Source organism: Panthera tigris, chromosome X, assembly GCF_018350195.1.
Source record: "Panthera tigris isolate Pti1 chromosome X, P.tigris_Pti1_mat1.1, whole genome shotgun sequence".
NCBI classification, from domain to species: domain Eukaryota; kingdom Metazoa; phylum Chordata; class Mammalia; order Carnivora; family Felidae; genus Panthera; species Panthera tigris.
The window spans coordinates 39,576,336-39,648,424 of record NC_056677.1 but is presented as its reverse complement, the minus strand read 5'-3'; the positions used below and the strand labels follow the sequence as shown (position 1 = coordinate 39,648,424).

The 72,089-nt window shown below is 41.7% G+C and overlaps 1 pseudogene; it reads right to left on the bottom strand.

The window, feature by feature from the left end:
• Nucleotides 1–26,278: 26,278 nt before the first annotated feature.
• LOC102963474 lies at nt 26,279–64,837 on the bottom strand (annotated as a pseudogene).
• Nucleotides 64,838–72,089: the final 7,252 nt, after the last annotated feature.

Genomic DNA, 72,089 nt, shown 5'->3' with positions numbered 1-72,089 from the left:
CCAGATAGGCTTTAAGGGGGTGCCTATGATCCCAACCTTCTAGGATTCACACCTTTCTATGATCCCCTCCCCTTGAATGTAGGCAGGACCTGAGGCTTCCCTCTAACTAATAGAACCCTAGCAAAGGTGATGGAATGCAATTCCTGTGGTTATATTTGGTTATATACCATTCCATCTTGCTAGCGGACTCACTCCTTTCCTCCGTTTCTGAGTCTGGAGAAGCAAACCGCCATGTTGTTGGGGTGCCTAGGGAGAGAGCCACGCGGCCTTCAGGAACGGTGAGAAGTCTCTGGGAGTCCAGGGCTGCCTCCAGCTGGCAGGCAGCAAGAACCAAAGCTTGGAATGGATTCGGACAACAACTTGAGGGAGCTTGAAAGCAGACCTAGCTCCAATTGAGCCTCTGAATAATAACTGAGCCTTGACCAGCACCTTGATCCGAGCCTGACAGAGGACTCAGCTAAGCCAGGCTCAGACTCCTGACTGACCTCCATAAACTGATACTTTAAGCTGCTACACTCGCGGCAAATTGTTTTGTTCAGCAATCAGTCAGTAATACGGAAGGGAAGGCAGGGTGGAGGAAAGAAAGAGAGGTTGGGTTGGGGGGCTTTGTGTTTGTGAGGTAACAGATGCCCGATCACGTGCCCATACATGATCCAATCAGTGTGGCCACAGAAGGTGACACTCGGATTGATCAGGCCTGTGTCCTGTAACTACCCTGAACACAGAGTCTCGGAGGGCAGGTAGCGGACCCTGTTAATGCCTTTTCCCTCAGCCCATCTTTAGTCCACTGGTAGCTGAAGTTTTTCAACCTCAAATTCCTGAGCCTTTCTGCTTTTTTTTTTTTGCCTGAGGGCTTGCTCAGCCTTCCAGTAGGGCAAGCCAGAACTATTAGCCATGTTACACCCCCCCTCCCCACCCCGGGGCCACCTCCAGCTGCTGAGGGATGGGAGTCAACAGATAAATGCTGCGGCCTCCCTCGCCCTTGATGGAACAATTGTGAGGCATGTTTGACACAATTCCTGTGAGGGTCACAGTGGGATTGAGCAAACTACCCATTAACACACCCTTTATTGACTTTCCTCTCTTCCTGTCTCACGTGTGCTTCTGGGACCATCTCCCAAATCAACTACCTACACCCAAGTCCTTGTTTCACAGCCTGCATTTGGAGAAGCCCAAAGTAAGACAGAGGATCAAACCCACTGGCGTCACCTAAATTGACAGGAGGTGGTGTTGAAGAAAAGCAGAGAAAACGCATTCAGAGCAAACCTGAATACCAGATTTCATGGCAGGATTGATTTCAGGCATTTTGTCGACTTCTCTGTTCCTATTCCATAGGGAATGCCAGCATCAGTTTCCTGTACTTCTAAGCCTGGCCATTCCCCTTACTGGAGAAGGCCACTGGCGACTAGAGAGGCCAAGTTAGAGTGCGGGATGGGTTGGAGAAAGCCCATTCTTTCACCTCAAAATACAAAAAGTCAAAATACAGGTTTAGTAGACAGTAGCTCAATGGTATCATCTTTCTATCCTTAAAGGTGAAATTTACAGTCCATTTTCTGAAGTTGAGGCAAATTTTAACAAAGTGGGAAGATAATGTGATCTTGCGTACGTATACATACAGACTATCTTATTTTTAATGCTTATGTATTTGTTTTTGAGAGAGAGAGAGCACACACAAGCAGGGGAGGGGCAGAGAGAGAGAGAGAGAGAGGATTGAGAGAGGAAGACACAGAATTCACAGCAGGCTCCCGGCTCCGAGCTGTCAGCACAGATCCCGCCCGACGAGGGGCTTGAACTCACAAGCTGTGAGATCATGACCTGAACCGAAGTCGGATGCTCAACTGACTGAGCCACCCAGATGCCCCCAGAATATCTTATTTTGATGCTAATAACAAAATTTAGACAACATGTTCATGTTCCCTTGCTTTTATAAAATAATCCAGTGGGATTTAGAATTCAATACTCAGAAGACTGTACTGTTGATTACTAGGCATATTATAGGAGAGATAATATCCATTCTTGCCTTCTTTTACCTACTGGAACCCTGTATTAATGGAAGCAACTATGTGCCTGGCTAAATGCTACCATCTGTTACAGATGGGGGGGCCGATAAGGGGTGCTGATATAATTGGGAAATGTACCTTTCCCCCTCTTCCCCTTTCCTTCCTTTCTGATGCGAGATTGTTGGAGGTCTAGAACCATGTCTAATGATGAGAGTCTTAACAAAGGGAGCCGTGTGTTAGGATGAGTTAGAGCCATGTGTTAGAGTCAAGGGACTAAAGGGACGTCCATCTCTGACATCTGTAGACCTGTTATACCAGTTCTAGAGAGCTTATCATCACAGTATAATGTGGGCAAGAAATTGGTGTTGCGTCTAAAACATGGTTAGTTGGCTTCCGTGGTATCTTCAACCAACCTTGATCCTAGTTGCTACATATAGTCATAAGACATACATACATAAAGTCAGAAGACAACAGTTGAAAGGCTAGCTTAAAATTATCAAGAGTGAAGATGGTTCATTAATATCAGAGATGGGTATGCTTGCACAACGCAAGAATAGTTCCACTGCAAACCGAATTATGATGTGCACAAACATATCCACAAACATAGGCACAGTTGGATAACGCCGTTGTTTGGGAGTATGGTCGAATTCAACAGCAGGATGTTGAGAAAGGGGACCTGTTCTGGACAAAATGTCTGTGTCCCCTCCAAATTCATATGTTGAAGCCCTGGCCCTCAGTGTGATGGCATTCAAAGGTGGGGTCTTTGGCGGGTCATTAGGGTTGGTTGAGGTCACGAGGGTGGGCACCTCGTGATGGGATTCATGCCTTTGCAAGAGACCAGAGTCAGTTCTTTCTCCTTCTGCCATGGAAGGACACAGCAAGAAGGCAGCTTTCAGTAAGCCAGGAAGGGACTTTCATAGGAACTGATCTGCCAGCACCTCGACCTTGGACTTCCCATCCTCCGAAACTGTGAGAAAATAAACGTCTGTTAGTTAAGCCGCCCAGTCTGTGGTCGGGTATAGCAGCCTGAGTTACACCACGAGAACGTGTGTGTTTTCAATTTTTCCCTTCCCCTTGATTATCCGAGACTCAGAGATCTTATATAGCTTGATGTAAACTCAAGCATCTCTTTTAACCCCGTCCCTTTCAAAACGAGAGAGCCAAAGTTGCCCCCTCCAGTCCCTCTGTTACCAAGTTGCACAAACCTTTCTTTGAAACACGGCAGATTTATCTTCTCTTTCTTGTGTGTTCTCCTCACATATCAAACCAGCTCTCACTGCTTCACTTGGGAGAGTCCACTACCCCCTCACTGAACCTCCCTGTCTACGGTCTCCCCTTCCTTCAGTTAATTCTATGCCTTTCTCCTGTGCCAATGATCCTCACAAAACCCTACTTTTGCCCAGCGACTTCCCTTTTAGAGCACCTCCGATGGTCTTCAGTGGGCTAATCAACCCACCACCGTGGGTCCTGCTTTTCCCCAGCTCTAAATTTTATTCTTTCGCGTTCGACTGTGCCCAGAGAAAGCGTTTACATCAATCTTTACTATTTCAATGGGCTCATTCATCAGTCTCAATAACGGATCCATCAGATTTAGCTGCCCCGCTGCACACTCAGGCATTGGTTTGACTTGCAAACAGGCAGAGGCAGGTTGAGACAGAAAGCAAGGACAAGGAACAGAAGCAGTGTGTGCAAGGACTGCCGCGTCCACAGGGAAATGGGATTCACCACCTTGCCTTTGATCGCGCTGTGCTGACCCGGTGCTCCTTTCTTCTCTCTGACCATTCAAATTCTGTGACATCCACCCAGAGGAGTCAAGTCCCCCTCCTCTCTCTATGACTGTTGGAGGCATTTGGCTGGGGATTTTGTTTTATTTTCCAGCTTAATATATAGCCTGGTTTGGCAGTAGCATTGTCTGAGATATGCAAGGCCCATCTCTCCCAAATAATGTTTCCAAATAATGAGAACTAGTGGTATGTTGTCGTAGACAGATAGATAGATAGATGATAGATAGATTGATAGATAGATGATAGATAGATAGATAGATAGATAGATGATAGATAGATAGATAGATGATAGATAGATAGATAGATGATAGATATATAGATAGAGAGATGATAGATAGATAGATAGATAGATAGATGATAGATAGATAGATAAATGATAGATAGATATATAGATGATAGATGATAGATTGATAGATAGATGATAGATTGATAGATAGATGATAGATACATAGATGATAGATAGATGATAGATACATAGATGATAGATAGATGATAGATACATAGATGATAGATATAGATATAGATATAGATATAGATATAGATATACATTTACATATACATTTACATATACATATACATATATTATCACAACAGGGCTTGGCATATAGAAAGTACCAAAGAGATTGACTGAGATTATCTGAATGTAGACAAGATATATTTAACATATATAAATATGTACAGTTGAGAAAATTTTCTTCAATAAAACAAATATTCTCTTCAATATAATACAAGTAAATTTGATTTGTATAATATTTTACTAATAAAATTGAACATTCTGTAGTCATTAAAGCTATACACACCCCGGAGGCACCTGAGTGGCTCAGTTGGTTGAGCGTCCGACTTCGGCTTGGGTCATGATCTTACAGTTCATGAGTTCGAGCCCCACGTCGGACTCTGTGGTGACAGCTCGGAGCCTGGAGCCTGCTTCGGATTCTGTGTCTCCCTCTCTCTCTCTGTTCCTCCCCCGCTCACGCTCTCTCTCTCTCTCAAAAATAAATGAAGATTAAAAACTAAAAAAAATATATAGACACCCCAATTCTTTAAATCGGCAGAAACTACATTCAACATGTTTTTCACCGTTAGATTGACAGGGACTTAGGGACTCTGACCACACAGATTTCTTTTTCATGAAAATTTACTATATATACACCAGCAGAGAAATTTCAACCTGGATGGTTAATCAGATCATGAAAATAGGCTCGTTATGTAATTATGACAGTTCAGTGGTACTCATTAAGATCAGATTCCGCCTATAATATTACATTTTATAACATCAACAATAGAACATTTTCTCTGCACAACAGAGAAATACAACGTCTGTGAAAGCATATTCCATGGACTGATGATGTTAACGGGTCTTACGTTTAAAAAAGAGGTTCCTTAGTCCAACAAGCTCGGGAAAGCTAAGCTGACATCTCGGTGCCTTTTAGATAGTAATGTGCTTTTTGAGTCTCCAAAAAGAAATACGTAGCTACGCCAGCTATCCAAGAACAGGCATCAGACGTGTGGATAATGAAGTCATCTGAGACGCCCCAGCTCTAGCAAACGTCATGCAGAGAAGAATCCAGGAACTCGACCAACAGGTAGAGCCGTGACAGCTTTCTCCAGCCATCCAATCTACTCTAGCTAAGACCTTAGTTATTGTGGAGCAGAGGCGAGACCGCCCCACCGTGCCCTGTCTGAATTCCTGGCCCCAAAGGCTGTGAGATGAATACAGTTGCTGTTTTGTGACACTAAGGTGTAGGCTAATTTGGTAGGCAGCAGCAGATTCCTGGGCAGTTTTGGTGACATGAGTACAAACGTGAGGTTTACCTTGATATTTGGCATAAAATGGATGTTCACTAACATGAGTTTCTTTCCTTTTTTTCCTCCAGAGGCCTTCCATCATGTGGCCCACATGCCCATGGTTGACTCTATTCTTATGTAGGTCGTGATGCTGAAAGAGAATAAAGGTGATGACAGGACAAAAGTCAAGATTCCAGATACCGAAAACACTGAAAATGTGGATATCCGTGGGGGTGAATATCTGGGCGAAAGAAGGTCTGTCTTAAGATTGACCGGCACTCAGTCATTCTCCACAAGGAATGTAAATTGTCCTCCTCAACTTTCTGGTGTATTTGCAGTGATTTTTAAATATGTCTGCAAATTTCTTGACTCTCACCACATCGAGAGGTTGGATCTAGATCCCCACCCATTGAAAATGGGTGGGATTTTGTGACTGGGTTGACCAAACAGAGTATGACAGAATTAATGTTATGTGACTCTCAAGGCTGGTCATAAAGATGATTCAGTTTCTACCTTGTGAGCTGGAATATTTGCTCTTTTTTTAACGTTTGTTATTTTTGAGAGAGAGAGAGGGAGAGAGAGAGAGAGAACGTGAGCAGGGGAAGGGCAGAGAGAGAAGGGGACACAGAATCCGGATCAGGCTCCAAGCTCCGCGCTGTCAGCACAGAGCCCGACGCGGGACTCAAACCCATGAACCGTGAGATCATGACCCGAACGTAAGTTGGACGCTTAACCAACTGAGCCACCCAGGCGCCCCTGGAGTATTTGCTGCTGAAGCTTTCGGCAACCATCAAGCAGTCTGATAGTTACAACGAAATCCGAACTAGCCCATGTAGAGAGACCACATGGAGAGTCCCAGAGACTCCTGGAAGAGAGATACCTGAACAGCCCCCGCTGTTTCCAATCCAGTCTTTGCCCGGCGGCAACCACATGAGAAAATCAGAGCCAGAACCATTCAGATGAGCTCTTTCCCAACTCTCCTCTAAATTCCCGTCACACAGAAACCATTAGCAATGATAAAATAATTGTTCCCTTAGGCGGCTAACTTTTGTGGTGGCGCGGGCTAATAGCCAATTGGAACTGTATCCTTTCGGGGCGCCTGGGGGGCTCAGTTGGTTGGGCGTCCGACTTCGGCTCGGGTCACGATCTCACAGCCCGTGGGTTCGAGCCCCGTGTCGGGCTCTGTGCTGACAGCTCAGAGCCTGGAGCCTGCTTTGGATTCTGTGTCTCCCTCTCTCTCTGCCTCTCCCCCACTCACGCTCTCTGTCTCTGTCTCTCTCTCTCTGCGAAAAATACATAAACATTATGTGTCTCCCTCTTTCTCTGACCCTCCCCTGTTCATGCTCTCTCTCTGTCTCAAAAATAAATAAGTGTTAAAAAAAATTAAAAAAAAAAAAGAAACTGTATCCTTTCAAATACATTAGTAAAGTGTTAGACTCTTGTTAAATTATGATCACCAGGTAGTGCCCATTTTCCTTTGTGTGTGTGTGATTCTATTAAATTTGGTACTTTTTTTTTTCTAACCACTCAACTATCTGTGGGCAAATGATATATTTACCCGTGAGCGGAAAGCCTCCATTCGTTAAGCTAACTCAAACTGCAAAAAACAGTTCTGACCTATGAAATAAAAAGTTACGTTGCGGGGGTGCCTGGGTGGCTTGGTCGGTTAAGCATCTGACTCTTTTTTTGCGTTTTTTTTTTTTTTTTAATTTTTGAGAGAGAGAGAGAGAGTGAGAGCGTGCATGTGAGAGATGGGTAGGGGCAGAGAGAGCAGAGGGCAGTGGATCTGCGGCGCCCCTGACTCTTGGTTTCAGCTGAGGTCCTGATCTCACGTGGGATCGAGGGATCAAGCTCCCACTCTGGGCTCAGTGCCGACAGTACAGAGCCTGCTTGGGGTTCTCTCTCTCTCTCTCTCTCTCTCTCTCTCTCTGCGCCTTTCTTGCTCACCAACACGCATGTGCTCTCCCTTCCTCTCTCTCTCTCTCTCTCACACAATAAATAAATCAGCCTGAAAAAAGTTCAAGCGCATAATTGCTTTTTACATTTTCAAACACTCCAATCATTCTGTCTTCCAGTGGGCGCATACTTCCCCTGGGTATTGAGATTTCTGGCAGACCAGAGTCCAGAGTTTGTGGACACAAGAAAAAGCATTGAGGACGGGGTTACTCAGACTTCTTTTCTTTGATTCCTATTCAGGAGGACACGAATAAAAGGACTATTTTTACTCCTCTCTGGGCCATCTCTTATCAGTCTACTCTGTATGGCGAGTGAGACGTGAATATTTTAGAGGGGAAGAAATTTCAAGGAAGGATGCACAAACTCTTAAGGGCTCAGCTAACACAGATCTCCCCTCTCACTATCACATTGAAAACTGCATAGCTTCTCCATAACACTAATCACTGTTTGGCTCATTTGGCAGGGACCCCAAGTCCACAGCCTTGGCAAAACTCAGATTTTTAATTGCCCCTGAGCTCTACTTCCAAATGTGCCTCTCCGCTTTCCACATGATTGAAAGTGAAAAGACCGGCTGGCTTCTTTACCTGTTTTCACAGAAAATCACCTCCCAACTACGATGACCAAGAGTTCAGCAACTTTGCTGTAGATCTTAAAGGCCATGGAGGGTTGTGAAGTCACAGAGGACAAGGTGTTCTTTCTCTCCACTGGCTCTCACCCTCTTTCTCCTTATGTCGCTAGATCATCTTCTCTCCTTTTCACATGTACTGGTTTCTTACACTTCTCACCCAAAAGCCCTTTTGGATTTTAATTTTTGAAAGTATGCCTTAAAAACTATAAATCGAGGGGCGCCTGGGTGGCTCAGTTGGTTAGGCGTCCGACTTCGGCTCAGGTCATGATCTCACGGTCCGTGAGTTCAAGCCCCACGTCGGGCTCTGCGCTGACAGCTCGGAGCCTGGAGCCTGCTTCGGATTCTGTGTCTCCCTCTCTCTCGGCCCCTTCCCCACTCGGGTTCTGTTTCTCTCTCTGTCTCTCAAAACTAAATAAACATTTAAAAAAAAATTTAAAACTATAAATCCAACTACAAACTAAAACTTTTGGCGTCTGGAGAGAAATATATAGCCTTAAATGCTTAAGCTGAAAAAGAAGAAAAGAAAAATAATTAACGGGATAAGCATCCGACTTAATAGAGGGTTTATAAAACCAATAGTGAATTCTTTGAACAGACTCATATATGTGCAAACTTGTGGTAAGATTGATCAAGAAAAAAAGCAAAAATACAAAAATACTAAGAATGACAAAGGATACAGGGGTGCCTGGGTGACTCAGTCGATTAAGCACCTGACTCTTGATTTCAGCTCAGATCATGATCTTACGATTTCTGAGTTTGAGCCCCACATCAGGCTCTGCACTGACAGTGTGGAGCCTTCTTGGGATTCTCTCTCTCCCTCCCTCTTTGCCCCTTTCTCTCTCTCTGTTTTTCTCTTTCTTTCTCTCAAATTAAATAAATTAAATAAAAACTTTGAAAAAAAGAATGAGAAAGGATACAGGCATTAAAAAGAACTTTGTCCAGGAACCCATGGGGGAGGGGAAGGAAAAAAAAGAAAAGAGAGAGGTTAGAGTGGGAGGGAGCCAAAGCATAAGAGATTCTTAAAAACTGAGAACAAACTGAGGGTTGGGGGGGGTGGGAGGGAAGGGAGGGTGGGTGATGGGTAGTGAGGAGGGCACCTTTTGGGATGAGCACTGGGTGTTGTATGGAAACCAATTTGACAATAAATTTCATATATTTAGAACAAAACAAAACAAAACAAAATCAGGAAATTATTCTGAATAAAGTATGCACTTTAATTAATAAAAAAAAGAACTTTGTCCATATGTTAAAAATTTCAGGCAAAAAATTAAAAATATGATCCAGCAATAGCACTGCTAGGAATTTACCCAAGGGATACAGGAGTGTTGATGCCTAGGGGCACTTGTACCCCAATGTTTATAGCAGCACTCTCAACAATAGCCAAATTATGGAAAGAGCCTAAATGTCCATCAACTGACGAATGGATAAAGAAATTGTGGTTTATATACACAATGGAATACGACGTGGCAATGAGAAAGAATGAAATATGGCCTTTTGTAGCCACGTGGATGGAACTGGAGAGTGTGATGCTAAGTGAAATAAGTTATTCAGAGAAAGACAGATACCATATGGTTTCACTCTTATGTGGATCCTGACAAACTCAACAGAAGACCATGGGGGAGGGGAAGGAAAAAAAAGAGAGGGAGGGGGCCAAATCATAAGAGACTCTTAAAAACTGGGAACAAACTGAGGGTTGATGGGGGGTGGGAGGGAGGGGAGGGTGGGTGATGGGCATTGATGAGGGCACCTGTTGGGATGAGCACTGGGTGTTGTATGGAAACCAGTCGGACAATAAATTTCATATTTAACAAATAAATAAAAATATGTACAAGAAAATTTCAGGAAAATGCTCAAATTCTTAGAAAAATATAAAATTAACTCAAGATGAAATAAAGTGTCTAAAATACTACTTTAAAAACTCCTTTCACAAGGAGGACACTTACAAAGAACATACACATTTCTATAAGTGATTCCAGAGGGGAATTGCCCAACTCTTTTTATGAGACCAGCATAAGCTGGATGTCAAAACCCACCTTCGACAGTATGAGAAAGGAGAATCATAGGCTATCTGAATGATTGATGTAATGCAAAATACTAAATCAAATACTACCCAATAGGACAGTGTAATGTAACATAAAAGTAATATATCATGACAATATTGGGTTTATCCCGGCAACGGAAGCTTGGATGAAATAGAAAATCATCTGAATACACGCAAATGTGTTTAATGAACTTTTAAACAATTCCGAGCAAGATTCATACTTAATGTAAGAACGGTAAAAGCGTTTCCTTAAAGAGCAGGAACAAAAGACAATGGACTGTGTTATCAGAAGTTCTATATCTACAATCATCATAATGAGCACAGTAAGGAGAGAAATCAAAGATGTGAGGGCTCAAAAACAAGAAATAGTAAACTGCTGTTTTTCAAGAGTGAGATTATTGTCTCTATCGAAAACCCAATTTATTAGAATTTGTAAAAAGTTGAGCAGGATGCCGGGGGCGGGGGGGAAAGTTGTATTCAAGAACGGATTGTCCTCGACAATAGTTTGTTAATGGATAAACAATATAAAAAGGTGCGAATGGTGACATCCAAAGCATAAAAAGGTGGAGACTCAAAGGGTAGAGTGATCCAAGTTAAGTTGCTATCAGCTTAAAATAAACCATTATGTCTATAAACAGTGTTATGTAAGCTGCACGGGAACCAAAAAGAAAAAGCCTACAGTAGATACACAGAAGATAAAAAGAAGGGAACTAAAGCATATCACTACAAAAAATCAATTCACAGGAGCGCCTGGGTGGCTCAGTCGGTTGAGCGGTGACTTCGGCTCCCGTCAGGACCTCACGGGTTCGTGAGTTCGAGCCCCATGTCCGGCTCTGTGCTGACAGCTCGGAGCCTGGAGCCTGCTTCGGATTCCCTGTCTCCCTCTCTCTCTCTGCCCCTCCCCCACTTGCGCTCTGTCTCTCTCTCTCAAAAATAAAAGAAACATTACAAGATATTTAAAAAATCAAGTCACAAAAGAAGACATGAAGAGAGGAAGAAAAGAAAAAGCAGCCAGGGAATAATGAATAAGTGGCATTAATAAGTCCTTACCTATCAATAATTACTTTAAATGCACATAAATGGCTTCAGTTCTCCAAACAAAAGACAAAACTCAGCTATATACTGCCTACAAGAGACTCGCTTCTGTTCTAAGGACACATTTGTTAACATATCTGAAGGGAAAAATCAGCAGTGGTACAACAGTGTAGGGCTTCAGTACCTCACTTTCAACAACAAATGAATCTTCCAGAGAGAAAAGCAATGCAAAAATGTTGGACTTGAACTGTACGTTAAACCGGAAGGACCTAACAGACATACACAGAACATTCCATCCAACGGCAACAGATACACGCTCTTCTCAGAAGCACACATGAAGTATTTGCCAGGATAGGTCATGTTACATCACAAAACAAGCCTTAGCAAATTTGAGAAGATTAAAATCACGCCAAGTATCTTTTCTGACCACAATAATATAAAGCTAGACATAAGTAGCAGGAGGAAGATAAGGCAATTGATAAATATGTGGAAATTAACACGCTCCTAAACAGCCAATGGACCAGAGAAGAAATCAAAAAGAGAATAAAAAAACATCTTGAAAGAAGTGATCACGGAAACAGAGCATACCAATACTTACGGGATGTAGCAAAAGCAGTTCTAAGAAGGAGAGTTATAGTGATAAACACCTACATTAGGAAAAAAGAAAGATCTCAAATCAATAACCTAACGTTACACCTCAAGGAACTAGAAAAAGAGCAAACTAAGCCCAAAGTTAGCAGGAGGTAGGAAATAACAAAGATCAGAGCAGAAATAAATGAAATAGAGACCAGAGGACAATAAAAAAAAAAAAAAAAGATTAACAGCATGAAGGACTTTTTTTTTAAAACAAAAAAACACAAACCAAATTGACAATGCTCTAGCTAGACTAATTAAAAAAGGGAGAGGACTCCAACATATAAAATCATAAATGAAAGAGGAGAGATTACAACTAAAATAAATGTGTGTGTCTATAATTAACCAAATCGAGGGTTTCCAGGCCATTACTTTGTTGTTATAAATTTGTATTAGATTAAGAATCATTTTAGAAACGAGCAGAGCCAATGTAGCAAGAAGTCAGCACCTGTGAAGGCAGTCGGGATCACTGGATGGGCTGAGGACCAAGAAAAGGACAATCCTCCCTGTGAAAAGAAACCTTAACCTCTCATTCCTTAACGACCCCCTAGGCCCCCCCCCAGGCCAGTCCCTGAAACAGCTACTCCCCAAAAAAACCCCAGGCCTGATCCCCACCTGTCTTGTCAACAGACCTTAGACCAACCCCTAGCAAAACCCGCAACTGCAAATCCCATTGGAGGGCAACGCATTCCGATGCACCTGCAACTTTTTACTCCTTGGAATTCTTGCCACTGACCCCTCTCTTGATCGATAGTACTATTTTTATCCCCACTGGCCAGTCTCTTGATCAACAGTACTATTTTTATCCCCAGCAGCAGGCCGAAGTTCCCTAAAGCTTCTACCTTATAGATTCCCTTATGCGGGCACTTCCTTGAATTCTGACACTATTAAATTTTCGCTAATTCCTCAAACTCTTTCTTCCTGACATCACGTACCCATGATTTTTCTCCTACTTCTATGTAGGAGGGGCATCCTCCTCTGGAGGCCCATCAATAGAGTTTCTCAAGACTTGGTTTGTTTGAGGCCCCTTTTCCCTCTCTCTCTCTCTCTCTGTAACTCTTCCTATGAGGCAAAGTCATCCACATCCAAGGATGATTGTTATTTTTTTAAACATTTATTTTTATTTTGGAGAGAGAGAGAGAGCACAAGTGGGGAAGGGGCAGAGGGAGATTGAGAGAGAGAGAGAATCTCAAGCAGTCTCCACCCTCAGCACGGAGTCTGATGCAGGGCTCGATCCCATGACCCTGGGATCACGACCTGTGCCGAAATCAAGAGTTGGACCCTCAAGCTCCTGAGCCACCCAGGTGCCCCCACAGGTGATTATTAAAAACGGTATAACCCCATCCCAAATCGCCCCTCTGAGATTCAGACCAGTGCATCCAATGTCAGACACCCCAATTCAACAGGTCCACGTTGGACTTTATGCTTTCTCTCCAATGTCTGATCCTCTCTTAGTGCCCCTTACTGTTTTGATTGTTTCCAGTAGGCTCCATGCTGGGTGTGTCAAAGCTCAGGTCAAACTTCATTTCCTGAAGGAAGCCAGGTAGAAATGCTTTTCTACCCGCACCAGAGTACAGGCCAAAGGAGGCCTCCAGGGCAGGAAAGGAAGGCATTTGTAGAACCTTGTTTTCTCATTCTTCCCTACATCTGTTTTATATATTGGTAACTTGGGAGCTCTAGTTTCCAAAACTCCCTGCATCTCCTCATATCACCACAAGGTCACAGCCGCGTCCCTGGGAAACACGGGTCCATGGTTTTGCATCATGGCCAACTTGGCAGTTGACAACTGACTCAACTTTGAGATATAAAGGACAAAAAAACCCATCCTTTCCTTGTCCCCATTGATCTTGAGATCAAGGAGCTGTTATTCTTATTAGGCACTAAGGAGCAGAAACCAAGAACTTCCCTTTTTCAGCCCGGATGGACACAGATCTCCAACAGTTCAAGATTGGGTCTAAATTTAGAATTGCTAACGTTGGAGTGTTTGCTTAGTCCTACAAGTATGCTATTCTCCTGAGTCTAATATTTAAAGCCTACCTATTTGTTTTTCCCATTCACGAATCGCTACAGACTGTGACTGCTAGTCAGCTGGGAGTTCTAATCGTAACCCTTAAAAATGCTCAAGTCATTCTGACTTGGACCCTGTTCACCCAAAGACATAACCAACGTATTTTACTTTAGCAAAACGTACTTACCATTTTCCCCATGCGAGTCTGTCTTACATGTCTCCTGGTTTCTCCCCAGAATTTAGTAGTGAAACTGCCATTTATGGGAACACATTTTGCTAGTTGTCCCAATTTGGAAGAGTCACAGGAGCCACATTGCTAAGTTGTGATGACACATTGTGCTGTGGCTGAACTGCCCCAAACAGGAAAATATAAACTGTAACAATCTACTCCAGAAATGGGAGAATGGGCCACCTCCTTAGATTTGATTAGATATTAATCGTGTCAATCATTTAGGGGCCCCCGCCCATTTTTCAATCATTTAGGCACCCCCCCCCCATTTTTTCCAGCTTTCTGGAGATGTAATTGACATATGACGTTGTGTAAGTTTAAGGTGTACAATGTCGTGATTTTATATATGCATATATTGCAAAATGATTACCACAATAAGGTGAATTACCTCACCTCCATCACCTCACATAGTTATAATTTGTGTGTGTGTGTGGTGGGAACTTTCACATTCTGCTTCATTAGCGACTTCCAAATACACAATACGGTATTGTCATGCTGTCGATTACATCCTCTGAACTTAATCACCTTATAACTAGACGTTTGTACCATTTGACTACTGTCATCCATTTCCCCCACTCTACACTCCTCGCCTCTGGCAACCGCCAATCTGTCCTCTGTTTCTAGGAGTTCAACTGTTTTAGGTTCCACGTATATGTAAGATCATACAGTATTGGTCTGTCTCTGTCTGATTTATTTCCGATTTAGTTCTCTGATTTCTTTAGCATGACGCCCTCAAGTTTCATCCATGCTTTTGCAAATGGCGAGATTTCATGAGTTTTTTTTATGGCTGAATATAAATACGAAGAGTATATCCAGGGGCGCCTGGGTGGCTCAGTCGGTTGAGCGTCCGACTTCAGCCCAGGTCATGATCTTGCAGTTTGTGAGTTCAAGCCCTGCGTCGGGCTCTGTGCTGACGGCTCGGAGCCTGGAGCCTGCTTCGGAGTCTGTGTTTCCCTCTCTCTGTGCCCCTCCCCCGCTCACATTCTGTCTCTCAAAAATAAATGTTTAAAAAAATTTAAAAATGAATATATATATATGTATATATACATATATAGTCTTTATCCATTCATCCAGTGATTGATGGACACTCAGTTTGTTTTTATGTCTTGGCTTTTGTAAATAATCCTGCTATGAATATGAGTTTGCAGATATCTCTTTGATATGATGATTTCATTTCCTTTGCATATACACCCAGAAGAGGAATTGCTGGGTCGTAGGGTAGTTCTATTTTTAACTTTTTGAGGAACCTCCATACTGTTTTCCGCGGTGGCTGCACCAGTTGGCATGCCCACCAGCGGCGCACCAGGGTTCCTTCTCTGTACACGCTTCCAAGCACTTGTTATGGCTTTTTGATAATAGCCGTTCTAACAGGTGTAAGGTGATGTCTCGTTGTGGTTTTGATTTGTATTTCCCTGCCGATGGGTGATGTTGAGCGCATTTTCGTGTCCTTGCTGTCCATTTGAGTAACTTCTTGGTTGTGACAGTTTCTATCGAATTTCTCAGTTAACTCGTTGCATTTCTCAGCTCTTGGATTTCGGTTTGGTTTTTTTATGGTTTCTATTCTTTTGCTGAGCTTCTCATTATGTCCCTGCACCGTTTTCCTAATTTTGGTGTCTGCCTGTGTGTCCTTGTAGTTCGCTGAACATCTTTATGAGGGTTATTCTGAATTCCTTATCAGAATTCCTTGGCGGTTGATAGATCTCTCTTTCCTCACCGTCAGTTATCGGAGCTTCATTAGTATCTTTGGCGATGTCATGTTTACCTGATTTTTTTTTCCATGATCTTCGATCCCTTGCATTGGTCTCTATTCATCTGAATAAGGGGTCTCCTCCTGTAGACATTATAGATTCACCTGGGCGGGGATAGTTCTGCACCACTCGGCTCAGCCTGGTGCCCAGGATGGGTCAGTCGGTGCCATCCTTGGGAAGGTGGAGCTTCCTTTTGAGGGTCTCTATTTGGGCAACACGCCGCAGCCTTGGGGGTGGGGTCTCACACGCTGTGATCCCCGACGGTTCTCTGCGATGAGGCGAGGATTCGAGCTGTGCCCCGGAGTCGGGCTGGGCCGTAGGCTGGGCTTCGTGATCAGGTAAAGCCCCTGGTTGTGCTCAGTTGCTGGTCGGGCTCACTGGCCGGACCCTTCGGTCAGGAAGATCGTCCAGTTGTGTCTTGCAGTTGGGTGGGGCCAGAGACTTGGCTCCACGGTTGGGTGGGGTCACTTTTCCCGGGCTTTTTGTGGTCGTTGTTGTGGGGAGGGGCCGCAGGGAATGCGTCATGACTGGACTGCATCACTGGCTGGGCTCTGGGGCTGGGGGGGGGGGGACTGTGGACTAGCTTCTGAGGCCGTCCAGTGTCACTGTTAAGGCTTTCCGGTTATTCAGAGCCAGAGGCTCTATTCTTCACTGTTGGGCTGCAACACCAGCTTCATTTCCGGCCCAAGCATGGCTATCGGATGGGCTCTGTAGCTGCCCAGATTCTCTTGGCAGGTGACACTCCAGGTGGCAGTTGGGGCTTCACATTGGCTTTCCTGCCCGTGTGGCTCTGAACCAGGCAGAACTGCCCACTATGCTCCCCAGTCATACGGGGGCCACTAGCTCAGCTCTGGGGCAGGGTTGCTGGCCGGAAGCCCTTCTGGAGCACAGCCGGGGCCTTATTGCCATCATGGTGCACGTATCATCCGTCCTGTGCCGGAAGGCTTCGACTTGCTCGTCCATAGATGCTAATGTACTCAGGCCAGATTCACTCACAAAGCCACACAGGCATTCCCACAACACCACACTGCCAAACACACCAACTTGCGCATGGTGGGGCATTATCCGCGTCTTTTTGGTTGACTGCAGTTGTTTTAGGGAAGGCCCACCGACAACTTTGCGGCTTGCTACAGTGTAGGGCCTGAATCCGTAGGCCATACTCACACGCAGCCTGAAAGCGCACGACTGGATTGGAGAAAAGAACCTGTCCCGATCAAACGGTTAAAGTCCCAAGCGCTTGGCAGAAGAGAGGAAGGAATCACGGGTGGCATCTTCTCAAGACTGGGTTTTCCGCTTGCCGGGTAATCATACACAGGTGAGGGCAATACAAATACATTTTTTCCTGAAAGGTAAGCTACGGTTACCAACGCCAAGGTAGAAAACAAGACGGGAATTGTTGTGACAAACAAAGAGCCATAAGCAATCGCAGCACCGCTAAACCCAGAGATCGTGCCAAGCTTCAGGTTATAGGGATGACTCCCTAAGGCCGGAAAGGGTGTGTTATTACTTTAGGTTCAAGTTCTGAGTGCAGTTTTTTCAAAACCAGAAATAACATCCTTTGCAGAATTCAATTTCAACTTGGCAGTGGAGTCACTTTGTTTTCGTGCTGATTCACTCAGAACATGCCGAAGAAAGTACCGGCAACGATGTTCATGAAGTTCTTGATAAAGCAGGAGACAGAGCGAGTGGTCTTTGAGGCTTCTCTGAATGATTTCTCTAAATTCTTTTTGAATTTGAAAGACGAATCTGCACTCCTTCAGGCTCTGAAGGTCAGGCTAGACCAGTTATGACTTTTCCAGGAAATGAGTCATAGTAGGACCAGGGGACTCATTTCTAGAAGCCGGGAGGGACGTTTCATCCAGAGCCTGTAGGTGGGGTTTTCCCTCACAAAAGACTTCAGGGAGTTCCAGAGGCGTGTGCAAACTTGAGATGGGAATAGTCAACCTGACACAAGTTTGCCCTGGGGATTCTGCCAACTCTCTTAACTCTTGCCTTGGATTTCCCCACCCAGCACGGCTGGTCCTTCCCATTCCTTCTCATTCTTCTCTCATTTTCAGCTCACTGTCCAACATTCCTCCCTACAAACACCAAATCTTAAAACCTGAGAATTCTTAAATAAGCATCATTTAGAATTCTCTCTTCCTGGAAGACTTGGGAGGAGGCTGCAACAGCCATGGAGAATTCATAAGAATCATCGCTGGGTGGCGGGCGGGGGTGGGAGGCTGTGCATTCATAATTCTTTTGAAATCTGTCTTCTCTATAGAGTGAAATTTATAGTTTTTGTGTTAACATTCAGTTAAGTGGCTTCACTTCCTTCCTTCCTTCCTTCACCGAAAATGTATTATGCGCCTACTGTATGCCAGGTGTGGTGGCTGGGAGATCCCGCGATAGAAGACACAGTCGCTACCCACGAAGATTTTTATGGCGGGGCGAAGAAGGTAAGAAACATGATAATGGTAATTACCCAATTCCTGGAGCCCTGAAAGATGAGTAGTAGTTAATGAGGAGGTGATGTGTATGCGTGTGTGCACTCTCCTTTCAGTTGTTCAATGTCTCTCCTTCTCATTAGGTTGTGATACTCAACACTGACAACATTGTTTCCAAGCAAAGCCTTGGGCTCAGGAGTCTCCATACGAGGATAGAGCAAACCGATAAGTCATGCTCTCCCCAGAAAAGGGTGAGGAGACAGCGGAGAGATCACAAGGAGGGGAGCTACTGGGATTTTCAAACGTGAGGAACTTCTGGGGTTGCTCAGTTTTACAAAGGCTCAAGTTATCACCCAAAGTCACTTTCTAAAGCTTATGACATGGCAGTAGGATTCTGTAGGCAGAAGAGTGAAGTGGACCAAGCTTTCCTCAGTCTACCTTTTCGTCTCTCTGGTACCCCCAAGTTTTCTTCTCCCTTCCCCTGCTTTCTTCCCAATGTTCAGGAAAGAAGCAGCAGGTTCAACTCTTCTTTGGGTTGTGTTTTATTGCTTACCCCTCACAGGGACATACGCACCTCAGTAAACGGCAGTGTCTCCATTCAAAGTCGAAATCTGTAACGGAATGTATTTGGAAATCAGGGGGTAGGTGGGAGGGAACCCTTCTGGTGTCTTAACCCTTGCCCTGGTAGGCAAACACCTCTTCTGCCCATCCTGCCCATTTCTTGAAGGAATGATCTTGACACTTAATGGCACTGAGGAGCAAAAGGGAAACCTATCCTACACACCTTCAACTGTAGGTCAGGGTCCATCAAGGTGAATTCCAACGGCTGCCCAAATTCTGTAGCTCTATTGGAATATAGTTGCATCTAGTGTTAGGCAAACTGAGTAAACTTTGCACTGGTTTAGAAATAGCTAATGTCGCAGGACGGATGATCTCTCCAGCTCCAAAGTGCCACAAATTCTATGAATTCTATCCCTATTAAGTTCTAGTTGTGACTTGGGGATAAGGCTACAAAATAAAATTAAAAGCTTAAGTTTGCCTTTTTTCATCTAAGTTTGTATGATGAAGCCATGCACGAGAATGTTAAAAAGTCCACCCTCTGATGAATATACAAAATGTGAACTAAATCTCCCTGCCACTCCTGGTTTCTCTACCCAGAGTCAAACACTGTTAATATTTTCTTGTAGATCTGCTCAGATATTTTCTGCGCATGCACAAAGATCTTAGTCTTTTTAAGAGAAGAATTTTTCCATTATGCAGGACTGCTAGAAACAGACACAATGAATAATATATTTTCTATTTTAGTGTATTTAACTTATTATTCTTTCTACTGTTTCTCGTGTTAAAATTCTTGTTCTTAAAATGATTTTCTTAAAAAACGCATACATATAGGCAGCAGAATATTCTCGGATCATTTACATAAACTGGAGAATTTGGGGAACATTCGATTTTTACTGGTAGTTGGGTTCTTTTTCAAAACACACTTACATAACCTCAGATATATTTACACTTAAGTTAAAAGTGAGCAAATTCATGTCAAGCATATATTTTTAATCTGTCTTCAGAAAGGATCACACATGGGGGTGTCTGGGTGGCTTAGTCTGTTAAGCATCCGACTTTGGCTCAGGTCATGATCTCACGGTTCATGGGTTCGAACGCCGCGATGGGCTCTGTGCTGACAGCGCGGAGCCTGGAGCCTGGGGCCTGGAGCCTGGAGCCTGCTTCAGATTCTGTGTCTCCCTCTCTCTCTCTCTGCCCCTTCCCCTGCTCGCACTCTGTCCCTCTCACGCTCTCAAAAATAAATGTTGAAAAAAAAAATTAAAAAAGAAAGGACCACACACGTCAGGTGGTTTGTATTCAAATGCTGATGTTTCATTCATGGATCCATATTACTTTATAAAATATATAGTTTCAAAAATTCTGTCAGTGTGCCTTCTCGAAACTGTGACTGTTTGACACATTAGTAACTTCCTGGCATGAGGCTTTTTTGAAGGAACCACCCTAGCTCTATTCTAGGTCTTATGAATGACATATTAGATGATATCGGGAAAACACGACAGTATAGTTAATAGCAATTATCAGATAAGATCTGTGTGATTTTTGTTTTGTGGATTTCTAAAGAGAAGAATCCCAGGGAAGTGATTGTTTAGCTTCCTGAAATGCCTTTTAAACAAGGTTTGTTTTTTTTTTTTTTTTCCAGCTTTGTGGAAAGCCTAGACGCCGAGCTCTTTATTGTTACTAAATGCTAAACTCTGTACCTCCGGCCAGACCTCCTGCTGCCTGAATTGATCCTATTAACCAGATGGTTGCTAGGTTTCCATTTCAACCTGAAATGACTCCCCCAGAGATGAGAGGGGGGGTATTTTGAGATGAAAAACCCAGCCCCTGGATACAGTTTTTATATCAGCAACAAGGTATGTCCCTGAAGAGAGTGTGAAACAGATCGTAGGAATGAACAGCGGTTTGTCGCTTTGGCTTTCAGAATGCGTGTAGGTGACAAGGAACAGAACAGGTGCAATGGCACCAAAGCACATGGGGCTGTCGGCTGGGGCCCTGGGGGTTTCCCTGCACCCACACACCCCCTAGATGGCTCCAGATGGATAGAAAACTCGAAACTTCTCCTTCCAGCATCAAGAGGCAGGTGATGAGCATTTGCTGAGGCATGTGACACAGAAGAAGCACTTGAACGTTAGGCAAAGACAGCCACCCTTGTTCTGTTCCCAGTAGGATGTAAAGGGAAAGCCCCACAAAATAGCAAGATCAGACCTGTGGAAACACCAAGCGGCTATAGCTGCAAACCTTATGTAAGTGCCTCTCAGGGATGCACAAAAGGAGAAAAGAGATGGGGAAAGAGAGCAGACTAAGTAAGGGAAGCCTAAGGAAAGGTATTGACATTTTTGTGGGGTGGGGAATAGTACTTGGAATCCGAAGGGATCAGAACGTTAGCGTGTTCGAGTAGTGTATTGGATCCAGGAAGACGAGGGGCCAAGTCAACAGTTAGGGAGAACTACAACAGAAGGGGAAAGTTTGTCTACAGCGCTTTTTTTGGGGGGGGCGGGGGCGGTTGAAGACAAAGGAATTCGACCTATGATGGCGTATGCTGATTCTGAGGAAAATCTGGAATCATGGTGGGGTAGACTGTTCCGTTGATGGCCTCCAATGAAACACACCTCGCGGCATTCATACCTTGTGCAGTCTTCTTCCGAACGGACTTAGGTTTGCCCATCTGACTGGCTTTGGCCAACGGAACGTGAGCAAGCAAGATGACAAGGAGGCTGGATGAACCCTCTACGTTGGAACTTGCCCTATGGGAAGACTGCATCTTGGAAGTACTGTTGTAAAGATACTTGGGCTAGGCCGTGGGGTGGAAAGAGGACACAGGGAGAGAGACCGTCGGTGGCGAGAGGCCACTTTACATGGTACTGCCCCAGTCAAACTCCCAACGGAATGCAGCTCCCTGAGTGACCTCAGCGATTCTACGTAGAGCAAAAGAACCTTCCAGCTAATACCAGCGAACCCACAGAGTTATGAGAATACTGAACTGTCATTTTAAGACACTAAGTTTTGGTGGCTTACGATCCAGCAGCAGATATCTGAAACAAATAGTCATGGGAATGCCCTCCTTTTCCGAAGGGGAACCTGGGACAGAAAACGGCCAAGGAATTTGCCCAAAGTCCTGCAACTAGTTAGCGAAAGAATGGGGACTAGAACTCAGATCTCTTGACCAATCCAGTACCCAAAACACTACTATCAATATCTAACACTTCGTAAGGAATTTCTGCATGCCAGGCACTATGGGAAGCATTTTATATTCACTGAGGCAGATACTACCATTATCCCCACTTTATAAGCCAGGGAACCAACGTTTAGAGAATAATTTGCCTGAAGTCACACAGCAGGTAAATGATAGAGCTTAGGCTTCTAAGCCTGCACTCTGGCTTCACAGATTTGTCTGAAGCAAGTCATTCTTGGCTTCAGATAAATTATAGGTTAAGTCTGAGTAAAATAAAACAGCCTATACAACAGCTCATTTCATCCATGTCTGTCTTATTCGTCAACTCATTTGAATTAAAAAGGAGTTGATCCCCACTAACTACTGTTGTTGAGGATTAAATCAGCTGGGCCTTGATCCTGTTCAGATATATGGTCTGCCACTTTGGGGATTTGGAAACCAACACTAACACCTTGTCACTATTTAAATGTTTGGCAAAATTCTCTCTTTCTGTAAGTTCATATAGGACTTAAACCCGTGGCTTTTTTTTTTTCTTTTTGCAATAAAAGTATCCATATGGTATTTTCTCGGTTACATTTGAATGATTGATATGTTATTTAGCAAGAACTGTTTGCTTCATAAGGAGCCTTAAAAATGCATATCTTTTATGCTTGAAAAATGTTTTTGGCAACTGAAGTAAGACGTTTAAGTATACCTCTTCTATAAAGCCTTTCTTGGCAAATCCTGGTCCTTAATGGCTCACTCCTTTATCCATTCTCCTTATTCAGTATATATTAAAGCGTTCTGGTGTGAATATACTAGACACAGGTGCACACAAATGAACAAAACAGAGCCCTGGTTTAACAAGTTCAGGGTAATGGCAATATATGTGGACATGTCCCGTAACAAAGGTTCGGGTGAAGTCTTCTTCATTGTTCATGAAGCCAATTTTGATTAAGTGCTGACCTTGGGCCAGATAGAGAGCAGATAGACAGACACAGCTCCTGTCTTCAAGATCCCACAGCCCAACGGGGGAGGCCGCTCATGGTCTGGTAGACACATTGAGAGAAGTGACGGGAACAAAAAGGAGGAGGCTGCTGGAATCATCTGGAGAGAGAGAGCTGGAGAGGGAGTATTGCTAAGAAAGGAAGATGGGGGAAGATCTCGGGCATGGTAACATTTAAACAGCCAGACGTGTGAAGGAGGGGAGAGGGGAGGAGACGCATTACAGAGCCAACGGAAAGTGCAAAGGTGCCCGGGGAAGAGGCGGGCCTGTGACTGGGGCCTGGTGAGCTCGAGTACTGGGCAGCGGTAGAGGACGAGCAAGGCAGGGAGTAGATCACATAGGCCTTGAAAACCATGGTAAGAATTGTCCTGTCAGTGGGATGAACGGCCGAGAGGGGGACGGCATGGGGACGGTGCGATGCCGAGATCAAGGACTCCGGAGCCACGCTGTCTTGGTAGTGAATGTGCTCTCCTGGGTAAGCAACTTAACCTTTCCGTGCCTCATCGTGCTCATTCGTAAAGTGAGAAGAGGAATACACACCCTTGTGAATATTTAAGGCGTCAATAGACACGGGGTGCTTAGGAGTGCACCTGACATGAAGCATTTGGTCTGTTGTAGCAATTCAGCAAGGAAGGGGCCTGATCCGAGGCACGCTTTTTCAAGATCATTCTTCCTGCAACGTGACGTTGAAATGTCCACCGACTGACAAATGGATCAAGAAGATGTGGTTTGTATGCGCAAGGGAGTATTACCCGGCAATGAGAAAGAATGACATCTGGCCATTTGCAGCAACGTGGATGGAACTGGAGGGTCTTCTGCTAAAGTGAAATAAGTCAGGCAGAGAAAGACAGATACCATATGGTTTCACTCATAGGTGGATCCTGAGAAACTTAACGGAAGACCATGGGGGAGGGGAACAGGGGAAAAAAAGTTACAGAGAGGGAAGGAGGCAAACCATAAGAGACTCTTAAAAACTGAGAATAAACTGAGGGTTGATGGGGGGTGGGAGGGAGGGGAAAGTGGGTGAGGGGCACGGAGGAGGGCGCCTGTTGGGATGAGCACTGGGTGTTGTAGGGAAAACAGTTTCACAATACATTATGCTTAATTTTAAAAAAGGAAAGAAAAGAGGAGGTTGGGGGAGAAAGAGGAGAGACCTACCTTTGCTATTTATCTGAACTGGAGAGAGGACTTGGACTGGGCTTGGACTTTTAACTGCTATGCTCTCGTATTAGACCATATTGCCTCTCCAGCCATATGAGGTCACTTGACAGGTAGCTGAAAGGAGATTTACTCAGCATGGTCAGAAATGGACTTCGGTTGAGTTAGAACAAGCCAGACGCATATCCACCAGGAAGGTTAGTGAAACCAGAAAGATCTCTGAGATAGTAAATCATCCAGGTAGATGGGACTGGTATCTAGAACCAGAGGGACGCCTGGGTGGCTCAGTCGGTTAAGCATCTGACTTCAGCTCAGGTCACGATCCTGCGGTCCGTGAGGTCGAGCCCCGCGTCGGGCTCTGGGCCGACAGCTCGGAGCCTGGAGCCTGCTTCGGATTCCCTCTCTCCCTCTCTCTCTCTCTGTCCCTCCTCCGCTTGCACTCTGATTCTCTCTGTCTCAACAATCATAAGTAAGCGTTAAAAAAACTTAGAACCAGAGTGATCCAGCAGGGGACTAACTGAGCTTCCCACAGACAAGCTGAGGGAATTTGGTAGAAACCAGTGTAGTTCAATGAGAATTTCTGGGTGTCGACTGTGTGTATGCCCACAGTTGGGCAGACGGTTGGCACAATGGGTATGGCATTACCCCGATGTTCACAATCGTCTTCCAGGTGGGTAACAGGAGTCTATCCTGAATGCAGTGACTTCTCGAGTCAGAAGTGAAGGCAGAGGCTCAATTCTAAACACCGGCAATGACCCTTTTACCCATGCTAAAGCGTGACTTTCTTAAGAGTCGGGAAATGATCTTATGTGTATTTTAAAAGCTGGTAGCTTTATTGAGATGTAATTCACAGAACATAAAGTTCAATATTTTAAAATATGAAATTCAGTGGTTTTTATGAAGCACACAGTTTGCGTGGCAGTTTGTCTGGCTTCCTTCACTTAGCATAATGTTTTCAAGATTCATTCATGTTGTAGCAGGTGTCAGAACTTTATTCCTTTCTATGGCCAAATAATATTACATTGTACGCTTATGCCACATTTTGTTTATCCAGTTTTCAGTTGATGGTTTTTTCCATTTTTTTTCTTTGAGGGAGAGAGAGAGCGGGAGCGAGTGAGCGAGAGAACAGGGGAGAGGGGCAGAGGGAGAAAGAGAATCTTTCTTATTTTATTTATTTGTGGATTTTATTATTTTATTTTTTTTTATCACTTATGGACAAGTTAGTAAGTTAGTTAACATATACTGTATACAGTGTGCTTTTGTTTTGGGGAGTAGATTCCCGTGATGCATCACTTAAGTAAAACACCCAGGGCTCATCCCAAGACCTGCCCTCCTCAATGCCCATCACCCGTTTTCCCCGCCACCCCCTTGCACCCTCAGTTTGTTCTCTGTATTTAAGAGCCTCTGATGGCTTGCCTCCCTCTCTGTTCGTAACTATTCTTTTTCTTTCCCTTCCCCCGTGGTCTTGTGTTGAGTTTCTCAACTTCCACATATGAGTGAAAACATATGATATCTGTCCTTTTTTTGGACTGACTCATTTCGAGAAAGAGAATCTTAAGCAGCCTCTACGCTCAGGCCGAAGCCCCATATGAGGCTCAGTCCCACGACCCTGGGATCATGACCTGAGCCAAAATCAAGAGTCGGGTACCCAACTGACTGAGCCACCCAGGCACCCCAGGTTTTTTTCCAGTTTCGATTTTATGAATGATGCTTCTACGAACATTCATGTCCAAGTTTTTCACGGACATCTGCTTTCCCTTGAGGATACAGCTCAGGATAGAATTTCTGGGTCGTGTGGTAACTGTATGTTTAATTATTGAAAGAACACCTAAACTATTTCCCAAAGGGCCTACGCCCTTTAACATTCCCTCTGTCGATGTGTAAAAGTGCCGATTTCTCCACATCCTCGTCAACACTTATTCTTGTCCATCTTTTTTAGTATAGCCATCCTAGTGCCGTGTTGTTGTTGATTTGTTTGTTTTTGCAGAAAAAAAAAACCCCACTCCACGTCGTTGTATTTCAACCTTTATCGAAAAATGTGGGAAGTATTAAACATGTGTAGTCCTGAGCTTCCGATGCTGACCTCTGATCTCATAGGTAAAATGGGGAAAGAAGGTCAGAATAGAAGTTCAGAGGTCCTGCCACCCAAGGAGACTGGGCCTGCCCCCTTGCCTCTTGGCAAGCAGGATGGGGCACAACTCGGCTTCCTCCTCCTCACTCCCCTCTTCACTCTCTTCTTCATCAGAAACGTCATTGCTTTTCGCGTTGCCCCGCGATCCGCGCAGGCCCGGAACGCGACTCCAGATGGAAGGTTACAGGGGGTTGGAGCTGGACGTCCTCCAACCTGAGCGTGAGTTGGACAACTCAGGACAACTTGAGGTTGGCCACCGGGACTGCAGTCTCCTGGCGGTCCTGGTTCCCGACCATGACTTCTAGGACATTACACTGACCTTTGGCCCCCTTGATGAGGCAGAGCGTGGTCAAAGCCAGCACACGCCCCACATCATCCTCTTCCTCTACCTTGAAGGTGAAAGAGCGGATCTGGCTGGATTGCTGACAGTCCACTTAGGAAAAGGAAAAACTGTCCATGGTGACGGGAGGCCAGACCTGCCGACCACCCTCTACCCTGCCCGGGCCTGGGCTCGGCTCTCCTGATTCTAAAATGCTAAGGCGGTGGCAACACCGGCAGCCGTGCTGCAAGCTCGCTGTGATTTTGGTTTACATTTCTTCCCTGATGACTAATGATGTTAAGCAAGTGCTTGTTGACCATTTGTATATCTTCTTCGGAGAAAGGTCCATTCAATCCTTTGCCCCTGTTTTAATTCATTTAATTGTGTGTGGTTTTTTAAAAAAATTGTTAAATGGTGTTCTTTATTTACTCTGGGCACAACGCCCTATCAGATATATTATTTGCAAGTATTTTTCCACTTATGTGAATTGTCTTTTCATTTTCTTAAAGACATCTGTTGACGCGCAAAAGTGTCTAATTTTGATGAAGTCTAATTAACTTATTTTGTCCTTAATTGCTTATGCTTTTGGTGTGGTCTCTAAGAAGACGTTGCCTAACCCGGGGTCATGAGGTTTTACTCCTTTATTTTCTTCCAAGAGTTTTATAGGTTTGGCTCTTACATTTAGGTCTATGATCTCTTTTGAATTATTTTTTGTATATAGTGTGAAGTAGGAATCTAATTTCTTTCTTTCTTTCTTTCTTTTTTTCTTTCTTTCTTTCTTTCTTTCTTCTGTCTTTCTTCTCTCTTTTTTTCTTTCTTCTTTCTTCTTTCTTCTCTTTCTTTCTTCTTTCTTTCTTTCTTCTTTCTTTTGTATTTCTTCTTTCTTTCTTCTTTCCTCTTTCTTTCTTTCTTCTTTCTTCTCTCTTTTTTCTTTCTTTCTTCTTTCTTTCTTCTCTTTCTTCTTTTTCTTTCTTTCTTCTCTTTCTTTCTTCTTTCTTCTTTCTTTCTTCTTCCTTCTTTCTTCTTTCTTTCTTCTCTTTCTTTCTTTCTTTCTTTCTTCTTTCTTTTGTCTTTCTTCTTTCTTCCTTTCTTTCTTCTTTCTTTCTTCTGTCTTTCTTATCTCTTCTTTCTTTCTTTCTTCTTTCTTTCTTGTCTTTCTTTCTTTCTTTCTTTCTTCTTTCTTCTCTTTCTTTCTTCTTCCTTCTTTCTTCTTTCTTTCTTTCTTCTCTTTCTTTCTTTCTTCTTTCTTTTGTCTTTCTTCTTTCTTTCTTCTTGCATGTGGATGTCTAGCTGCCTTGGCACCATTCGTTGAAAAGACTATTCTGTCTCTCATTGCATTGTCTTGGCACTCTTGTCAAAAATCAATTAACCATGAGATCATACTTATCTGTGATTTCTGCTCTACAACTTAGAGTACTGACTGAGCTTTGAAATTTCCTAGTTTAACTCAATTCAGACTTCCATCGTATTTGACCTGACATGACCTTTTAAGTCTGCCATGCTGATCCTTTGTACCACCAAGCTCCGGGACCTCCCCCCCCCATTTACTCCTATCCATCCCCAAAGTTTTGTGTCCCTCTCTGGTGTGCATGTCGACAAAAGGAGCAGAGAGGTGGATGACCTCTGGTGGGGCATTTAAGGTTTACATATGCTTTTCAAGTATAGCAAATGGGTAGAGGGCTAAGCAGGAAATATTTGTAGAACGAAAATAAAAAATACACATGCCATCAATGATAATAATGGGAGACTTCACTAGCCTATGTTTAATAGTGGCTAGAAAAAAAAATAGATGATCAACAAGGAAATGGAAGATACGAACAATACTATAGATGACCTAGAAAAGACATCTTCGGATCACTCCATGGAACAACGGTAGAATGCACATTCTTTTCAAGTGCACACAAAACACAATCCAAGACAGACCATACGCAGAGCTATATAACAAGACTCAATAAATTTCAAAGGATTTAAGCCATACGAAGTACGTTCTCTGACCACAAAGGAATGAAATGAGAAACCAACAACACAAATAGTTTGTGAAACTCATAAATATGAAGAAATCAAGTCATGTACTTTTAAATAGCCAATGGGTAAAAGAAGAAATCACAAAGGAAATCAGAAAATACTTTGAGCTGAATAAAAGTGAAGATAAAATATACCAAAACCTATTGGATGCAGTGAAAGCAGTGACTAAAGAGAAATTTATAGCTCTGAACACCTATATAAAAATGATCTCGCGATCAACAACCTAATCTCCCACCTTAAGGAACTAGAAAAAAAGGGAAACTAAGCCCAAAGAAATCAGGAAGGAAATAATAAAGATCAGAGAAGACATTAATGAAATAGAGAATACAAAACCAATAGAGAAAATCAACAAAACCAGAAGTTGATTGTTAAAAAAGATCAACGAAATGGACAGGGCTTTAGCCAAATCGACCAAGGTGAAAAGAGAGAAAACTCATATTGCTAAACCACGTATGAAAGAGGGAATGTTACCTCCAATCTTACAGAAGTCTTAAAAAACTAGAAATAGGAGGGAAATTCCTCTTTCTGATAAAAGGCATCTACAAAAAATTCACAGCTAACATCACACATAATACTGAATACTTTCTCCCAAAGATCAGAAACAAAATAAGGGTATCTATTCTAACTACTTCCTTCCAACATTGTACTGGAGGGTCTAGTCAGGGCAATTAGATAAGAAAAAGAAATAAAAATTATCTAGATTAGAAAGGAAGAAGTAAAACCATTTCTATTTTTACATGAACGGATCTTGTATATAGGATATTTTAAGGAATACATACACAGAAAAACTATTAGAATAAAGAAGTTCAGTAAGGTTGTCAGGTACAAGATCAATATACATCAATTAACTGTATTTTTCTGGGAAAGAAAAGAATATCAAAAAAAAATACTTACGAATAAGTTTAACCAAAAAAGTGCAAAATGTATAGTCTGAAAGCTATAAAACAGGGTCGAAAGACAGGAAGGAAAATGTAAATAAGTAGAAAGCCATACTGTGTTCATGATTCAAAAAGCCTAATATTGTTATATGGAGATACTCCCCACGTTGATCTATAGATTTAATGCAATCTCAGTGAAAATCCAAGCTGGCTTCTTTGCCAGCCAATCCTAAAGCTAATCCCAAAATTCATATGGAAATTCAAAGTTCTCATAATAGCCTAAATGATATTTAAAAAGAAGAGCAAAGTTGGAGGACGCATTCTTTCTGATTTCAAAACTTACTACAAAGATACAGTAATAAAACCAGTGTAATATTGGCATAAAGATAGACATATAGATCAATGGAATAGAATTGGAGCCCATAAATAAAGGCTCACACTTATAGTCAATTGATTTTATTTTTTATCTTTATTTTAAAAGTGCTTATTTATTTATTTATTTATTTATTTTGAGAACGAGTGTCTGTGTGAGAGAGCAGGGGAGGGGCAGAGACAGAAGGAGAGAGAGAATTCCAAGCAGGCTGTGTGTTGACTTGGGCCTCAATCTCAGAGTGATCATGACATGAGCTGAAATCAAGAGTCAGGTGCTTAACCAACTGAGCCACCCAGGTGCCCTATAGTCAATTGATTTTCAGGAAGAGTGCCAAGTTAATTCCATAGGGTAAGAATCGTCTTCAACAAATGGTTCTGGGACAACTGGATATCCACCTGGAAAAAAAAAAAGGGATTTACTACCTCACACCGTATACAAAAAATAATTCAAAAGGTATCATTAACTTAAATATAAGAGCTACAATTAGAAAACGCTTAGAAGAAAATATAGGAGTAAATCTTCATGACTTGGGTTAGGCAAAGACTTCTTAGATATGACACCAAAAGCATGAGAGCAAATCATATGTCTGTTAAGGGACTTGCCCCTAGAATATATAAAATTCTAGAATATATGAAATATAAAATATAATTCCGTAATAAAAGGGCAAGTAACCCAGTTGAACCATGCACAAGGATCTGATTACACATTTCTCCAGGAAGATATACCAATGGCCAATCAACATAAGAAGAATGCCTGACATCATTCAACTTCAGGGAAACGCAAGTCAACAGCACAGTGAGCTACCAATTCATATCCACGGGGATGGCTAAAAGAAAACAGATGGGCGAGAGTAACTGTTGGTGAAGATGTGGGGAAATCAGAACCCTCATGTACTGCTGGTGGGAATGTAAAATATTTCAACCGCTTTGGAAAATGTCTTGCAGTTTTTCCAGAGGTTAAACATAGGGTTACCACAGGCCCCAGCAATTCCACTCCATTTTTACGTATGTATTTTCTTGAATAAATATATAATGAATATTAGATCAATAAGTACATGATAAATATTGTCATTTTCCACAACAATCTCTTAAGGTGGGTATGGCCAGTATCCTTATATCACTGTGACAAGATTGAGATCCAAGGTTAAGTAACTTGCCTAAAGTCATACAACTGGTAAGTCGTGAGGCCAAAATTTGAACCAAGGTGTCTGACTCCAGAGCCCATGCTTTCAACCATAAACTTCACTGCTTCCATATAAAAATAGGTATCTGAAATATGTGTATAATAAAAATCCACAGTCTTCTTGAAAGGCTTCTTGAAAAATTGTCCCTTGTACATGGTAATAAACCACTGGTTTTTAAAATTTTATCCTACGTGTCAGACACCTAAAAAAAATTTTTTTTTAATTGTGACATAAACACGTCGGCGTAGATGCTACTTTTGTCTCATTTTGTTAGAGTAGTTAAGCGATTTGCCCAAGATCACACAGCTAGTTAAGTGTCAGAGCTGGGATACAAACACAGCTAATCTGGCTCCAGTGTCCATGTTTTGAACCACTAGGAAATACGTCTCTCAATAAAATATATTGGGCTTAGGGGAGCCCCAATAATTGCCACCCTTCTTTTCCATCTGAGCTCGCAGGACGCACACTATGAGATAGAAACACCAGCTTTGTTGTGGCTAATGCTGTTGGGAGAAATGAAACTTAGGTGGGTTATCTGCCTGTCCCAGGCCTCTCCCACGGAAACTCAAAGCTCTTTGCAGGCAGATGCCAGGGAGAGGCCGAAACAGTCACAGCGGCCCAGGTCTTTCTCCCAACCTCACCCACTAGGTAAATCTGACCACGGGCTGGACAGAAGCCAAGGATTGTGACCACAGGCCATCAGGAGAGGTCAGAAATTGTAGACAAATTCTACAGTTTGTTCACATGTAAACCAAGGTGTCCTTTTACAAATAGCGAGGCACGGCATCTGGAAAGCTTTCTCTACCCAGAAGGGAGGCAATACAGTGAAAAGAACCCCAGTTTAGGCATTAGGAGACCTGGTGGCCCGACCCAGCTCTGCCTGTACGACCATGGGCGTTACAGTTCACTCCTCTGAGCCAGTAACTAATTACTCCATCCAAGATTCTGCCAATAACATACACTCTGCGAGAACAGTTTCAGAACAAAATAAAGCAAGACAAAACAAAACTGTCCACTTAGAGAAAAATTAAGACTGTTCTTTCTTTTTTAAAAAAAATGTTTATTTATTTGTTTTGAGAGAGAAACAGAGAGAGCATGAGTGAAGGAAGAGCAGAGTGGGGGTGGGGGGAGGGAGAGGGAGAATCCCAAGGAGGCTCCTTATTGTCAGCGTGGAGCCTGACGCGGGGCTCGATCTCACAAACTGTGAGATCATGACCTGAGCCGAATCATGACCTGATCGTGACCTGGGTCAGAGGCTTAACTGACTGAGCCACCCAGGTGCCCCAAGAATCTTCCTTCTTAAGTGATTTCCTTCTTCTGGATTTATTTCTCTAAGCTTACCAACTCTGCCATTAGTTTCTATTATGAAATATTTTAAACAGAATTCACCGGGTCTTTGGTGGTTTTCCTTCCTTTCTCCACTTCCTTTCCTACATCTTGTTCTTCTTCTTCCCATGCTTTCTACTTGAGGAAAGTGTTCACGTTGTCTTTTAGGTTTCCCTCATATTGATATATTCCAATCTCCTTCAACCTATACATTCTCCAATAAGCAACAAGGGGAGGAGGAGGGGGCAGGAAGGAAGGAAGGAAGGGAGAAAAAGAAAAGAAAAAATTTAAAGCTACTTTGCATTCCTTTAAAAAAATGCTTTTTCTGGGGGCACCTGGGTGGCTCAGTCGATTAAGCATCGGACTGTTGACTTTAGCTCGGGTCATGATCTCACGGTCCACGAGTTCGAGCCCTGCATCAGGCTCTGTGCTGACAATGCAGAGCCTGCTTGGGATTCTCTCTTCCTCCCTCTCTCTCTCTTTGCTCCTCCCCTTCTTGCTGCCTCTCTCTCTCTCTCTCTTTCTCTCTCAAAATTAAAAAAAATGTTTTCTCTTCATTTTTTAAGTATAAAGTAAATCACACTCATCATGTGTATATATTTGTCTAATTATGTATTCAAACCCTCTCTCTTGTCATCTAAACTATCAGCTCCATGAGGGCAAAAATTACAATGGTTTGTTCAGTTTTGCATACCTATACCTTGCCTGATGTTGAGCATAAAAGTGAGTAGTTACAAACAAGTTCAGCAATCATTTTAAAGAAACCCAAAGTGTATGGGATTTCTCATTACAAACAAGTGACGATCTTCATCAATTGTGAGAGTAGGATCGTTTCTCTCCCGTTTTCTTCTCGGTGAGCATGCAACCTCTTCCCTCTAGCCCTAATGTTGCAAGTTGATTCAATCAATCCAGTAAAATAACTCGCCGATTCAGCTACAAATTACAAAGCCACCGTCTAAGTGTATTGATCATGAAATTGATTGACTAGAGTAGCGCCTAAGTTCATCAATAGTGCCACGGAACATAGCACAGGGCTTAATGAAAATGCTTTACCCAAGCGCAGTGACACAACCAGGTCTAGGTACACACTGCCAGTGAATCTGTCCTTTCGGGGGCGTCCGTAGACATTTGAAACGGAAGGAGCTATTTAGATCATCTTAACCTGATAAAGATGAAAAAGGTGCATCTTGTTGGTGTCCAGCTTTTCCAAGTCTTAGAGTTTATTCCTCTGAGATATTCAACATTTGTTATCCTTGAGAAAATTACAAAAGGTAACTCATTGAAAGCTAAACGCTGTCATTGCCTCCTTTTTCTCTCCATACGTGTGTAAACTTCCCAAGAAGCTCTTGATGCTCATTTTGGCAGTTAACAACAGGTAAGGGAACCTTTTTTTCCCCCCTAATTTTTGCTGGGAGCAAATAGCAGTAATTCCTTCTGGAACCTCCCCTCTGGAAGCTCCCTAAGACTGGCAGTCGCGATGGGCTGAGATTTTCAGTCCTGCAGTATTTCCACATTTGTTCTATTTATAGGGCTGTTATTTTTTTTTTAATTTTATTTTTAAATTTTTTGTGCTTGAGTATAGGAGAGAAGTTAAGTCTCTAACTAACCAAGACATTTTTTCCCCCCAAACTTCCAGCGAGTCCTTTGCATCATTTCTTCCCGTGCTGATCCTTCTTTTTGGAGTGCAAACAATGCCTTAGGTAATGCTGCAAACATTTGGTTCAAGCTGAAGATCCCTTGGTTAAAGTCACATTTGCAGACCTTGAGGGTACTTCATACCAAACCAATGCATCTCAAAGACTTCCATAGGCCTCCCAGAAGCCCCTATACCAGTTTTTCACCAAGAAGGAGGAAAATGGGTGTGTGAGGAAGCGATAACAACTATGGTGGAAAGAAGAGACAGAATGTGTGTGTGTGTGTACATACATGCTCGTGTACTTGGGTAGTAGGTGCCCAATAGGAGTCTGTTCTTTTTCTTCCTATTATTACTATCATCATCATTATTATTATTAGTCACATGTGAAAAAAATGTCTTCTTTCTAAAAGGATACAGATCACACAGGTCAAGGGTAATATTGGCCCTACGCTTCAGTGACTGATAGGTCAACTCCTTAATCCATTGTTTTTTTCTGTGTCAATAGCGAAGTATCTGCCAACATAATGGGGAAAATGTCCAAGCAAACATGGTAAGTGTTCCTCATGACAGCTGAGGACATCTGGGTGCTCCATCAAAATTCGACCTCAAACTCTTGGAGTTTGACCTGAAAACAGAAAAATGCAAAGTTTAGATTATATGAATAACAGTATACTTGTTTCTAAAAAGTCCCAGGCATAACAAACAATTGTTGCAAACATAGTCTAATCACTGGATTCTGTTGTATTTGTTCCTCATACGAGAGAACGATGTTTTAAGCAATAGTTGTTTTTTTTTTTAAATGTTTCCTCATCGAAAAAGAAAGCCCAGAAATGGCTTATTTATTAGCTTTCAACCTACAGTGAAATCACAGCTGAGGGAAGGAAAAAAGACTAACTTTCTCTTCCATTAAAATGAGATGGAGGTGTCTGGGTGGCTCAGTTGGTCAAGCGTCTGACTTCGGCTCAGGTCATGATCTTGTGGTTTCACGGGTTCGAGCCCCACGTGGGGCTCTGTGCTGACAGCTCAGAGCCTGGAGCCTTGCTTCAGATTCTGTGTCTCCCTCTCTCTCTGCCCCTCCCCCGCTCATGCTCTGTCTCTGTCTCTCAAAAATAAAAAAAAAAAAAGTTTAAAAAAATGTAAAAAAATAAAATGAGATAAAAATAGTTAAATGATGAATACAAAACTTACTTATGTTTTAATTTTTCTCTCCCATTTTGATAACTGACTCATGCGAGTTCATTTTTATTTCAACTTCTAATTAAATGAAATAATGTAAATTTCAGTCATAATACAAGTAGGTAAAGCAAGAAAATAAGTAATTCGTCTTTCCATGATTGGCTGTGTTACCAGATTAGAGTGGGTTCAAAAATATGTGTATTAACACTTGAATGATAATACTAATGTATTATTATTATTATTTTATATTATATTTATATTTATGTTATATTATTTTATTTATATTTATTATATATTATATTATGTTTATATTACTTTTTATATTTTATATTATATTTATTTATATTACATTTATATTATTAATAATATTCTTAATATTCTATATTTATATAGTTCCTCACCTCAATAAAGAATATCTACAAAAAGTCTATAGCTAACACCATACTTAATGGTGAGAAACTAGAGGTATTTCCACTAGGATCAGGTACAATGCAAGGATGTCCCTCCCCATCAGTCCTTTTCAGCATTATCCTGGAATTTTTAGTGAATACAATAAGACAAGAAAGGGAAATAAAGGGCATAAAGATTGGGAAGGGAAAATAAAACTATCTTTGTTCACAGATGACATGATGGTCAATGTAGAAAATCCTAAAGAATCAACAAAAAACTCTTGGAACTAATAAATGATTCTAGCAAGTGGGAGGATACAAAGTTATTATACAGAAGCCAGTCATTTTCTTATATGCCAACAATGAACAAGTGAAACTTGAAATTAATATCACAATAGCAATATTAACAGCCCCAAAATGAAATACATAGGTATGAATCCAAAACAATGTGTGTAAGATCTATATGATGAAAACTATGAAACTTTGATGAATGAAATCAAAGAAGAACTAAATAAATGAAAAGTCCATATTCATGGATAGGAAGACTCAATACTATGAAGATGTCAGTTCTTCCCAACTTGATCTATACAGTCAATAGAATCCCAGCAAAAATCCCAGCAAGTTATTTTGTGGCTATCAACGAACTGATTGTAAAGTTTATATTGAGAAGCATAAGACCTAAAATACCCAACTGAATACTGAAGAATAAAGTTGCAGGACTGCCACTACTCAACTTCAAAACTTACTATAAAACTACAGTAATCAAGACAGAGTGGTATTGGTGAAAGAATATACAAATAGATCTATGGGACAGAATCGAAAAAGCCCAGGAATAGGGACATATAAATATGGTCACCTGATATTTGATAGAGAGCAGAGGCAATACAATGGAGCAAAACTGGTCTTCAACAAATGGCACTGGAGCAACAGCACATCCACATGTAAAACAATGAATCTAGACATAGTCTTTACGTCATTCACAACAATTAACTCAAAATGCATTGCAGAACTAAACGTAAAATATGAAGCTATCAAACTCCCGGAAGAGAAGACAAACCCTAAATGACTTTGGGTATGGTGATGACTTTTTAGATATAACACCAAAGACCACGATCCATGAAAGAAATCGTTGATAAGCTGAACTTTACTACAATTAAAAATTTCTGAGTGACAGCACCAAGATGGTGCCACAGGTTGTTCCTGACTTCCTTCCCTATCACTAGAAGAACAACTGACAGCTTTTTAAAAACAAGACACCACTCAGGGAATTATAGTACGTGGGGGGCGAGGTGAAGCACCTTCCCGTATCACAGAAACCAAGGCAGACTGCATTCGAGGGGTAAAGGAAGTGGCTACACATTGGCCACATAACCCCTCCCCCAAACCAGTGCAGCACCACGCAGAGATGTCTCCTCTAAGCCTCCAGTCTCTGTAGGAAAAGACAGCCCAGGTGGACAACTCATCCTCCCAGCATTGTGAGTTACCCAGCAGTAGGCGCTACTCTGATCTTGCACCATGGGGATTGTGGGGAGATCTATGGGGCTCCACCACGGGGCATCTGAGAAAGGGGAACACAGAGACGGGGGGAAGGGGCTCATAACAACCAGCGCATGGATCTTAGTAGACCGAGTTCATATCTGCAGTGCCCTAAGTAGTAATCCCAACCAGTGGCATTGCTCCTCCGCAGAACCAAGGCAGAGACACGTTCTGACCAGGGGAAGTGATGGGGTGCGGATTTGCCTGATTTGGATCCTCACATGAAAACTTCTGCCAGCTCAGGAGCCCGACTTGTCCACATGCAAGCAAGAGGCTGAATAATCACAGTCCCACCTTCTGCGGAGAGTGTCTTCTGGTCCTATCTTGACCAGAAGGGCTGGTAACAACTCCTGGAAGCTGTGCAGCCCAGAGGCACTCGAGCCAAGAAGTGAGCAGGAAGAGCTGGTAGTTTGTAGAAGGAATCGGCCTTGTTCAATTAGGAAACTTGGAGTGTGGGTCAGCTTGAGTTGAGACAACAAAGAGCTTTACCAGCCTTAGAATGACTTCTGCCACTACACCTGGGCAGGGAATCTAATTTATAGCCTTGCTCATCACTGAATACAGCCTTCAGCCTGCCTGGCCAGGGAACCTAACTAGAGCATATGGGAAGCTGCATAGTCCATTCAACAGGCCTCTGTACAATGGCACTTAAACAGAGAGCACATCCCATGGCTTCTTCCACCTGCAGAGCAAAACTGACGACTTCACTTCACCAGGGAATATAGTACACTCTCTGGCCTGATTTGGGTCCCCAAACAATGAGCTGTACAGACCCTAAGTCTTATCCTATGCTCCGCCCAGATAAGGAGGCTAGTTCATAGCCCCATCTATTATCAAATATAGTACCCAGCCCCAATCATCTAGTAAGCTTTACTGGAGAATCCAGGCAACTTCACAGCTAATCGTATATCTTCACTTGGTTAGGGAGCCAAGCCAGCTGTCCTATCTAACTGTTCTCAGCAAGTGGCACACACCCCATTTCTGTCCTTAGAGCTCAAACACTCGTCTTGCCCCCAAATAGGCCATAATACCAGTCCCGACCTGCCCAAGGACATTACCAGAAGACACATCCAGAAACCCAAACTGAGCTAACTGGTCAACTGTCTCTTTCCAAGCAAACCATTAAAGTCTGAAAGAGGAACCTGATTCCCCAAGTGCACAGATACCAATGTAAGGAATCAAGGATCATGAAAAATCAGGTAAATATGACACCACCAAAGGAAATTAATAAAGCTCCAATAACTGATCCTAAAGAAATGGAAGTCTATGAATTCTCAGACAGAGAATGCAGAATAATTCTCTTAAGGAAGTTTAGGGAACTACAAGAAAAAACAAACAGGTAACTGAACAAAATTAAGAAAACAATGCATGAACAGAATGAGAAGTTTGACAAGGAAAAAGCAAGCCACCAAAAAAAACCCATAGAAAAGTTTAAAAATGTAATAACTGAACTGAAAAATTCTATAGAAATTTCAAAAGTAGGCTTAGTCATGTAGAGGACTCAGCAACCTGGAAGATAAGACGCTGGAAATTACCCAGTCAGAAGAGCAAAAAAGAATAAAAGACTGAAAAAGAGTGAAAATACCCTATGAGAATTATGGATCAATATGAAAAGAAACAATATTTGCATTATGGGAATTCCAGAAGGCGAAGAGAAAGAGAACAGGACCAAAAGTATATTTAAAGGAATAATGACTGAAAATGTCTTGAATCCGTGGAGAAAATGGGCATACAGATGCATGAGGCCCAAAAGACCCCAAATAGGTTGAACCTGAATAGGGCTGCCCCATGACACACTATAATTAAATTATCAAAAACCAAAACACAAAGAAAGAATTTTAAAAGCAGCAAGAAAAAGAGAAGTTACATACAAGGGAGCCCCCATAAGACTATTGGTGGATTTCTTAACAGAAAGTCTTCAGGCCTTTTCTCAACAGAAACCCTTCAGGCTAGGAGAGAATGCAATGACATATTCAAAATAGTCAAAGAAAATAGCTGTCAGCCGGGAATTCTATACCTGGTGAAGCTGTCCTCCAGAAGCAAAGAAAGGATAAAGACTTTCTCAAACAAAGAAAAGGTAAGAGAGTTCATTACCATCCGACCTGCCTTGCAAAGAAAGATGAAGGGAATTTGGTAGAAGTAAAAGAATGCTAATTGACGTCATAAAAACATTAAAAGGTAGTTCATCTCACTGGTAATGGTAAATATATAGTCATAGTCAGATTAGCAATATGGTCATAGTGGGACATAATTCACTTGCGACTCTAGTTTGAAAGTTAAAAAAATGAATGGAATAAAAATAACCATCGTTACAATAATCTATCATTAGTTACACAATATAAAAAACACATAGATTGTAACTGCAATAACCTAAAATGCGAGGAGGAGACATAAAAGTAGAAAGCTTATGAATTCTTTTGAAGTTAAGTAGTTATCAGTTTAATAGGGTGTTCAAGTTTAAGATATTTTGTCAGCCTCACTGTAACCACAAGGGAAAATCCTGTAGTAATTGCACGAAAGAATACAATGAAGAACACAATAAACACAACAAAAGAATACAATAAAGCATACTGATACCAAAAGACATCAAAACAAAAAATCGACACCACGATAAGAAACAAGAAACAACAGGTTTACAAAACAACCAGAAAACAACTAACAACATGGCAATAGTAAGTCCTTATTTATCAACAATTACTTTAAAAGTAAATGAATTAAATTCTCCAATTAAAAGACATAGAATGGGCAAACGAATAAAGAAGCAAGATTCAACAATATGCTGCCTGCAAGAGACCCACGTTAGCCGTCGACACACACATAGATGAAGAGTGAAGGGATGAAAAAGACATTTCAAGCAAATGGTAACCTCCTCCCACGCCCCTCCCCCCAAAAGCAGAAGTAGGCTATACTTACATCAGACAAAACAGACTTTAGGTTAAAAATAGTGAAAAGAGACAAAAAAGATCATTATATAATGACAAAGGGTCACTATATCAAGAAAACATACCAATTATAAGTATTTATGCACTTAACTGAGAAGCACCTAAATATATAAAACAAAAACTGGCAGAGCTAAAAGAAGAAATAAACAGTAGTACAGTAATAGCTGGAGGCTTTAATGCACCACTCTCAACAATAGATAGATCATCCAGGCAGATAATAAGGAAACAGCAGATTTGAACAACATTACAGACCAAAAGGACCTAATAGATATACATAGAACATTTTAGTCAACAGCAGCAGAATAGACATTCTTCTCAAGTGCACACAGAACATTTGATAGGATAGACCATATGTTAGACCACAAAACAAGTCTTAGCAAACTCAAGATTGAAATCACATCTAATATCTTCTCTGAGCAACATGGCATGAAATCAATAACAAGAGGAAAACTGGAAAATTCACAACACATAGAAATTAAACAATGCTCTCCTGAACGAAGACGAAATTAGAGTGGAAATGAAAGTTTCTTGAGACAAATGAAAATGGAAACACAACATACTAGAACTTGTGGGGTGCAACAAACGCAGTTCTAAGAGGGAAGTTGATAGCAATAAACACTTACGTTAAGAAGCAAGAAAGATCCTAAATAAGTAACCTAACTCTCTGCCTTAACGAACTAGAAAAAGAACAAACTGAGGCCAAAGCTAGCAGAAGAAAGGGAACAATAAAGATTAGGGAGGAAATAAATGAAATAGAGAGCAGAGAAACAATAGAAAAGACTAACCAAACTAAAAGGTGGTTCTTTAAAAAGATCAACAAAATTGACAAACCTTTAGTTAGGCTAAGTTAGCATAAAAGAGGAAGACCGAAACCAACAAGGTTATAAATGAAAAAGGAGACATTACAACTGATATCACAGAAATTTAAAGGATCATAGGAGGTTGTTCTGAGAAACTCTCCACCAAAAAACTGGACCACCAAAAGAAGTGAAAGTAACCGTAACAACATACAACTTACCAAGACTGAATCGTGAAGAAATAGAAAATCCAAATCAATCAATTACCAGTAAGGAGATTGGATCCATAATCAAAAACCTCCCAGTGAAGAAAATCCTAGGACCAGATGGTTTCACTGATGAATTTTACCAAACATTTAAAAAAGAACACCGGTTCTTCTCAAACCCTTCCAAAGGGGGAAAAAAAAAAAAATCAAAGAGAAGGGAACACTCCTAACCTCATTTTAGGAGGCCAGGATTATCCTGATACAAAACCCAGAAAAGGACACTACTAGAAAAGAAAACTACAGGCCAATACCACTGATGAATATAGACGCAAAACTTCTCAATAAAATACAAGCATGTCGAATTTAGCAGCACATTAAAAGGATCATCAAACACCATGATGAGTGAAATTTATCCCTGGGATGCCAAAGACGGTTCAACATATGCAAATAAGTCCAAATGATACATCGCATAAATAGAATGAAAGAAAAGAATTATATGGTCGTCTCAATAGATGCGGAAAAAGTATTTGACAAAATTCAAAATCCATTCTTGGTAAAAACTCTTAGCAATTTAGGTACAGAAGGAACATATCTTAAAACATAAAGGCCATGTATGAAAAGTCCATGGCTAACAACATACTCAATAGCGAAAGGTCCAAAGCTTTTCCTCTAAGAAGATGAACAAGACATGCGTGCCCATTCTCACCACTGTTACTCAATACAGTACTAATAGCCTGGAACAATGAGGCAAGGGAAAGAAATAAAGGGTACTAGAATTAGGAAAGAGGAAGTAAAGTTGTCTGTTTGCAGATGATATGATTTGACATATAGAAAATCCTACTAGGAAACTGTTAGATCAATTCAATACAATTGCAGGATACAAAATCAACAAACAAAAATCAGCAGCATTTCTATACGTTAATGACGTATTATCTGAAAAAGAAGTAAAGGAAAAAAGAATAAAATGCTTAGGAGTAAATTTAAGGAGGTGAAAGAGCTCCCCTCTGAAAACTATAAGACACTGATTAAAGAAATTGAAGACACAAATAAATGGAAAAATACCTTGTGTTCATGAACGGAAAGAATTAATATTGTTAAAATGTCAATACTACCGAAAGCCATCTATGGATCCAATGCAATTTCTATCAAGATTCCAATGGCATTTTTTACAGATGTAGAAAAAACAATTCTAAAATTTACATGACATCACAAAAGACCCCGAATATTCAAAGAAATACTGAGAAAGAACAAAGCAGTAGGCACCACACTTTCTGATTTCAAGCTATACTGTAAAGTTATAATCAAAGCAGTATGGTACTGGCATAAAACCAAAGAGACCGGTGGAACAGAATAAAGAGTCCAGAAATAAGCCCAAGAATATACAGTCAACTAATAGCTGACTAGGGAGCCAGGAATTCTCAATGGAGAAAAATAGTCTTTTCAGGAAAAGCTGCTGGGATAATTGGATATTCACATGTAAAAGAATGAAACTGGATTCATATCTGACACCACTCACAAAAAATAACATGAAAATGGATTAAGAACTTAAATGTAAGACCTGAAACTATGAAACTCCTAGAAGAAAACACAGGAGTAAAGCTCCTTGTCGTGGATCTTAGTAATGATTTTTTGGATATGACGCCTAAAACACAAGCAAAAATAAGTAAGTGTGACGACATCAAAGTAAAAACTACACAGCAAAAGAAACCATCAACAAAGGGAAAAGACAACCTACAAAATGGGAAAAGTATATGCAAACCATATATCTGATAAGGGGTTAATATCCAAAATATATACAGAACTCAGACTCATCGTGGTTTTGATTTGCATTTCCCTGATGATGAGTGAGGCTGAGCATCTTTTTATATGTCTGTTGGCCATCTGTGTGTCTTCTTTGGAAAAATGTCTAGTTGGGGCCTCTGCCCATTTTTAATTGCATTATTTGGTTTATTTTTGGTATTGAGTTGCATCAGTTCTTTATATATTCTGAATAGTAACCCCTTATAGATGCGTCCTTTGCAAACGTCTTTTCCCATTCAGTAGGCTGTCTCTTTTGTTTTGTTGATGGTTTCCTTCATTGTGCAAAAGCTTTTTATTTTAATGTGGTTCCAATTGTTGACTTTTGCTTTTGTTTCCCTTGCCGTAGGAGACATAGCTGGAAAACATGTTGCTATGGCGATGTCAAAGGAATTATTGCCTGTGCTCTCTTCGAGGAAATTTATGGTTTCAGGTCTCACATTTAGATATTTAACCCATTCTGAGTTTATTTTTGTGTACAGTATAAGAAAGTGGTTCTTCTGCGTGTAGCTGTCCAGTTTTCCCAGAACCACTTATTGAAGAGACTTAGCGACCATTTACAGATTCATTGACCATAAATGCATGGCTTTTATTTCTGGGCTCTCTATTCTGTTCCATTGAGCCACGTGTCTATTTTACACAATGGAATATTACTCAGCCATAAAAAAAAAACGATGAGATCTTGCCATGTGCAATAATCTGGATGGACCTAGAGGTCAGTGAAATAAGTACAGAGAAAGACAAATACGATATGGTTTCACTTGCATGTAGAATGTAAGAAAGAACAAATGAATACACAAATAAAACGCAGAATCAGACCTATACATGTAGAAAACAAACTGGTGACTGCCACAAGGGGGGGTGAGGGGTGAGCAAAATGGGTGAAGGAGTAGGAGATAAGGCTTCCAGTTATGAAACAAATAAGTCATAGGAATAAAAGGCACAGCCTGGGGAATAGAGTCAGTGGTACCGTAATAATGTCGCATGGTGACAGATGGTCACTATGCTTGTGGTGAGCACAGCATAACGTATAGAGTTGCTTAACATCACGTTGTATACCTGCAATGAATGTAACATTGTATGTCGATTCAAATTTTAAAAAGAACTCAAAAAAAAAGAACTCAGACAACTTGCTAGCAAATAATAAAATAATAGTGATAACAACAACCCGATGTAAAAATGGGCCAGAGACCCAAGCAGACGTTTGTCCAAAGAAGATACACAAAAAGCCAAAGGTACATGCAAAGATGCCCGACATCACCAGTCCTTAGGGAAATTCACATGAACAGCACCATGAGAAATCATCTCGCGCCAGTTAGAACGGCCATCATCAAAAAGATTGGAGGTAACCAATGTTGACATGGATGTGGAGAAAAGGGAGCCCTTGCGAACTGTTGGCGGGAATGCAAATTGGTGACGCCACTATGGAAAACAGTATGGAGAATCATCAAAACATGAAAAATAGAACTACCATATGATTCAGCAATTTCACCTCTGGGACGATATCCAAAAGAAATGAAGGCATTAACTCAGAAAGGCATCTGCACCCCTCTGTCCATCACAGCATTATTTACAATAACCAGGACATGGCTGGATGAATGGATGAAGAAGTTGTGGTATATACATACAGTGGAATATTATTCAGCCATAAAAATGAGAAAAATCCTACCGTTTGCAGCAACATGGATGGACCTTGAAGGCATTACGCTAAGGGAGATAGGTTAGACAGAGAAAGACAAATCATGTATGATGACACTTGCATGTGGAAAAAAACAAATACACAAACTCATAGAAAAAGAGATGAGAATTGTAGTTACCAGAGGCAGAGGGTGGGGGGAAGTGAAGGAAGGGGGTCAAAGGGTACAAACTTCCGGTTATAAGATAAATAAGTACTAGGGAGGGTCACCTGGGTGGCTCAGTCGGTTGAGCGTCTGACTTCAGCTCAGGTCATGATCTCGCGGTCCGGGAGTTCGAGCCCCGCGTCGGGCTCTGTGCTGATGGCTCAGAGCCTGGAGCCCGCTTCGGATTCTGTGTCCCCCTTTCCCTCTGCCCCTGCCCTCTCTCGCTCTCTCTCTCTCTCAAAAATACATAAAATGTTAAAAAAAATCCTTTTTAAAATTTAAAAAACGTTTTTGTCAGTCATTACGCTTCTCCACTCAGTGATGATCCTGTGGCAGGCGGCCCTCACCTCCTGACTCTCCCAGAGCTACCCACCAGCTCTTCCCAGCCCCAATCAGATCCTTTCGCACCATTTCTCTCCCGTTGTGCGTGTGCGCCTACGTGCGCGTGCACGCATGCACGCTCTTGCACAACGGAAGTAGAGGATTGCTGGCTACGAGAGGCGCCTTTCCTTTTCTCCCGTTGCCTGAACACCTGGCACGGCCATAGACGTCAACCAGACCCCGTGGAGATGCTGCCGCGCCCTGGCACCAACACGCACCCGAACCCTCACCAGCACGCTCCCAAATCACTTGGGGGCTCCGTTTGAAGTGACGGCGGTACCAGATCTGGAGCCCAGGAATCTGTATTTCAGCCAGATTCCCCAGGAGCGTTGAATGCGCGTGGATGCTTGAAAGTGGATGTTTCAAACGTGGTGTGTTGCTCATAGTCAATTTTCAACAGTACGCGTTGCCCGCAGGAGTATATCGTTAGTATTTCAAACTTCATGTGTGGCGGTATTATTCTTTGAGAATATGCTTTAGAAAAGGCTAACGAGTGAATGCGTTTAGGCTTTTAGACAAGCTCGAAAGGCAACATTCCGTAAGTTAATGGTCCTTTAAACAGACTTAATCGAAAATGAATCGCGTCTTGCTATGGACCGACTTGTATACCCCCCCAATTCCTGTGTTGCAGCCCTCCACCCTCAGTGTTGGGGTGTGGGAAGTGGAGACTTTGGAAGATAATTAGGGTTAGATGAGATCATGACGGTGGGGCCCTCCCGATGGGGTTAGTATTCTTATAAGAGGAGACGACAGAGAACTTGCCTTCTCTCTCTCCGCCAAAGGAAGACAAGCCAGCAGTCCAAGCAAGAAGGCAGTCATCTGTAAGCCAGCTAAAGGGCCCGAGCATGCTGGCACCTTGATCTTGAATGCTCCACATCCAGAATTGTGAGAAAATCAGTTTTTGTTGTTTAAGCTACCGTATTTTGTTACGGTCGCCTGAGCAGACTAAAGCCATCCATCGTCAACGTCAGATTTGACTCTCTCCTTGACTTCTGAGTCTCTCACTTCAATTATCCACCTCTTGAACCCTTTACTTCAGGAGATTGCACCACACCACATATCCTAGATCACTTCCGGGTTGTCTGGAACTCTGAAGTTGTGTCTAACAAACTCGGATTTATCATATTTTATTTCATCCACTTATCCTGTGATCCGTTCATTTTGAGACAATTTATTGAGGGCTTGCTATGGGCTGGGCCCCAACTTAAGTGGTGGTAAACAGAGGTGAATCAGATGTAGGTGCTCCCTGCCTTTAGGGAGCTCCCGGCCCCATCAGGAGCCAGTAAGTTAATACACAGATATGTCATCATAAATCATGAAATAGGAAGAAGGAAAGCAGGAAGGCCTCACTGTGACACTGATATTTTAGCTCGTTTCTGAAGGATGAGTGCATGACATTTTCTAAAGGAGAAATGACTTTGAACTGAAAGACACCTTGGCGGAATGCTTATCATGTACCATCTAGATCCCCTTTCACTGAAGGACTTATTGTCCCAACTTCTGGGAGTGCTAAGGGCAGACAAGCCCTCTCTAAAAAACATCCTGCACAGGGGCGCCTGGGTGGCTCAGTCGGTTGAGCGTCTGACTTCGGCTCAGGTCATGATCTCGCGGCCCGTGGGTTCGAGCCCTGCGTCGGGCTCCGTGCTGGCAGCTCAGAGCCTGGATGGAGCCTGCTTCAGATTCTGTGTCTCCCTCTCCCTCCGCCCCTCCCCCGCTCACGCTCTGTCTCTCTCTGTCTCTCAAAAATGAATACACTTAAAAAAAAAAAAAAAAAAAAAAAAAGATCCTGCACAGTAAACTCCATCTCACGGTCTGCTTCCTGGGCAGCTCAAACTACCACACCGTGTGTGATTTTTTAATTCTAGTGTACTGGAGACCTCTGAAAAATCTTTCAATAAGGCCTACTCCAACGCCTCCTTCCAATCATTAAAAAACATCAGAAAAACCGAAACCAGGGGACATCTGACCGAAGTAACTCACTATTACTCTTCAAATATGTCAAGGTCATGAAAGAGAAGGAAAGAGTGAAGAACTTTTATAGATGGGGGGAGATTAAGCAGAACCAACAACCAAATGCAATGTGCGATCCTGCATAGGATCCTGAAAGAGAAAGAAAAAAAAAAAAAAAGGCAGTGGGAAAACTACTAAAATTAGAATAAAGCATGTAGTTTAGTTAGTATTATTGTGCCTATGCGAATTTCCCGGTTTTAATAAGTGTGCCGTGGTTATATAAGGTGCGAACGTTACGGAAACCTGATTGAGGGATACAAGGAACTCTCTTGTACTACTTATACACCTTTCCAATAAGCCTAAATTAGTTACACTTAAAAAACATAAAACAAATGTTATCCAGGCCGCTGTGTGGAGAATGGGCTGCAGGGAAAGCAAAAGTGAGAGAAGACAGACCCGTTGATAGAGAATCATAACGGTAGTAGCAACAGACAGTAGTAACAGTAGGTGTTAACTTTGACCATAGCAGCTAGTGGAGGGGGATTTAAGGGGGAAAAAAGAAGTCAACAGTGTCAACCACACCGCATCTTTTCTATCGAAGACTTCTAGTCTGAAGCACGTACAGAGTGAGAGAGAAATGTAGTTTAATGCTACATCAAGCTTGGAGTTTTGACTCAACCGGGACTGAACACTCTAATTTCTCAACGTAGACTGCCCCATAGAGCATCTTGAGGTCTGTCCAGCCATGGTCAAGAGTCTTAGGCTGCTGGAAGTTTTCAAGCCTACGAAGTAGGGACAAGGCTGTCAAGACAATTCCGTGAAGGTTTCAGATGGAACGTATTACGCGTATAAAGGACGTATTTAACGCACACACATAGCTAAATGATAATTACAAAATAAACTTCTGTTTACCTACTACCTAGCTTGGTTCTCAACCCTTGTTGCCTGCCAGAATCAACTGCAGAGCTAATAGAGAAGAAAGAGGTTCAAGTTCATGGAAGCAGGATAGGGCTCAGCCTTTGACCGAGTTTTCCTCCTGATTTTGACGCAGATCAAAGTTTAAGAACTGCTGAGCTAGAATATTAGCAATATTTTTGAAGGCTTCTGTGTACCTCTCCCTAGTCACATCCCACTCCTTCCAGATTCAACTATTGTCTTCAAGCTTTGTTAACCATTCCCTCATTGTTCATTATGGTTTTTCATTTGCACTCATTCAGGTATCCCTAAAAATATTTTGCTCAGGGTTGCTCAGTTGGTTAAGCGTCCGACTCTTGATTTCAACTCCGGTCATGATCTCACGGTCGTGTGTTCGAGCCCCGCCTTGGTCTCTGCGCTGACAGTGCAGAGCCCGTTTGGGATTCTCTCTCTCTCTCTCTCTCTGCCCCTCCCCTGCTCACTTGGTTTTGCCCATTTTCAAGCTTTATTTAGTTATAAGCACAGTATATGTTTTCTTCTGTGACTTGCTTTTTATTTGTCACATTATGTTCTTGAAATTCATCCGTTTTGACGCACGTAGCTACCATTTGTTTGTGGTCATTGGTGCATAGTATTCCATTGTATAAATATGTCACAATTAATTATCCATTGTCCCGATGTTGAATATTTAAGTTGTCTTAAGTAACTACATATTGAGAACTTCGCTGGCTGCTTGGGAAGTGTTAGGACCTAATGAAGGGTAGCATCTCTGCCCTCCGTTACTCCCTTGCTGTCCTCTCCTCATCCACATTTTTGGTCCCCAACTGCCACCAAGGAATGACAAGGAGCCCCTTTCACCCAAGGGTTAATGGAAGCTGAATGGAGAACCTGAACTATCATCCTCACCCAACGGTAATGAGGTGACCCTCTCACTCACCGGAATGGTATCAGAAAATACATGTTTATTTTCATTCAAGGACTTCCCACTGATACTAGACTATGTATTTACCTCTTTTATCTGTCCCCAACACTAGAATGTAAGCTCGATGACGCTTAAGAACTTTATATTGCTTATTGGTGAATTCTTAGATCCTACAGCTTGCCTGGGGAAAATCACCCTAAATCTGTGTTTATTGAGTGAATGGATGGATGGATGAATGAATAAGATAATATCATTTCATTTTTATTAGGTGTCTGTAAGCCACCTATTGTGCATAGAATATTCTTTGAAAGGTCTTTAAATGTAAATGTAAGTTTTGCGAGTTATGGAATTGCCCAGATTTGGTACAAGCGCGCAACAGGTTTATTCTACTTTACTCTTTATTCGACTTCCACCAGTGGCTCTGCTAAGGAAAGGATGGAGAAAAGAGAACTTGGATTGGTGTTGTCGATGTTTCTCTTGGCTGTTGGATACCTTCCATGAAGTGCATTGGTGGAAGCTACCTCACTATACCTTTCTGTTACCTTTAAGCTTTCTGGTAGACCTCTGTTAATAATACCTCTCATCTTCTGCTTCTAGGGGGTTTCCCATAATCTCTATTCTTGTGGGGTCTTTTTTTTTTGCCCCAGCAGGTAGCTTTTTTGGGTGGAGTCCTTTCAAGGATCCCCTTCATGGCAAGGACTTGACTTTGCTCGCCCAAAGGTGGCAGTACGGTTTGACCCAGTACTGATGCTCCTCTCCATGCCATGCCCTCATGATCTACTCTACCAGGATCGATATCAGTTATCTACTGTTGCATACAGACTTAGTGGGTTAAAACACTCCAAATCTTAGTAGATGGAAACAACAGCCACTTTATTTGCTCAAAATTCTGTGGGTCAGTAATTTGGAAGAGGCTCAGATTGATGGTTTTTCTACTGGTTCGCCTTGGGGTAACACATAAAGCTGAAGATCACATTAGTGGCCATCTAGCCTCATATATATATTCTAAAGATTGGAGATGGGGTGAGTAACTGAAGGACCAGTTAGCCTACATCTTAGCAAACCTTGGGGGACTGTGCCTAATGGAGGCCTTGTACTCAACTTTGGACAAAATCATTCCACACCTTTTCATGTAACCTGTTACCCAAACTTTTCCTGGGCTGGATACATACATATGATTTATCTCTATATAAATAATCCATACTGAAGGATGTGCAGTCCTCCCATCCTAGAGATCCTAAATCTTATCCTTGAAATAAGCGAGAGCATCAGAGAGCAGTAAATCTACATGTTGGCGCTCTGCCGTTGGCCTACACAGATGCACGTGTGATTTAAAAAAAAAAAATTAAAGCGAAGAGTTAACCATTCTATTTCCTCTCAGAACACTGCTTCACCCACAGGAAATGATGCCCCTGGCGCTTGCTTCTGCTGAACACCGAGAAGGCTTTATCTCACAAACACCGGAAGATTTGTAACAGGCCGAGTGTTTCATCTTGTTCTGGACATTAAAAAGTACACAAATGCTTTCCCTTCTCTAGCAATTGTTCAAGGTCACGACGGTTTGCAGTTCCCGCATCATCTGATCCTTCTAGACTTCTGCTTTTTTCCTTTCTTCCTTTCCTACTTTTCCCTCCTTAACCTCAGCATTGTCGTGACCAGAGGCAGAGGGAGGCGGGGGCGGGGGGAGTGGAGGAAGGTGATCAAAGGTACAAACTTTCAGTTATAAGAGAATGTAACAGGGATGTAACATACAGCATGACGGCTGTAGCCAACCCTACTGTGTGATATTACCGGGCAGTTGTTACGAGAGTGAATCCCAAGAGTTTCCATCACAGGGAGAAAATAGTTTCCTTTTTCTCCTTTTTACTGTATGTAGATTAGAAGACGGATGTTAGCTGAAGCTGTCATGGCAATCATTTCACAACATACGTAAACCGAATATGTAAATATTGTACATCTGAAAGTTATGCGGTAACGTGTGTCAATTGGCAAAAATCTCAATTTCTTCACCTTTTTTATGTTTTATCTTGTTTTATCACTCATGGCTTCATAAACGGCAACAATTTTTTTTTCTTTCAACCAAGAAGATGTACATAAAGAAATCATAAAAAGACTACTCTCCTCGGAGTGTGGTCCACGGGTCATCAGCATCACCTGGGAGTGTTAGAAAATGCAGAATCTCAGGCCTCGCCCCAGATCTACTGAATTAAAATCTACATTTAACAAAATCCCCCGGTGATCCAAGTACACATTCAAGTTGGAAAAGCACTGTGCTGAGGCACTCCCTCTGTTTGGTGCCTTGGAGTCCTCAACAGTAAATTGCAGCAACGCCAGGGGCGCCTGGGTGGCTCAGTGGGTGGCTCAGGTCATGATGTCGCGGTCTGTGAGTTCGAGCCCCGCGTCGGGCTCTGTGCTGACAGCTCGGAGTCCTGGAGCCTGCTTCCGATTCTGTGTCTCTCTCTCTGTCAAAAATAAATAAACATTAAAAAATTTTTTTTTTAATTGCAGCATGGTCACATCGATGGGTGCAGATTTCATACTCATGAATTTCTGTTTGCTTCTTCGTTCTCAGGACTTTCTACCTTCATAATGTAAGAGCCCGGCTAAGTCCCTAAGACCACGTTCCTGGGAGCCCTGAACAGAATTCTGAGAATGTTCTACCATCTGTGGGGTAGGTAGCACAAGTTGTTTGGCTACCAAGAGTGTGGTGCTTTAGCCATGAAACTTTGTGTTAACAACTTTCAAATAGACTGTCCGTCAAGCCACACAGATTTAAAATGGTAAATAATAATAGAGGATAAGAGAAACTGGGAGCAATGAGGGAGAAAGATGCAGGAGAGTTGTTCAGATAAGAAAGGCTATAAAATAGAAAGTTCTCACAGCAGGAACTTGACGTGAATTGACACCAGATTGATTTCCTGATCCTCAACTCCATGAATTACAATTTCTAAGTGATGTGTCTGAATGATGTGATGCTGTTTTTGACGCTAAGTCATGGGAACATCAATCTTATAACTTTTGTAAGGTCCAATTTGGGGGGGGGGTGGTGGACTAGGAAAGGATAGTAAATGTCTTATCACCGATCTCCACTGTCTTCAAAATACGTAAAGCAATTTCACCTTTAAAACTGCAGGCTCAAAAGTAAGTAAAGTAAATAAATGAATGAAGAAATAAATAAGTAAATAAAAGTGCAGGCTCAGCATTAATTTCGGAGTCATCTTTCTTAGACACGAACAGTGTCTAATGGGGGCACATTACTTTTACTCATCTTTGAAACTACCCACAGAACTGAAGAATGAGTACAAGCCTCCTTCCCTCTTCTAAATTTTAGGCAGAGATCTTTGGTAGACCCTTCTTTGGAAAGCACATTTCTGGCCAAACCACTGGAAAAATGACCCTGCGACTCAGCATTTTGTCTCTGTGAGCAGCATCTTGGTGTACCTATGGAGAAGGGGTCACACATTCAAGAAACCATCAAATAACTCGAATATATAAAATTAAAAACTGATCCCAGCTCCCAGGCTTCAATGCACCTTGTCTTTCTTGTCTTCCATAAATATCTGTTAGGTGTCTACTATGGGCCAGGTACTACCTTTTGAGCTGGAGATGGAGGGACAAATAAAATAGTCCCTGGCCAAAGACTCCTATTCTCAGCGGCCATTTTAAGAGATTTTTCATAATGGAGAACAAAAGACCATGTTTTCTGGGGGTGGATGAGTTGTTGAAGAATGTCCATCCTTCCAAATAGGATCTGGTTTTTCTCCATGGCCTTGAAGATTCCAAAACTTAAGGAGAGGGTCTCCGTCGTCTTGCTGACATGTCCAACCAGTTGGAAACCTAACAATGAGAACACCAATCTCTTCAAAAAGGATGTGGAATAGCATGTAGAGTAAGAGAACGGTCTTGAAGACATGGCAAGAGAGTATTACATGCAAGCAGTATTGACTTTAGCCATCCCTTACATATGGATAGCCCTGTCCTAAGGTTCTTACTTAAGAAGCCTGACATACAGACCCATTACATTGACCTAAACCACAGTCATCAGAGATAAAGGTGTCATAGAGCCCTGTATTATGAGTCAGTGTGCAACCGGAAGGTGAATTGTGGGGCCATTACGTGCCTTACCCTTTTAGAAGAAACTCTAGATCTGCAGGGAGTTGGGGGTCAGCCTGATGACAGTTCAATAAAAGTTCTCACCTGAGGCCACAGGGTCTCCAAGGAAGAATGGAGTAGAGAGCCAGAGCCACGCAGGGTTACTGAGATTCCAAAGGTCAGGAGGGATGTACAGGGCTGGCACGATCAAAAGAGGCCAGAGACAAATCACGGGAGTAGAGGCTGAGACTGAGGATCTAGAACGATGATTAGAATTAGATGCTGGGGGCTGTGGCTGGCTTTTAGAATCTTCAGCAGTCTGAAACCATAGGGTCAGGAACATAACTGGACTGGATGCTTGTTGGGAAACGTGACCCCACTCTGGATGAATGGTGTCCCCTGCAAATTCATGTTACAGCCCCAAGCCCCAATGTGACTGTATTTAGAGTCAGGAAGCAATTAAAGTTAAATCAGTTCATAAGGGTGGGGCCCTGATCTAATGGGATTAGTGTTCTTATAAGAAGAGGCGCCAGAGAGTTCCTTCTTTTCTCTTTGCCATGTGAAAATACAGCAAAATGGCAGCCATCCGCAAGTCAGGAAGAGAGCCCTCACTATCAAGTGAGTCAAATGGCACCTTGATCTTGGACTCCTGGCCCCCAGAACCACGAGAAATATGTGTCCGTTGTTTAAGCCGCCCAGTTTGTGGTATTTTGTCAGAACAACCTGAGCTAATACAGACCCCATTACAGATGCCATCCAAATGCCTGTTCATCACCAACAAAAACATAAAGAGCACAGTAGTAGAGGAAGAGCTGGCATTGATCAATGGAAGAGAAAGGGAAATGCAGAAATCGATCTGATCACAGATAACATAAAGGAGGCATCCAAAATATTGCAATTCAGATAAGTGGTGGGCAATGTAGAAAAAGAACAACTTAGAAGTGAATGTCACCGAATTCACCTAAATAAATTATAAGCATATAGGCAAGTTAAGTAGAAGAGTATTCGAATATCTTTCAGGTTTCTGGAGGAGAGTTAACTTTAAAAACTTTAAAGCCTTCGAAGGAAGCACAAGAGGAAAGATAGAGTCAATCATATAAACATCAAGACCATCGTTTTGAAAAACAAGATCAAACAGCAAGCCACATACTGAGAAGAATGCTTCAGGTAATGATTTGCAGGGATGTGAGTTTTAAACCCCTCCCCCCCCAGAAGTAGAAATTGACCAGAATATAAAACATGCAGATATCCATGGAAGATTGGGACAAAGAAAATTCACACAAAAATTCCCTACTTTAGAAAATACAAATAAGATGAAAGTTTCAGCTTTGGTTCCAATTAAAGACGGGCAAATAAAAATCAAACAGAATGGGGCACCTGGGTGGCTCAGTCGGTTGAGCGTCTGACTTCAGCTGAGGTCATGATCTCATGAACTTTGTGTGTTTGAGCCCCATGTCGGGCTCGCTGCGGTCAGCGCAGAGCCCGCTGCGGATCCTCTGCCCTCCCCACCCCCCCCACTGCTCCTCTCCTGCTCATGCTCCCTCTCTCAGAAATAAACATTAAAAAAATCAAATAAAATATTTACACAAAAGCCTGCACATGATATTTACAGTAGCGTCATTCATGAATGTCAAACGTACAAGCAACCAAAATGTTCTTCAGCAGGTGAATGGATAAAATAAACTATGGTGCATCCAGGTAATGGAATATTATTCAGTATTAAAAAGAAACAAGCAGCCAGGCCATGAAAAGACATGGAGAAAATCTGAAATACATGTTACTAATGGAAGAAGCCAATCTGAACAGGCTACATACTGTCTGATTCCAACTATAGGACATTCTGGTAAAGGCAAAACCATGGAGACCGTAAAAGATCAGTGGTTGCCTGGGATTGGAGAGGAGGAAAGGATAAATAGGCAGAGTGCAGAGGATTTTTAGGATAGTGAAACTGCTCTGTATGATTCTCTGATGGTGGATACGTGTCATGATACGTTTGTCCAAATCCCTAGAATGTACGATATCAAGAGCGGCTCCCCGATGGAAACCATGGACGCTGGGCGATAATGACAGGTCAACGCAGATTCATCAATTGTAATAAACGTACCACTCTCCTTCGGGATGTTGATAAGGGGGGGAGGCTATGCATGTGTAGGGCAGCGGGTATATAGAAAATTTTCCTCTTCGTTTTACAGTGAACCTGTTCTAAAAAAAAAAAAAATAATAATAAAGCCTTTAAAGTTAAAAAAAAAATCAAATAGGTGATGGCATAGAATACTAAATGAGGCCACGTCTCATCTACTAAATGGGCCCAAAGCATGATGATTAAGATAATCATGTGCAGGAGTGCTGAGGAGAATGTGGCAGATCTGGAAGGTACTTGACGCTGAAAGGTTGTCATTTGATTAACGGTACTTTTAGAAAGCGATTTGACAAGACAGGTCAATTGCCATAAAAGCACTCATATTCTATTAGGGATTTATCTTAAGGAAACGATCGAAAGAGAAAGTGAACGCTGTAGAGGTGAAGACATTTTTGACACAATTTGCTTAATGTTGAAAAATAGGGAGCAATCTAGCTGTTTAATGGTAGAGAAATTACGCCATAGCCACTTTATTGGATGTCATCTTAGCACTAAGAATTATAACGTTGAAAGTAGGCACTTACACGATGAGATATGTAAAGGTGAGTAAAAAGCCCCCACTTGCACACACTTTGGGGCTGTGTAAAAACGTGGGGCTACGAACAGAGGCTGGGAAGAAATGCACAGAATTGGACAGCGCCCTTGTTGTAGGATGGTGAGATGTTCGATGGGTTTTCTTCATCGTTTTGCCAAACTTTCTGCAACGCTTTTATATGGCCTTTCAGTGGCAAGGAGAGAATAAGACACGATCTGCCTCATTGGGGTAATATTGTGAGCATTCTCTTCTATAAAAAGAAGAAACGACTGGGAAATGAAGAAAGGAAAAAATAGTTGCAGTAAGAAATTCTCAGTGACAAAAACAACCCAGGGGGACATGGACAAAATGGTGCTAATGCTAATCCTTTCTAGTGCAAAAGACTCTCCTAGTGTTTTCTTTCTTTCTCTTCTGAGTTTGGAATGAGCTTCATTCTGGAGTAAATGTCAATTTCCTTCCTTCCAGTGAAATAGAAGATACTCTGAAATAAAAGTAGTTTTATAGCCCTAGAGAAACAACGCTTCAGGAATCAAGGCCAACCTCAACTTACATTCACTATAGAGTAAACCCTTTGAGTTTTGATAATTCAAAAAGAAAAAACCCCACCCAAACCCTCATAATGGAAATGGTTTTCTTGCATTTTAGTTTTTAGAGAATGAGACGTATTACACATTTTTTCGTCCTTTCCCAAGATGTATCCTATTTTTTTATATTAAATGTAATTTATTGTCAAATTGGCTTCCATGCAACACCCAGTGCTCATCCCAACAGGTGCCCTCCTCCGTGCCCGTCACCCACTTTCCCCTCCCCCCCCCACCATCAACCCTCAGTTTGTTCTCAGTGTTTAAGAGTCTCTTACGGTTTGCCATATTACACATTTTTAAGAGACTATCAGGTATTTTAGGAATGATCCCCAGAGACTGAATATTCAATCCAATGTTATGCCTTCTCTCCAGTGGCGGTTGGATATTGTTGCTAGAATATCCAGAATTTTTAATAGACATTACAGGAAACCTGGGGCTTTCTGGGCAGCATTTATGAATTTTAAGGGGACCGAAATAACCCATTTTTCTGGGAAGCACTCGCTTGGGTAGAATGGACTCTTCTTAATGATGTGTTAATGAGGCGGTGGCAAAGGCCTGATGCTGTGGCCTCCTGCTGCTCCCCCTCTGGGGCTTTTATTCAGGAGAATGCTCCTGTGGTCAAGTTTCTTGAATTCCTCCACTCCTTCCCTCTTTGGGGCTTGACCTCTGTGCACATACGCGCATCCCGATGTATACACCAGACCCCTCCCTGTCGCAGGCACAATCAACCCAAGCTGGGGTGTGGCCCATACCTGGTTTTAGCACTTGTTGTTCGATCTCTAAAACACCATCCCCTGAAACACCAAATTGCACATTTGCTTTGTGCAGTTAACGCCCTACTGACGTCTAATGACAAAACCCAGAGACGTTTCCATCCTGCGAAACATGTGTTCTCCATTATGGAAGGGTCGACTTGGGGATTCGGAACGGGACCTTTTTCTGTTTTCTGATCACCCTGCCTCCTGCACCGGGGTTAAGATTTGAGCACAAAGGGAAACCCTTCCACCTGGCCTGCTCTCAAATGTTGCACCCGCCGCCAAGGTAGTATTTTTGGAGTAACTTTTTTGTATGCTAATTTTTTACTTTGATTTGGTTTCAAGTTCCACGTATAAGTGTAAGGATCTCTCTTACGTTCTTCACTCAGATTCACCGATTGTTTACGTTTTGCCCCATCTGTTTTACTCTCTCTCTCTCTCTTCCTTTTCTTTCCTTAAATGTTTATTTTTCAGAGAGAGACAGACAGAGCGCGAGCAGGGGAAGGGCAGAGAGAGAGGGAGACACAGAACCCGAAGCAGGCTCCAGGCTTCGAGCTGTCAGCACAGAACCCTACGCGGGGCTCAAATCCATGAACTGCAAGATCATGACCTGAGCTGAAGTCGGCCGCTTAACTGACTGAGCCACCCAGGCGCCCCTCTCTCTCTTTCTTTCTACGTGAATGTGCATATATGCTTTTTTCTCTTAATTTTTTTAATGTTTATTTATTTTTGAGAGACAGAGACAGAGCATGAGTGGCAGAGGGGGAGAGAGAGAGGGAGACACAGAACTCATAACAGGCTCCAGGCTCCACACTGTCAGCACAGAGCCTGACGTGGGGCTCGAACCCACAAACTGTGAGATCCCGACTTGAACTGAAGTCAGATACTTAAGCGACTGAGTCACCCGGGTGTCCCTATGTGTTTTGTTTTTGGTTTTTTGTTTTCTGAATTGAACACTCTAAAATGAAAGTAAGCTGGCAACATCAAGCCCCATTACTGAATACTTCACTGTACGTTTCCTGAGATCAAGGACATTCTCTTAAATAACCACAGTACCACAGTCAAAATCCTCCTTCTCCTCCTTTTCTCCTTCTTCTCCTCTCACTTTTTTTCTCCACCCCTCCCTCTCTTTGGGTATCACAGGCCTTTAAATTTTTACTTATTTCCTGCTACAGTAAAATACAGCAATTTTCTCACTCATGCCCAAATTGTCAAATTGCAATTTGGATATCCTACAATATATTTATATTGTATATATATTGTATAAATATATATGTATATATTTATATACAATAAATATACAATATTTATCCTACAATATATTTCAACCAAACTGATAGTATTGACAATAAATCTAGGGAGTAAAGTTTAAGATAGATATATCTATATATATATATATAGATATAGATATAGATATAGATATATCTAGATATATCTATATCTGTATCTATATATATATATTGCAGCTCTTTTTACCTTTAGAATATATGCCACTAAATATATAGTGTATTGGAGTCAGAGAACAGTGCTCATAAGTTGCTTGAAAGGATTTGTGGTTTTTTTCCCTGTGTGATTATATTATCAAGTTTTTTAATGTTTATTTATTTTTGAGAGAGAGAGAGAGTGCAAACGGGGGAAAGGTTGAGGTGGGGGAGGATGCAGATGATCTAAAGCGGGCTCTGCACTGACAGCAGCAAGCCCCAGGTGGGGCTTGAACTCACAAACCTGAGATCATGAGCTGAGCCAAGTCAGACCCTCAACTGACTGAGCCACCCAGGTACACTATCTATTCTTTGATACACAGCAAGGTTCATCGGTTTCTGCTTATGGTCCATATTAGGATTTGATTTTTTTTTTTTTGCTTTTTTTGATGTAATTTTAGTCTTGAATATGTAAAATATTAATAGATTTCAAAAGCGAGAACTACACAGAAAGTCATCCTCAAAGAAGTCTCAGTCCCATCTTGATACCTTTCTCTCCGTTCATACCTCCATAGTAGCAATTTTTATGTTTCTGATGGTCCTTCCTGCATATTTTTTTGTTTTTGCAAATATTAAGCCCATGTACATGTAACTATACATATGGGGTTATATATAGTTTTATATTTTATATATATATGCATATATATATATATACACAATATACACAATGTAAATAATGTATATGTGTGTAGACACACGTTGTTATACCTATGTGTGTGGCAGGTGGTATTTTCCTCCTTCTTTCGTACACAAAATGTAGCCGACTGTAGACTGTTCTGTACCTTGATTCTTTTTTTTTTTTTCTTTTTTTTGCTTAATACATCTTGGGAAGTACTCAGGTTTTTTTTTTAAGTTTATTTATTTATTTTGAGAGAGAAAGATTGAGAGAGAGAGAACGAGTAGGGGAGGAGCAGAGAGAGAGATCTGGGGCTTGAACTCACGAACCAGTGAGATCATGACCTGCGCTGAAATCAAGACTTGGACGCTTAGCTGACTGAGCCATCCAGGTGCCCCGGAAAGTACTCAGTTTCGATTCATGGAGTTTGTCTCCATTCCTTCTTTATAGCTGTATCGTACTCCATTGCGGGGCTAGTTTGTTCAACCACTCTACAGGAACAGAGATGCATTATTTTCAGTCATGTGATAAATAATACATGACTAATAAACTTAAGAATATATTGTGTTAGTCTTGTGGAGGTATATTTTCAGTACGGCTGAGTAAAAGAGTATGTATGTATTTAATTCCATTCCGTATTGCCAAAATCCCACCAAAGCGTTTGTGCTGTTTTGCACTTCCCGTCATTAACGATGAGTGTGCATATGCTTGGGCACTATCTTGCAACAGAGCGTTTGGTCAAGCATTTCATTAAAAAAAAATTTTTTTAAGTATGCTTTGCACCCAGTGCAGAGCCCAACAAGGGGCTTGAACTCACAACCCTGAGGTCAAAAACTGAGCTGAGATCAAGAGTTGGATGCTTAACCGAATGAGTCACCCAGGTGCCCCAAACATTTCATTTATGCCAATTAATAAGCATAAAGGATCTTTGGGTAGTAGTAATTTATATTTCTGAGTGATTTTAAGCATATTTTCCTATGTGTAAGGGCCGTTTTATATTTCTCCCTGCAATTTCTCTGTCACATCTTTTTCTCGTTTTTCTGTTGGGCTTTTGGTATCTTTCTTCTCAATTTTAAAAAAGTTCATATATTTATTTATTTTCCTATTTTTATTTTATTGTGGTAAGGACACTTAATATGAGATTTAACCTCTTTACAAAATTTTAAGTGTACAATATATTGTTTACTATATATACAATGTTGTACAGTAGATCTTTATTTGTTTAAATTTTTAAATGTTTATTTAGTTTTGAGAGAGAGAGACAGAGCACGAGTGGGTGAGGGGCAGAAAGAGAGAGGGAGACACAGAATCCGAAGCAGGCCCCGGGTTCTGAGCTGTCAGCACAGAGCTTTACGCGGGGCTCTAACTCACGAACTGTGAGATCATGACCTGAGCCGAAGTCAGACGCTTAACCGACTGAGCCACCCAGGCGCCCCTGTTGCATAGATCTTTCGAATTTATTCATCTTGCTTACCTGAAATGTTATACCCATTGATTACTAACTCCTTATTTCCCCCTTTCTCCAGCCTCTGGCAACCACCATTTCATTCTTTGATTTTATGAAGTTGACTATTTTAGATACCTCAAATAAATGGAATCAGGCAAAATTTGTTTTTCCCAACTAGCTCATTTCACTTAGCATAATGTCCTCAGTGTTCCTCCATGTTGTCACATATTGTGGCATTTCCTTTTTTTCAAAGACCAAATAGTATTCCGTTGTATGTATATACCATATATTTTTTAAGTCATTTCTCTGTTCATCGACATTTAGGTTGTTTCCACATCTTGGTTACGGTAAACAATGTTTGAATGAACATAAGAGTGCTAATATCTGTTTGAGATCCTAATGTCATTTCTTCTGGATAAGTACCCAGAAAGAGGATTGCTGGATTATATGGTAGTTCTAGTTTTAATTTTTTGAGGAACCTTCATACTATTTTCCAAAAAGCCTGCGCTATTTTTCACTTCTGCCAACATTGTGTGCAAGGGTTTCAAGTTCTCCACATACTTGCCAACATTTGCTGCCTTGTGTTTTTTTTTTAAATAATAGCCACCCTGACAGTTGTGACCTTATTGTGGTTTTGATTTACATTCCGCTGATAATTAGTGATGTTGAGCATATTTTTTTCATATTCCTGTTGGCCATTTGTATGTCTTCTTTGGAAGAATGTCTATTCAAGTCCTTAGGCCATTTTTAAATTGGGTTATTAGTTTTTTTTACAATTGAGTTGAAGGAGTTTGTTATGTTTTGGATATCAACTCCTTCTCAGATGTGTACTTCGTAAATATTTTCTTCCATTTTGTAGGTTGCCTTTTCACTCTTGATTTTTTTTCCTTTGCTGTGAAGAAACTTTTTAGTTTAGTGTGTGTGTGTGTGTGTGTGTGTGTGTGTGTGTTTTGGTCTGTGCTTTTGGTGTCTTATCCATGAAACTGATGCCAAGACCAATGTCATGAAGCGTTTCAACCTATGTTTTCTTCTAGGAGTTTTACAGTTTGGGGTCTTACATTTAAACCTGTAATTTATTTTATTGATACCTGTGTATGGTGTAAAATAACGGCTTAATTTCATTATTTTGCATGTGGATATCTCACTTTCCCAATACCATTTGTTGAAGAGACTTTTTCCTCCATTGTGTATTCTTGGCTTCCTTGTCAAAGACGAGTTGACTATATATATGGGAATTTATTTCTTCGCTCTTTATTCTGTTCCATTGGTCAATATGTCTGTCTTTATGTGAGTCTCATACATACTGTTTTGATTATTATAGCTTGCTAATATATTTTGAAATCAGGAAGGATGATGCCTCCAGCTTTTTCTTCTTTCTCAAGGTTGATTTGGCCATTCATGGTCTTTGTGGTTCCATATAAATTCTAGAAATATTTTCTGTTTCTGTGAAAAAAAAATGCCATTAGAATTTTGATAGGTGTTGCATTAAATCTGTAGAAAACTTTGAGTGATATGGAAATTTTTTTTTTTAAATTTTTTTTTCAACGTTTTTTATTTATTTTTGGGACAGAGAGAGACAGAGCATGAACGGGGGAGGGGCAGAGAGAGAGGGAGACACAGAATCGGAAACAGGCTCCAGGCTCCTAGCCATCAGCCCAGAGCCTGACGCGGGGCTCGAACTCACAGACCGCGAGATCGTGACCTGGCTGAAGTCGGACGCTTAACCGACTGCGCCACCCAGGCGCCCCTGGAAATTTTAACAATATTAATTCTTTCATTCCTTGAACATAGAATGTCATTTCATTTGATTTTGTATTGTTTAATTGTTGTCATCAATGTTTTGTAGTTTTTAGCATACAAGTATTTGATCTCTTTAGTTAAGTTTATTTCCAAGTGCTTAATGCTTTTTGGTGCTATTGTAAATGGATTGTTTCCTAACTTCTTTTTCAGACAATTCATTGTGGTGTGTAGAAATGCAACAGATTTTTGGATATGATTTTGTGTCCTGCAACTTTACTAGAATTCGTTTCCTAGATATAATGTTTTTTTAATGAAGTTTTTTTAGGGTATTCTATTTATAGAATCGCTTAACTGGCTGACCCACCCAGGCCCCCCTACTTATGTTTTATAAGAAAATTTAATTTTCATTTTTGTGTAGTAGAATTTATCTATCTTCTCTTTTCACTCCTTTATTTTTTTTTAAATGTTTATTCATTTTTCAGAGAGAGAGAGAGAGAGAGAGAGAGACAGAGAGACAGAGCAGGAGTGGGGGAGGGGCAGAGAGAGGGGGAGACACAGGATCTGAAGCAGGCTCCAGGCTCCGAGCTATCAGCCCAGAGCCCGACGTGGGGCTCAGACCCATGACCCACGAGACCATGACCTGAGCCGAAGTCGGACCCTCGACTGACTGAGCCACCCAGGCGCCCCATCATTCCTTCTTGATTTTAAGGCCTATGTCCAAAAGCTGTCTCCACTTCTGTATTATAAAGGAATTTATCCATGCTTTATTTTAGTACTTAAATTGTCCATGTGTTTTTGTTTTTAAAATACATTTTCAATTTTAGCCTCAAAATGTCTATCGAACTGAATTTCCCTTTAATAGCCATCTGATTTCCTGTCTTGAGCTCCCCGGAAGCAGACCCTACATTGAGGGTTCATAAGTATGTGATTTATGTAAAAAGGGCTCCCAGAAGAAATTAGTAAGGAAGTGGGGGAAGCAGGACAGAGAAGGGGAAGAAGCCAAAGCAGAGTGAAACGTCAGGCAAGGTGATCCCTCAAGGGAACTTTATGGTTAAGTTACGCCTCCAAGATGTCCCGACTTGCGGCAAGGAAGCTGAGCTTTCGTATTGCCCCATCCATCAGTCACTGGCTTAAAGCTGTCCCAGGCAAAGAAAGCAGGTCATCAGAAGAGCCTCAGATGTGGCCTTTGGAAGCAAACGCACATCCAAACCAGGAGGGGGGGGGGTGCAGAAACAGTAAGAGAAATCTGAAGGGATCTGAGTACGAGCCATGCTTTCGCCACAGCTGGCAAAACCTAAAAAGCTTTTAGGTTGTGGAAGGGGCATGGCCGGTGTTGAGAAGGAAAGAGAGAGAGGAAAAAAACAAACAAACAAACCCGGAGAAGCAATCATCTCTGGTCTCAGCAATCCTGTTAATTGTGATATTTTCTGAGGGTTCCCCAGGAGCCTGTCCGCGACCTCCTCCTGCTGGCCGATCATCTGGAAATCCGAGGGCAGACTGCTGACCCTGACCGAGGGTCCCTTCCAGCCAGAAGAACTCGTGAACACACTTCTAGGTTTTCAGTGAGATGAACCCATGAAGTCTCCCTGGAGACCAAGGAGGTCATTGGAGGCCACTGACCAAAATGGGAGCTTCTCCAGCAACTACTCCCCTTCTATCCTTTCGCTGGTTGAAAGATTAAGCCTCGAAGTCAAATATGGGAAAATTGATTGGATACGTGACTTGAAACAAGTTTCTGCGTGCCCCCATTGTCCGTTTCTTCATATGAAAAAGAGCGATAACGCCTACATTGTAAAGTGAGGGTAATAATGAAAGAAAATAAATATATAAAACCCTTGGTATGGCTTCTGACACACATTATTATTATCACCCGTGATTGTTATTCTCCCTGGATATTTCTCACATTGTTGCCTTCCCTCCAATCCTTTCCTCAAAGTCCCTTATTCTCCTCTAAATAACCTCTCTTGTATCCTCAACCACTTCGCAGAGCACTTCTCCGGGCTCTCTCCAGAGCACAACGTCTTTCCTGAAATTTCCAAGCTGCTTCAATGGGAAAGGCTGATTCTTCCACACCCGCTTGATCTTCCACACCTGCTTGATCAGGTCTCCTAACACTCCCAGCACGACTGGCAGATTATTATTCCTCCATCCTGGGGCAAGAAATCCTCCTTTATTAAGATTTGTGCCAGGGGCGCCTGGGTGGCTCAGTCGGTTGAGCGTCTGACTTCGGCTCAGGTCATGATCTCACGGTTTGTGAGTTCGAGCCCCGCGTCGGGCTCTGGGCTGATGGCTCGGAGCCCGGAGCCTGCTTCAGATTCTGTGTCTCCCTCTCTCTCTGCCCCTCCCATGCTCCTGCTCTGTCTCCCTCTCTCTCTCTGTCTCTCTCCTCTCAAAAATAAATAAACATTCAAAAAAAGATCTATGCTAACTCTGTATACTTCCTTGATCCCTCTCCTCTTTGTGTTATCTTTGAACCTCTCACCTGTTCCTCTGTATTCATGAAAAGCCTGGATGCCTGCTGCCTCCTTTCTTCTCCTCCCCGTGTCCTGTCTTCACGCTCTCCATGAGAAGCCATCCAGCATCCTGGCCTCAGGGCCGTTTTCAAAAACGTCTTCAACACCAACGGTCGTCTCCTGTCACTGCCTCAGTGACCCACTTTGATTGTCGTACCCTAGACCTCAGATCACTTGGAACGGCTCTGCCTCTAAACTCATATTCTAATGTACCATTATGGACCTTATTCTTTTATGCTTCCGGCCTTTTCTCTCCCTTCAGCTCTTTAACCTCACACACAGAGACATCAAAGCCATTTTATGACCAGTCCATCAGCCCCGTTGGCTTTACTTTCTCATCTATCCAACCTTGATTCCACTCTACTCAACCCCTGTACCCTTGAACTCAGAACCGAGCCCATCATCTTTTCACCACATCTCTCCTACAGTCTTCAACCTTAGATCAACCTTACCATCTTCCTTTGCTGCTCCCACATCTGGGCAGCTGAACGCCACTCCAGAAAATCACATCCTTGAATGGATTAGGACCGCCATGGATGTATGGCGTCCAGTCTCTCCTAGACCCTCAACGTCCCTTACTAATTTGTTACCTGCTTTCTGACCAGTTTCTCCTCTTGTCTCTCTGAGTGGTTGCTCCACTAAATTCAAGTACTCCATCACTTCGGTGCAGATGGCCTTACCTCCGATTTCACCCAGAACATCAAGTCTATCGGGTATTGAACGTGTGTCATTTCCCGCCACACCGATGAGTCATTTTTATCTGCACCTACTTTCAGATTTGGTCACTGATGCTCATGAAGGAGAAAGTAGGCTGTGGAGGCTGTCCTTTCTCTTGCTCAAGGCAATTCCCTCCATAGCCCCCTCATCTATGGATTCAAGGCATTATTCTGCTCATTACCATCATTCTTCTCTATTTTCAACTTAGCTCCTTTCTGAGGGAGTTTTCTGTGGCTTCTCAATCTTCCAAATAACACTATATCCTCCCTCCTCTTACACTAGCCTTCTCTGTTCCAGTCTTTTCACAGCCCAAATGCTAACAAACAATATTCTAGACTTCCCTTCTTTCTCACTTCCTGTATATGCTCCAACCTGCCCTAGCCAGGTTTCAGCCTCCACATTTCACACAGACGGATCTGCCCAAAGATACCAGAGGCCTCATGACTGCCAAATCCATGGACCGTTTTTCAAAATTGTGTCACGAACTCCGCAACGTGAAACACTACTTGTATTAAATCTCTCTCCTCCCTTGGCTTCTACTGTACCACTCTTCTTCTGTTCACTTACTTTCATCATTTTCCCTCCTTTATTAAAGTATTTTCACAGGCTCTCCTTCCCTTACACTTTCTTTATTTTTTCTTTAATTTTAAAAATTATTTTCTTTATTTTTTTTTTAGAAAATAAAGTTTGGGGTTACGGACAGTCAACAACTCATACTCTTTTTAAAAATATAATTTATACCTTACAATTTCTTAATATTGGAGAAGCCAAGGATTTTCTTCTCTTCTCTCTATGCTCTTCCCAAAAGATCTCATCGTAGCCAGGACTTCAGTTACTGTCTTCATGTATACTCATATCCCAAATATACAGCTCTATTCAGGCCTCTTTCCTAAGCGCTAGAACATATATCTAATTACTTATAGATGAGTATCTTGAATGTCTCACAGGTACCCTAAACTCATCATGCTCAAAGTAAAACTCATGCTTTATCTTAAAATCTGATTTTCTACAAACTCAATGCAATCCCTAAGAAAATTCCAGTGTCTTTTTTTTTGTAGAAATGGAAAAGCCAATATTCAAACAAATAATATTGCAAGGGATCCCCAATAACTAAAACAACCTAGAAAATGAACAAAGTTGGAAGACTCACATTTCCCAATTTCAAACATTACTACAAAGTTATAACAATCGAAACAACGTGATATATATAAATCAATGGAATAGAATTGAGAGTCCAGAAATAACTCCCCAATCAATTGGTCCCCATCTATAGCTAACTGATTTTCACTAAAGGTTCCCAAACCATTCAATGGAAAAATAATAGTCTCTTCAATAAATGGTTCTGGAGGGGGGCCTGGGTGACTCAGTCGGTTAAGCATCTGACTTGAGCTCAGGTCGTGAGGTCACAGTTCATGGGTTCAAGCCCCGCATCGGGCTCTGTGCCGACAGCTTGGGGCCTGGAGCCTGCTTCAGATTCTGTGTCTCCCTCTCTCTCTGACCCTCCCCCACTCACACTCTGTCTCTCTCAAAAACAAATAGACATTTAAAAAAATTTAAAATAAATAAATGGTTCTGGGACAACTGGATATCTACATGCAAAAGAATGAAGTTGGACACCTACCTCACACCATATGCAAAAGTTATCTCAAAATGAATGAAAAACCTAAATATAATAGTTAAAACCATAAACTTTCTATTAAAAATATAGGAGTAAGTCTTTATGACTTAGGATTTGTACAATGGAATCTTAGATATGACATCAAAATAGCATGAGCAACAGCAGAAAAACAGATAGATTGGACTTCTTCAGAATGAAAAACTTTTGCGCAACAAATAATACTATCAAGAGAGTGAAAGACAAGCCACAGAATGAAAGGAAGGATTTACAAATTATATATATATGATTAAGGTCTAGTATTTAGAATATATAAAGAACTCTCACCACTCAAGAACTATAGGATAGACATCCCAATTAAAAAATGGGCAAAGGACTTAAATACACATTTCTCCAAAGAAGGTAAACAACTTGCTAATAAGCACATGAAAAAATGCTCAACACCACCAGTCATTGGAGAAATGCAAATGAAAACCACGATGAGATTTCAGTTCACATCACTAGGATGGCTATAACAACAACAAAAAAAGGAAAATAATAAGTGTTGGTAATGATATAGAGAAATTGGAACTCTTATACATTGTTGGCGGGAATGTAAAACGATGCAGTCACTGTGGAAAGCATTTCGGCAGTTCTTTCTAATGTTAAACAGAGTTACCATATAATTCAGCAATTCCTCTCCCAGGTGCGTACCCAAAAGAACTGAAAACGGGTATATGAAAATACATGTTCATTAAGCGATGAATGGATAAATTGCGCTATATGCATGCAGTGGAATATTAGCCGTTAAAAGGAATGAAATACCGATACATACTACCATGTAGATGAATCTCAAAAAAATTATGTCAGGTAGAAATAACCAGACACAGTAGTTCACATACTGTACGATCCCCTTTGCATGAAATACGCCAAACAGGTAAATCCCTAGCGACAAAACACAGATTGGGGGTTTCCCAGGGGCTGGGAAATGAGGGAATGGAGCGAAACTGCTTCATTGGTACAGGACTTCAGTTTGGAGTGACGGAAATGCTTTGGATTTAGATATAGGTGGTGGTTGCTCGGTTACTTTTCTGTCACGTGAGTTTCACCTCGGTCAATTTTTAAAAATCCGCTTTTCCTGCTATACTTCTCCCTCCAAGCTCAATTCACCCATTCATCCCAGTCAGAAATCTGGACGTAACTCTGACTCTTTCATTTTCCTCATTGCGAACATCCTATTAATGACGCAGTCCATTTGGCTCTGGATTCACTGAATTTCTTGAATTTTTTTCCTATCCTCTATCTACAAGCAGCCCCTCAGTTTAGGCCATATGCTAGTGTAATCGTGCCCCAACTGGATTCGTTGTCTTTAAACTTACACCCTTTAACCTCTCATCCTTCCATCACACAGCAAGAATTATGTAGAGTAGTTACTCTCAAATCTTAGAGTGCGTCAGAATTATATAGAGTGCTTGTTAAAACATAAATTGGTGGACCCTGTGCTCGGATGTTCTGATTTGGTAGGTCTGATTCAGAGGAGCCTTAGAATGTGCATTTCGAACAATCTTTTATGTGATGCTTATAATTCTGGCCCAGAGGACTACACTTTGAGAACCTCTAATATATGACTTTATTGATTGATTGCTTTCTAGTTTAAAATCCCCTTGTTGTTATCCTAAGAGACTCCAGGGTCTGGCCCTTGTGAATCTCTCCAGCTTCAGTATTATCTAGGGCCCATGTTAATAACTTCAGCACCTTCTCTTCCATAAAGCTATACCATTTAGGGCTCTTTAGAAGCACCTGCAACTGACTTGGGTTTATTTAGGAAAAAAAAAAAAAGGAAATTTATTAGAAGTGCATCACAGATATAATCGCAAGATTGGAGTACCAGATTCAGAAATAGACAGGCGTCAGGACAGATCTGGGATCTAGGGAGCAGGAATTAGAATATGACCACCTGGCCCAAGAGGTAGTTTTGGAATAAGCCAACTGTATCTGTTTTTCCATCCTTGAATTTCTCAAGATGAAAAACCCATGGAGAAACCCTGTATTCCAGCCTCGGTTATATACAGTCCTCTTGGTCAGGGAAGGCACAGTCGCCTTAGACCCATAGTCACGCTGACACAGCACACATGGGGAAAGGTAATTCCCCAGAGGGAAATCAGGCTGTGGTTACCCGATTAGTGTGAATGAATACTCAAGGGACACAAAACCAAAAATACCCACTACTATTTCCTTCTTTGTGCCCTATTGTGTATTGTGTAAACTTCTATATTACTTAAGACTTCTAGTAATTTTTGTATATGTGTCTTTCCACCCTACCAGACAATGAGTTCCTTGGCAATGGGAACCATGTTTCTTTCTTTTTTTTTTTTGTTGTCTAGAACTTAGCATCGCATGTGACATCAAGCAGGTGCCCAACAAATGTTTGTTGAATGGATAAAGAAATGAACAGAGAAATGAAATTGAATGGATCGAGGGCACAGGTGAATTACAGATGAGAGAGGAGACCAAGCACCAAAAGGAGAGGAAAAAAAGAAGAGTGCAGTGGTTTGGGTGGTTCCTCAGAAGCGGGAAACACACAGAAAAAGAAGAAAAGTCACCTTGAGCAAGAGGAAATTTGCTGTTTTCTCCCAGGACCAGAGATGTTCAGCAAAAAGAAGAAGAAGAAGAAGAAGAAGAAGAAGAAGAAGAATGGAACTTTTCAAAAACTGTAATTTATTGTCAAATTGGTTTCCATACAACACCCAGTGCGCATCCCAACAAGTGCCCTCCTCAATGCCCATCACCCACTTTCCCCTCTCCCCCATGCCCCCATCAATCCTTAGTTTAACCGCTTCATTGAGGCATGACTGCCTTACAACGAACTTCACATATTTACAGTGCACAATTTTGGGGCGCCTGGGTGGCTCAGTCGGTTGGGTGACCGACTTCGGCTCAGGCCATGACCTCATGGCTCCTGGGTTCGAGCTCCATATGGGGCTCTGTGCTGACAGCTCAGAGCCTGGAGCCTGATTCAGATTCTGTCTCTCTCTCTCTCTCTTTGCCCTTCCCCCACTCGCGTTCTGTCTCTCTCTCTCTCTCTCTCTCAAAAATAAACATTAAAAAAATTAAAAAAAATTGAAGCATACAATTTCATGTTTTGACACATATATTAGCTCGTGAATCACCACGATGAAGATAATTAGCATGTCCATCACACTGAAAGGTTTCTTCGTGCTTCGTTATTATCCCTCCCTCCAATCACTCCCAGTACATCTCGTCTATGGTATTTTCTGTTGCTACCAGTTAGTTTATGTTTTCTAGTAGGTTGTATAAAACTAATCATAGGGTACGTGTGGTTTTTTTTTTTTTTTTTTTTGGTCTCACGTCTTTCACTTAGTGCAATTATTTTGAGATTCATCCATGCTGTTGTGTGTATAAACAGTTCGCCCTATTTCATCGCTGAGTAGTATTCTGATGTACTGATATATCATAATTCATCTATATATTCACTTGTTAATGGACATTTGAGTTATTTCCAATTGGGGACTATTACAAATAAAGTTGTTGGGAGCATTCATGTACAAGTCTTTGTATAGACATATGTATTCTTTTCTCTTCGATAAATAATCAAGTGTGGAATGGCCAGTTCCTATGGTGGATATATATATTTAACTTAAAAAAATTTTCTAAGAATGTCACTTCTGACATGACAACATCATAGGCTTTGTGGATATGCTTCTCAGTTAAACTGGTAAAAATTAGTTTGAAAACAACCATTTAAAGTCTCTGAAAACTGAGAACAAACTGAGGGTTGATGGGGGGTGGGAGGGAGGGGAGGGTGGGTGATGGGTATTGAAGAGGGCACCTTTTGGGATGAGCACTGGGTGTTGTATGGAAACCAATTTGACAATAAATTTCGTATATTGAAAAAAAATAAAAATAAATAAATTTCTTACATAAAAAAAATTCAATAGAAAGGCAGCTCTTATATTAAACGTTCTTACCGCATTAAAATAAAATAAAATAAAATAAAATAAAATAAAGTCTCTGAAAATTGTTCTCAGGACATATGAGAAATGAAGAAATGTTTTTCAAGAAAATCTACAAAAACTCAGTGAGAACTGCAAGACTCTGTGGTATTTGAACCAACACCTATGCCCATCTTCCCCCCTCCCAGCTCAGTGAGGTGGAAACTATGCTCCAGATATGTGCGCCTAACAACAGAAGCAAAAATGGACAGAGTTAGAGGGAGACTGCAATAAACTACCTTCGACAAGGAATGGAACCACCGAGCAGGAAATCAACAAGGAAATAGATGACTTGGGAAATGCTATAATTCCTACAGCTTTGTAACAGAACTTGAAGTCTGGAACTGTGATAACTCTAGCTTTGCTTTTCCTCTTCAAAATTGTTTGGGCAATTCAGGGTCTTTTGCGGTACCATATAACTTTTAGGATTTTTTGTTGTTACCAAATGCTGTTGGTATTTTGATAGGGATGCATTAAATCTGTAGATTGCTTTGGGTAGTATAACCACTCCAACGATATCGGCAGTGATGCACAATGGAACATTATTCATCCATAAAAAGGAATGAAATCTTGTCATTTGCAATGGCATGGATGGAGCTAGAGGTTCATGCCAAGCGAAAGAAGTCAGCCAAAGAAAGACAAATACCACATGGTCTCACTCATATGTGGCATTTAAGAAACAAATGAGTAAAGGAAGAAAGAGAGAGAGAGCAAACCAAGAAACAAACTCTTAACTATAGAGAAAAAAATGATGGTTATCAGAGGGGAGGTGAGTGGAGAGATGGGTTAAATCGGTGATGAGGATTAAGGAAGGCACTTGCTGTGATGAGCACCGGGTGTTGTGTGGCCGTACTGAATCACTATATTGTACACCTGAATCTAACACTATTAATTTTACTGGAATTTAAAATAAAAAAGAACAACACTGTAAACCAACTATACCTAACAGACATCTGTAGAAAACTCCACCTCAAGACAACAGAATACACA